The sequence below is a fragment of the Grus americana genome, chromosome 1 (assembly GCF_028858705.1).
Source record: "Grus americana isolate bGruAme1 chromosome 1, bGruAme1.mat, whole genome shotgun sequence".
NCBI classification, from domain to species: domain Eukaryota; kingdom Metazoa; phylum Chordata; class Aves; order Gruiformes; family Gruidae; genus Grus; species Grus americana.
The window spans coordinates 30,620,601-30,692,076 of NC_072852.1; the positions used below are offsets into that span (position 1 = coordinate 30,620,601).

A 71,476-nucleotide genomic window follows, 5' to 3' on the forward strand; every position below is an offset into this window, starting at 1 on the left:
GCATATCCTTGTCCTTTGACTAGAGGAATATAAAGGGCACTGGGAAATGACCAGGGATCAGCTCCTAAGTTTACTGGTTAAGTGTCCAGTAAAATTTAGAAAACAATATGAAGGGTTGTATTCTGTTCTCCTTGCTTACAAAAATGGAGTTGAATCAATGCTTTCCTGGGAAGGAATGGCAAAACTGAACCTCAAACACATATATTGTAATAAGAAGATGTTTCCTTTATTATAGGACCTTCCCTTCTCCCTAGCTCATACATATTTTACTTCACTTACTTACATTACCCTTTCCACCTCAGAATTTCCGAAGGTGACCTGCATGCTGTGAGCATGAAATGGTAACAACTCTAAATGGTCACAATCAACATCCATTTTGTATTAGCCAAATGACTACAGCCTACACAGGACAGTGAGGAATATCCCTCATTTTATATTATACACAATTAAGCCCTTCTCAAATTTTCTAGAGTGAAAACACACACAACATTGCTTATTAATAGACAGCAATCTCTTTTGGCTGTACCCCCTCTGTTCAAATCTAGTCTTTCCACAGACACTAAAAGCATGATGCCCAGTTCGCTTCTGTTACTCTCATTTCATTTCAGTGCAACTCCAGTAGTTCAGGCTATAAAAGTGGAATTATGCTGGGTATTCCTGGTGTAAAGTGAATACAGCCCATTATTCAGACATGGAGCTGTTGGAGTGAGTCCAGAGGAGGGCCATGAAGCTGATCAGAGGGCTGGAGCACCTCTCCTATGAGGACAGGCTGAGAGAGTTGGGGTTGTTCAGCCTGGAGAAGAGAAGGCTCCGGGGAGACCTTATTGCGGCCTTCCAGTACCTGAAGGGGCCTACAGGAAAGCTGGTGAGGGACTGTTTATCAGGGAGTGTAGTGACAGGACAAGGGGTAATGGGTTTAAGCTGAAGGAGGGTCGATTTAGATGAGATGTTAGAAAGAAATTCTTTACTGTGAGAGTGGTGAGGCACTGGAACAGGTTGCCCAGAGAAGCTGTGGATGCCCCCTCCCTGGAAGTGTTCAAGGCCAGGCTGGATGAGGCTTTGGGCAACGTGGTCTAGTGGAGGGTGTCCCTGCCCATGGCAGGGGGTTGGAACTAGACAATCTTTGAGGTCCCTTCCACACAAACCATTCTATGATTCTATGATTCTATTTTACGTTTGATAAGATACAGCAGGTCATTCCAGTTGCTTTGTGTCACTGTGATGGCACACATCATTAAGGAACCCTACTTAACTGATAGTTGATGTCTGGTTTGTCTTCCCAAAGTGGGAGTTTCCATGGATGTATCATCTTTCATCCAGGCATATCCTCGGGAACTCAACAGGCGTCTCCATGGCTGCTCTGCGCAAACTGTACTTGATGGACGTATTTGAGGAAGAATAACTTTGGCCTGGACAGTTACCATCTAATTGCCACTGAAGTCACAGAATACATCAAAAAGGAAGCAGCTCTGGTATTAAAGGACAGCTTTTCCTTACGACATTTGTTAGGAAGCAGAAAGTGTTACCAAAAATGGAATTTCCATTAAACTGTTCCATTTGCATCCAGACTGAGGTTGCTCAGGATGCTGGATATGCATGACATTTGCAGACCCTTCAAACTGCCAGTTTAGAAATAGTTGGCATGGAGAAACAATAAAAATATAAAACTGAATCAGCTATTTTCATTTGTTTGTTGTTTAAAATTCCAAAGGCATTTCTAGGCTTACAGTGATTGACCTGCTTAGTTATTTCTACATAAAAAAGGCATAGATGGAAAAACACTGTAAAGCAATAACCTGCAGCTAAGTTGTCCTCAAAGTACTCATTTTCTCTCTTTTGTAACAGTTCACATACTGTGACTGACTCAATGTCCTATTCTAATATAAATACGCTTTATCATTCATAGCCAATAAAGAATAATGCAGTTTTGGATAAAAATCCCATAATAACAAAATAGCAATTTTTTTAAAGTAGATTTGAAAAAGTAGAATCAGTCCCAGCCTGCCTTAATTTTTATTTTTTTTTAGATTTGAGGAACAGTACTTCATATAATTTCCAGTGCTTTCAATATACAAACTCATTCACATTCATACATAAAGCTGGATATTCCAAATCTTTAAAAATCTTTATGAAATAATTTCTGGCAAAATATCAACAAAACGAAAGCCTGAAACTACAATCCCAAGTGAGATTTTAGGATGCTAAAATATTCTCCACAGCACTGAACATTTTAATACATTTTTAACAGTCTCTGGATTTCAAAACAGCAGAAAAAGGGCAAAGGTTCAAACTTCAGATCTGAAGAACGTTTTTATTTATATGATCAAAATATTTTTTATTATTAAAACTTTCCCAAAAATCACATCAAAAGTGACTTGGAGGTCTTCCAGGACTTGAAGCCTTTGCAAAATATTTTTAATAGATGAGCGGGTGCACTGAGAAAGTACTGCAAAGTTTGTTTTAAGTCTGTTCACATGATGAAACCTCCTGCTTATCCTAGTTTTCTTCTGAAGAGTGAATGATGCTGATATCCCAGATGAGGGCTGACGGTGCATAAAACAATTTGGACTGCACTGCAGTTGCTCTGTTCCTCTGTTTCACATGCCTGTCCCAGTAATAGTCATATTCTTCATTTCATCTTTTTTGCTGGACCCATTTTCTTTCTCCTTTTCACTCTAACACAGTTCTTTTTTCATAGCCCTCATGCCACAGGGCATCTTAAGAAACCATAAATGTTGGCTGAGGACAGTAATCCAGAATACTATTCATACCTTCCCTTAGCAGCTCTGAGGCCGGAGGTGTATGAGGTAAGCCTAGAAACTTTATTCCCTGCTGCTGCTGCAGGTACCAGGGCAGCCGTGACGCTGGGCAGACCACTCACCCCACCGCCCGTCCCCAAGGCAGCAGGGCTGTCCCTGCTGCTACCTGTGTAGTCACCCACGGAACAAGGAGCAGGGCGGACAAATCCAAATTAAGCTCTTTGGCTTCATGGGGTCTGAAGCCCACACACGACCAAGTGCTGTCTCCACAGGACTACATATAATCTGCATAAAGGAACATTCTCTGTCCTTTTTGTTGAAGCCGGATGCTACATACCAAGAGTGAATATTTCATGACTCAAATACAAATTCAAAATGCAAGACTGAGAAGAACATAGAAAACAAGCAACCTAGAGTATTGCTAACAGGATATAGAAGATCCAGCTCTAAGTCCATGCTCCTAATCAAGGCTTTTTATGTCCACTGCCTCAACTGACATTTTCCTGTGCCGTTTAGTGAATACAGCATTTCAGGCAGAACAAACATTCCCCATGAGCCATGGGGAGAACAGATCCAGCTTCAGTCACTGGGCAAGTTTCCCAGATCCTCCACGGATATATCTGCACGTAGTTCTAGACACAACTGGGTGAAAATTTCTGAAGTCAGTGGCAAAACTCCCATTGCATCCATTAGGGACACACATTACCTGAAGGAAGCAATGAGCTCAGATGAGTACAAGTTTTTACTAACTTGGGTGCAAGGAAGCAAAAAAAAAAGTAGTTCTCACCACCATGTAAATCTACAGAAGGCTTGATGCAATCTTGCACTCAGTATTTAAGCAGCTGGTATCAGTAGCCATGTCTGTTCCAGCTTTGCATGATGGTTGGTGGCTGTGGTCTTACATGTGATAGCAATCTATACAAAAAAAGTTTCAATGTATTGTTGGTATTGGTTGAGAATTGATAGAATAAGCCAGAAAATGCAATGGCTTACCTGTAAATAGGTTAAAATCATCCTCACTGTCTGCAGGTACAGGTGTTTCTCTTCATTTACATGGTGAGATTAAGACCAGGAGGGCTATTAAATTGAAAAAATAAAAATTTAAAAAAAAAAAAAATTGGCTTCATGGTGGCAATAAAACTGATAGGAATTGGAAGAGGAGCTATTTTCAGTGCAAGAGCGGGTGAAACTATTTCTTGTAATCATTAATTTAGGAAGCCTGATAAGAGATTTACAGGATTCTGAACCTTGAAATATAAGAAAATTGTCCCTATAACATGTTCAGTCTCCAGTTTCCCATCATGTATTAAATTCAGTGTCAGCCATAACAGTTAACACTGTGAATTTGTCTCATGCTTACCAAGCAATCTTTCAGACTAGTGTAAAATTGCCCTGATTGGATAGAAGAATTTTTTAATAAAAATGAAATGTGATCACTTTTCCTAAAAATGTACATGTTAAGATTAAATATTACATCTGTACTAACCTACACTTCTGGATTTTTTTTTAATCTGTTTTTGCAACTGTATCTGTAAGATCAAAGTAATTTTGGAGGAGCAATAACTTTTTTTTTTAATTATATTATTATATGCATTTAGATGTGTGTGAATTTAATATAGTTTGCATGTGTGCATTTGGGTATGCCCATGCGCCTGCAAATGTCTGTGTGTAATATAAAAAAGCCTACAGCAAAAGAATATTCAGGATGCAATTTCAGGTATTCAGAAATTAGAAGATGCTAGAATGAAAGCTGCCAGTGCACCATCATTGGCTCCCTTATGCAGAAATAAGAGTTCCAGAGATAGTTTTTCAATTTTAAAATGTTATTTCTGCAGCTCCCAAAGCATCAAAATGCTCTACACATACACATATCTAGTAATTCCACTCACGCATATGTCAACTCTTAATTGTCAGCCTCTCAGAAAACACGCACACACAAATGATACAATTATACCATTATTATTATTATTGACCTATTTCATATTTTTATCTTCCATTCCACATTCATACTCTTATTTAAATAGGTGTTACCATCTTCTGTTTCAAACATGGATAGCCATTTAGAATATAGGAATTAGGAGAGTACAATTATTCCTCCAACAAGTTGCCTTTTCACTTTTCTACCTATCCTTTGATCCTCTCCCCAGCTGACAGCTCAGAGATGAAACTCCTCTCTTGCCATAGTGGTATATATTACAAACCCCACAGGTCTGAAGCAGCCAGCCTGGGTGATTGGCTTTACAGCACTCTGATATATGAAGTGCTCTGTCCTCCAGGCATCTTGCTTACCTTGATCTCTTTCTCCTTCTTACACCAAGGGAATTGCAACAGCATCCAGTTATTGCTAATACACAGGTGTGTTGTATATCCTCCTGACTTGAATATCATTTGTTGGGTTTATTACGGTACCTAAGACCAACTGAATTTGAATTTGCTTTGTTCTAGACACAGTACAAACACAAGCTAACAAATAGCTCCTACTGCAAAGAGCTTACACTAAAAATAGACACAGGAAAAGGGAAGGTGTGTACCACCTGGGAGCCAATTGCTTGAGCAACTACTTTGCATTGGGAGCTACCTAATTACATCAGACAAGTAAGAATGGATAAACACCAATTTCTTCAGATCGCTGTTGCTGTGATTCTCTCTCTTCAGAGAAGCAGCTCCAATGTTACAGTGCTGTGTGCTAGAGGAATCCCTAAGAAGACTTTCCAACAAACCATCTAGTACCATGATGCACTCAGTGATGAGACTGTGATCCACAGTCTCCTGAGAATCTTCCATTCTGGCAAACCAGCTCTGGGCCACCAGGGCTACTGGGCAGTGGCGTTGCCCCTCAACAGTGGATCAAACTAAAGACCATTTCACTGAAAATCTGTCTTGTGATACATGCAGGAATTAATAATTTCAACAAATGTGAACAAATAAGATCATAGGATAACTCAGACTGGAAGAGGCTTCAGGAGGTCTATAGTCCAACCTTCTGCTCAAAGCAGGGTCACCTGTGAGCTCAGACCAGGTTGCTCAAGGATTTATCCAGTCGGTTCTTGACAAGCTCCAAGGCTGAGATAGCACAACGTTTCTAAGCAGCCCGTTCCAGTGCCCAACTGTTCTCATGGGTAAAAATGTACCTTATATCCAGTCAGAACCTCTCTTGTTTTAGTTATGTTCCTTGCCTCTCGTCCTCCTGCCATGCACTGCTTTGAAGAGTCTGGCTCCATCTTTTTGATACCTTCCTTCCCCACAGGTACTGGCAGGCTGCTGTTAGGTGCCCCCAAAGCCATGTTTCCTCCATGCTGAAGGAGCTCCCTTCCCTCAGCGTGTCTTCACAGGGCAGGTGCTCCAGCCACTGAGTCTCCTGGTGACCTTCTGCTGAACTCACGCTACTTCATCAGGGTCCTTGTACTGGGGGGCCCAACACTGGATGCGGTATCTAGATGTGGTCTAACAAGTGCTGAGTAAGCCTACATTAGACTTTACAGACAAGTTATATAAGAAAGGTTGCGAATATTTTCACATATGCTCACTGATTTACAAAAGAAACTGCAAGCTGCATAGGTATAATGCCATTACTTCGAACTGAGTTTGCCCTGAACCCTGAGATTATAATCACATTGTGGCAATTAGTATCATAGACTCTGAAGCGTGTCTCTTCTGCAGCCTGATTTGTAAAGCTGTGTGAACCCTAACTTAAAACTAACTAGTTTGGATCCTCAGAGAAATGTAGCTGTTAGAGTACAACATTCAGCACAGGCTTGCCCCTGTGCTACTTACTGTCTTATAATCTGAGATGCTGCTGAAAGAGTATCCCAGTCAGCTGAGTCAAGACAATTTAGTGTTGATATATTCCATTTCCGTGATGAGAACATTTACAAATGAAGCAGTACTTTACTAGGACCATTAAAAGGCAAATAAAGTTGAAGAGAAGTACTGTAACTTCTGCATTTTAATAATATTGTCCTAGCTGGAAGTCTGTGCAGAGAGAAGAAATGGTTTGGATTGCTAATGTGATTCTGTGTAATAGAAGCCTCTAAAATAACCTTTATGTAAGCGATACTACGTTTTTGAGGGTGAAGAATAACATTGCAAAATGAGAGACCTAAAATTAGGTGTAACATTTAATGAATAATGGATTTCTGGAAATTATTAGAGAGTATCTGTGGAATGCAGAGCTTCTACTCCTTATATTTAGGCAGGACAAAAAAAAAGCAGCTGTCTTCAGTTCTTCAAACAACGTAACTTTTCAAATGAGACTCCACAAATCAAATAAAAAGGGAATAATCACCTCCTTTATTAGCATTTCCACCACAATATTATTTGCTGTGGTTATCAGTGGTCCATAAAAAACACGCAGGAAAAAGAACTTTTCATTAATAGGAGAAAAGTAATGTAGTTATGGCTATATCTGTCTAAGTATTGCTAGCTAACTTGAGATTTTCTGTCACTCATCGCTATAGCACTGCATCTCAGTTCTGATCTAGACTTCCCATTGTAAAGTATATGTAGCCAGCATACTTGTTTGGTTAGATTTCAGCTGAGGAGCAACCAAATATCCATCTCAAAAAACTCCAGAAAAAGTATATCAACTTAAGTAGCCACCCAAGTACATGAATGGTTAATTCATAGAAGAGTATTTTACACTAGTTTCAGAATAACCACTGTATGCTCCATTATTGCTTGGCAATCAGGCTGGAGATAAGTGTAACCAGGTTTCCTGGCATAATCACTTTATTCAGGGAAAGGACAGATGATGAAAAGGGCTCTTAAACAGAATTGAACAAGCCCTCTTCTGGTTACTACTACCAGTGTTGGAGTTCATGGCCATTCTCTAGAAAGGTGCTAATATGTTTTCTGTTTTGTTTTCCATTTGGTTGTGAATTTCTTTACCAAAATTTTCCTGATAGTACCCAGCCACATTAACTACAGCTTATTTTCATAATCCACTAAGCATCATAAAGGCAACAAAATGGCCTTCATATAGAAAAACCTGGTTTTATATTATATATATGTATATATATCAAAAGAAAACCTGCTATTTCTAGCATTTGTAATGTATATTTTTAATTATGTAGCCTAATTATTATTAGGAACTTCACAGATCTCTCTCTGCTGCACAGTATGAGCATGTGCTTTATGGGATGAAGGACACAACTTGCTGGTGGCTGTGTCCTGTACATGCATCTCTAATGGCAGAGGTACAGCAGAGGTAAAATGACCCGTTGGAATCGCAGGTCACACAGAGCACTCCCATTCCATTGTACTGAGTACAGGGATGCAGAGGCAAGCTTGTCATTAGACTATTTTCAGGTGCCATTCATCCTATCAACAGCAATGCTGAAGGTAAATTTTAACTGAATGTGATACATGTATAGAAGACTGTGAGAGCAGGAAGAGAAATGCTTTGATGTTCTGGAAATGACAAATGTATCAGATGCTGTAATTTAGGGAAAAGGTCTAATTACTATATACTAGCCAAGATATTTACCTAAGATTGATCCAAATCCAGTCCCTGACTGGACAAAGTAGGAGAAGAGAAGCAGCAGAAAGAAGATTGATACTGCCACCACTAAGTCCAAGAACCCAGCCCATAATAGTGTTCAAATAAAAATACCCGTCCAGACAGCAGGGCTGGCACTCTCTGCCTACAAAGTTACTGGGGATGAAGCTGGCCTAGTTCTGCACAGCCTCCCTGTGACATCACCGCATAGCCACAGTCAGAAATCGCTGTCAGACTCTGGGAGGAAAGGAGAGAAGTAGATAAGAAGGGGAACAGTGCAGAGACAGGTCTTTCTGAAGGTGGCAGGGGAAACTTTGCCAATCATACTTGGGAATGCAAGATCTCATTGGCAGAAAGAGCAAGTATCACAGCTATTGTGCAGATCCGTGCGGTACCCATGCAACATGTAGGCTGCTCAGAGATCAGACAGATAGGCCAAGGAAAGAAATGAGATGGCAAGATCGTATTCCCTGGCAAAGACATGAAGGAGTAGAGCTGGTGTGACCCTCATTGACAGGACCAGAAGAGCTGCAACTCATTAACTGAAGGCTCATCCCAGTCCTCTGAAGAGTTCAGCCTTTTAACTCTACTACAAGCCACTTTTATTATAGATGCCAAGAAGAAATCAAGGAATTCAACAGCAAGACTGAGGTCTGTCTATGCATAAATGAAGAAAGATTTCTGTGTGATGAGCAGAACTCAAGATTCATAATGATAGCACTGGGTGGAAGCACATTAGAGCTGTGTTCAGGTCCGATAATTTTCCAGGACACAAGATGTAAACTGGTTATAATTTATGAGATTTGATGTTTGCAATATAGGGTCTGATAAAATGGATCAGAAAGTGAACCCAGCATGCTCAGAATGACATTAACAAGAACATGATTTATTGTATCCTGTTCAGTAAATGAGGGGCAAGCTCACTAAACGACAGCGTCTTTAAAGCAGGTACCTCACCATCTCTTTTTTTTTTTTCCTTCAAAATAGTATGTTGATGACTTCATTCTGTGGGATGTGTGAATTGCTAGTGAGATAACAGCCATGAATTTCAGTGAAAAGAGTAGGTCCTCATTATCCTTAAAAACTGTGTCTGTGATAGTTGCTTTCATCTGAAAACATGAATCATATGTCGAGTATGGCTTGGGAGTAGCTTTGAAGGAAGAAGGGTGGAATAAAGTCAGCAGCGGTTGTCTGTTGGTGCTGTATTAGAAGCAGGTGATTTTGCAAATCCTTGTTCCTTCTGTGATGTTAGCATCCGGAGCATGTGCTTTGTCTCTGCTGTTCCAGCCACAGATTATGCCAAGAACAACAGAAAATTGTGTTATTTTCAAATATGTTGTTAAATAATTGATCGTTTTGCTGCCACCATGAGGACACCTTTAGAAACAATGCTTACATGGCAGCGACTCTTGGGCTGGGGGAGATCTATGAAGCATGTTAATTAAAATTACTAATTTAAAAAATATATTTTGGCAGTTGAAGATAAATAAATGCATGAGAGATTTGTTTCCTGAGTTCCTATGGTCTGAAATTACAGATGACAGTCCTTCTGTAGAGGGGGAGAGAATTCATTTAGATTAAATTATCCTTTCATTTCCTTTTCTAAAACATCAGAAAACCTCCCTAACTGACATTTTTGCCTTTGTGTCAGGGATAGCATTAAGAATAATTTTCTATGATTGTCTCTTCGACAGGCAGAGAACTCATTTTAATCGATACATCGTAAGCTGTTATTACAGCTATTTTCTATCTTAATTCAGCCTGCCCTTCATAATTATGTGGGTTTTTTCCTGTTTTTTAAAAGCTCTGGATGGTGGCAGATTTCCACCACCTAGTGGAAAAAGTCTGTATTGTGTCCTGAAAAGCGCTGCTCAGCTTTCTCTCTAATGCCTGTTTTAAACCTTCCCATTGCAAGCTCCCTTTTACCAGCACTTATTACCAAAGTCGTTTTCTTTTTTTCCATGCACTGGTGAACGTGCCCAGGTGTATACAGCTCTCCTTGAAGGTGTCAGACATTACATATTCCACAAACCATACGTCTCAATATATAGGAATTGCATGTCTGTGATTTCAATTCAGCAATTTGTAATGCAAAAGGGAAACTGGAAAGCTTAAAAAATGGAGCCACATCTGCCAATGAATGTCACTGCTTCCCTGCAGCCCATCTGCTTCACGGGGAGCCCTGATCCCCACTCAGGTGCATACTCCAGTGCAAACTACACCAAAACCCACCACGCTCATTCAGGCAATTGTCTGTGTCAGGACACTCTGCGCTTTGGGTGCCGAGACTGAAATGCCAAATCAAGTCAGGGGAAAACTTCCACAAAGGAGAAGGTTAAAGAAAGGCAAATGGAAATGGTACCATTATCACCTCTTCCTATAGCTGCCAGGGAAGTCTCTACCCCTTGTACACCTATGGAGCATCCTCTCCCTTCCCACCTGTTCCAAAGTCAGCAAGATGCCTCCTTAGGCCTCAGAAGAGAAGAAACTACTTTTCAGATCCAGCTTTGAACATGAATTGCCAGAGGTAAGAGCAACAGGGTTAAGGATGTCTCATCCTTTCACATTGTCCAGGTAGAATAATGACTCTGAGAAAAGTCCTATGCCTGTTGAACGCCATAGGATTTTTCCTATTGTTTTCCCTGGAAAAAAAGATGTCATTATCTGGTTCTTATCTAGATGACTCACAGTATTTAGCTTATCCCCATAATGCCTCTTTGAACCAGGAAAATGCTGCTACCACCACTTCACACCTGGAGATGTACAGCTCAGAGAGATTAAGGTGTAGATTTACAAAAGGCTGTCATCATGAAGTTAGTCACCTTCAGGAGTTACAGGATTTATAACATCTTTAGAAGTTATTGGGATTTGAGTGCCACAGAGATCCTGAGAGATCCTCCTCCTATTTGGTTATATTCCTAATCATTCAGATCCAGTTCCAGGATACAGCTTTTTTTCCATCACCTTATTTCCAGCTAACTGCTGCTTCATTCTTCTGTGCTCAAAATTGAGATCTTCAAAACTCCAGCTAATTTGCCATGTAATGCTGGAAGCATGTGAACACATCTTTGCAGCAGAAAATTTCCCTGAGCATCTAAATACCCTTTCCTGGCAATGCTGATCAGTTAGCATCTAGTTCACAGCTAAGGTCTGCCAGGATTCAGAAATGAGCTGTTTGCACGTCTCTCTCTCTCCTACGGTGCCCAATCTGCTCTGTTTTTTAGAGCACATCTGATGAATCATGGTCTACACAGGACAAAAAAGGCAATGGTAGTGTTACTGTCCCCTCTCTTGCTTTGTCCAGTAGCTCAATGAGAGGCTGTGCAGCTATCATGTGGCGTGCTTAAGGAGATTTCAGCTATTGCTTCCTATTTCCCAGCTGAGGGCTATAGCTCTCAAATTACAGGGCATTTAAGTGTAGCTCCCAGTGACATTTGTTAAAGTTGTACCATTTACATAGCAAAAATACCTTTGAGAAAGGAAAGGTTTCAAGTAAACATACCAGGAGTTAGGACTTTCATATGAAGTTCATGTTTTTGCAGGAGGAACAAGAAAACACAGTGCATGAGTAGCTGGCAAGAAATTAACAGCATTTGTGAAGTACAGTCTGTGGTATTCATAAAAGAATCCCCCAAAGAGGCAAATTAATTAGAAATTAGAAACCCTATTGCTTTTTTAGATACCTAACAAAGAACTAGAACTAAGCTATACAACTCAAATTGTTGGAAACTACCATAAAGACTTTTTACTTGTCAAGGATACTTGGAGCTGGCAAGGAGAACCTGGATGGGAAGTTTTCCAAATAGTTTATTGCATGCCAAGTAATGGTATTAGTGCTTGTAATTCCTAAGTAAAGGATAGGAGACTATATCAACTGTTTGGGAAGGGTCTGTTTCCCTTCCAATTAGCCTGTGTAATACTTCTGTGGTTGCAACAATGTGGAGCCTGTGGTCCTTTAAATGGAAACAAGACTCTGCCCTAAGAATTATGATGGTATCTGTTACAAGTAAGATGCTTCACTTTCTGCCAAGATGGATAGCTAAATTGACTATAAATACCAGTCAAAATTCCTTATATACCAGAATGACAACTTTAAGGAGACAAGCAAGAGTTTGTCTTGAAATGTCTTAAACTGCAACAGGTTACAACCACTCAGAACAGAAAAATCAGTCAGATGCAGCTATCCTGCGAAGACCAAGCCCAGACCAGATGTGCCCCAGAAGGAAATCTGAATACAGAGGAGACTGTGATCTCTCGGTGATGAGAGGTCTGACCCATTTTGAGTAGACCCAGCTCACTCCAGAGAATTTAACTGCTCCTACCATAAGCAGAAAGAGGCAGTTTGCTGGATAGTTTCGGATGGCAGGTATTGCATAATAACATCACATTGGGACAGTTAGTGTAACTACTTCAGTAGGACTATAGAAATTCAAACTACAAATCCCAGATTCTTACAGAAAAGGAAATACTGGTCTATAAAGTATAATGGAGGACATTTATTGAAAGAAATGGCTTCGTCTTTACTAGCCCTGCAGAGTATTGGGAAGGGTTCTTTAAGTGGCGTAAGAAATTCTCCATCTCAAAATAAGTGGATAGATCACTGATATCAAATTGCCGCTTGCATTATAATAATTTTCAAGAGGGCCTACATCTCCCCCAAATCAATGCATATGCCTAACCCTTGTCAAAGTAATGACTTAAATGCGTACCTCCAAGTCAATGATTGTCTAATAGGCTTAGCAGTACGTTCTCCATCAGGATGTGAATGACCATTCTAGTCACTGGCAAAATGTCATGTTATCACAGATCTGAAGGTAGAAAAAATAATGCTGAACAGACTAGTGAGATCGAAGTTACCTACCTCTCAGAAAACAGTACCCCATCTCCGAGGCCTGGCAAGCGCCATGTGCTGAGCACAGGGCTGCCTGGCTGGTGCCTCACTGGCCCCCAGGCAGGGCTGCATTTCACATGTCTGCAGGGGCCACCAGAACGCACACAATGGGTTCCACTGGCCCAAAAATGCCCATTCCCCACCTCCAAGACGGGCTGAGGTTCCTCCTGTCACAGTTCCTACCCCAGCTCTGCCCTGTACATGAGCAAAGCAGATATTTGAGACGTCCACATTTTCTGGGCTTGGCTTGTCAGACACCACCACCTCATCCATCTTCATCCTCTGCAGGTCTTGCCTGCTCCTTCCTTCATTCCTTCCTTGCTTCATTCCTCCCTTCCTCCCTTCCTTCCCAGGGTGGATGAGGGATGCAGACTTCACCTTGGTGGTTAGTCCTCCTTCCCTGTTCTCCTAACAGGCTGTTGTGTTTACAGCGAAGGGGCATGCTGAAACACTTGGGGACTGTTCAAAAGACACTTAGGTTGTTTAATTCCTTTTTAGACCTGATGTGATCATGAGCCCCTGGGCATACCGTTGTAGTACATGACAGAGTAGCTTCACGGACCTGGGATAATGGAGTCAGCAGTGACTGGATTGCAAATACTAAAAGGAAAACTTACACTAGTACATTAATATTTCCATCTTGTTAAGTTTATGTTTTTGATTAACTGCACTTGTGCCAAACCTCCTTGCTCCTTCTCCATATGTAAGCCTGACAAGTACGTGACTTGACAATTTCTATCAAAATAGTAATCGGCATCTAAAAACTTATTAAAAAGGCATTACTGCGGCCATTGTCAGGGGAAAGAAAAAAAGACAACCATTGAAGAAAATCCAGCTTTTCTGACGGCAACCTGAACAGCAGTGCCCTTTTGGCTTAAGCACACCGAGGCGTCTCACGTATCTTTGCCCCAACATTTCTGCGGTACCACCTGCGCCTGTGGGCTCAGCCCTGCAGCCCGCCGTGCCCCCTCTCCCCCCCCCCGCCAGGCCCGCCAGCCCGGCGAGCGCCTCAAGCCTAAAATCGGATTATTCTGCTCCAAAAGCACCCGTTCCCCGCGCTCCCCTCCCCAGTCTTTCGAGTCGCACACACTTTGCCGAGATGGTGCCCAGGACTCCCTGGGCAGCAACTGCGCTGCCAGGCATACCCCCCCCCCCCCCAAGGGACTTGCCCCAGCGCCCCTTCCCCTCCTTGTGCCCCTCAGGCCTGCGGCCCGGCCTCCCGCCTGCCCCCGCTCCCCCTAGGCCCGGCTGCGGGCGGCGCCGACGGCCGCCAGGGGTCTCCCTCGGCCGCCGCAGAGCCGTTGGGCGCCCTCGCCCTGAGGGGCCGGACGGGGGCGGGAGCCGGGGCCGCCCCGGCCGGGGAGGCTGCGGCCGCGAAACGTTACACCCTAAACGAGGGCGCTGCCGAGCTCCCAGCGCGCAGCCTCTGTGAATGGAGGTACAGTTTTTAGTAACAGCCACGGTCTGGTTTTCTTCGGCTTGTTTTTCTCAGGCCTGTTTTTCTCTGCCAGCAGGCTTCTCGTTACTACAGATGGCCACAAAGTTTTAATAAATGGAAGATCTTTCTAGTATTAAGGACAAAAAATAACTACCACTCTGGGGGCCTGCTCAGGCACTGCAAACATAGAACAGGGAAGGTGACATGTTTTCACCAGGCTTGCCAGGAAATGCCTGAACTGAGCAGTGGTCGTGGCTTCCTTCTGCCCAGGTGCCTTAAAGCACCTGCTGGGGTTGGAGATCATGTCTTGGGGAAGATACAAAAAAGTGAAGAGCGTTAAGGAACAGCTTTCAAACTCCAGGGGCTGATTCCTCTTTCTTCAGTTTAGCTCAATGCCTTGTTATGGCCACCATTCCTCGAGGAGGAGGCCTAAATGAGTCAGTGGATATTTATTTATAGGTGCTGAATCAGTTCACTAGGTTTCATTCACTCCCCGTGCGCTTCAGCGAGCTGACTCACTTGCTGTCAATAGCTAGGGATCCTCCTGCTGCGGATTTTTGGATGAAGCTGAATGTAGTTCAAAACAGCCCCAAAATGCTAGGACCTCAGGGAGCTCCCTTTTAAAGTCATTTGGTTCTAACCGTGTAAAGCAAAAAGTGCAACCCAAGAGCTGCTTCGGATCAAAGCAGCAGCTCAGGCAAACCAATCTGAACAAAATCTTACAGGTGAGCATCTACAAGAAGATTTTTTAAGGGAACTTTCCTTCCGCCCCATGATAGGTTGGTTGACATTGTTGGTTTTTTTTAAAAAAAAAACACTACACCTAAAATTCTATTAAAAATAATATCATTAAGCTCTGTGATTGTTATTATTGGTTTACAGGTAGCAAACTCTTCGTTATCTAGTTATTTAAGCTTGCTCCAGGGTGCAAAGTCAGTCAGTGATGATGCACAAGAAGAACTGGAATCCACATCACACCTTCTGTTGAAAAATCAATAAAAATATTGTTGTTATCACCTACGTATCTACCCATATGACTCTGAGTACTGAGGAGAGGCCTTCTGAAGAAAACGCTTCAGTGTTCCTTTCAGAAAAAAACTAAAGCATTATTGGAAGTTAATGAATTAGCCGTGAGCCTTTGCTGAGGAGCAAAGGGTGTCTGTGAGTTTCAAAATTTTGTGTCACCTTGTAGACAAGCACTGTTTTCCAAAGTTAGTTACGTGGTGAAGAAGATATTAAGATTAAATGAGCAGTGCAGAACTTGAAAAGCAAACCCATAATTATTAATAGATTTTTAAATTGGCAGGCAATCGATTTTTAAATTGTCCTTTCACCCTTGTGTGTAATGCAGTTTGCCTCACAGTGATAAATTAGCAGCAGCACTCTGCTGTGACTGTTTCCACTGGAAGGTTCTCATTACCATTCAGGGGTTTTGCTGGCTCATCAGTGAATCGTGGACAGCATTTTGATTGCTGAAGTGTGGCCCAGAAACCAGAGAAAGGATAAGAAACAGAGTCTATAAAAAACTTTTCTTGAATTCTAAGATTGACCGGGTTCTCGAATAGGACTAACCTCTTTGGCCACAGTATTTCTTATGCGTCCCAGAGGAAGTGACAGTACATTCATCCCCTCTGTCCCTCTCTTTAAATCTCAGTATTCTTGTTAATCTGTCAGAAAAAATAAGGGCAGTAACATGTGATGGACCAAATGTGCTTTTTTTCTCAATTGAAGAGAACAGTTTCCTTAATCCCAGTAGCACTGGGCTGCGACCTAATGATTTGATCCAACTTCTGTTATTCGCCAACATCTTCTGAGATAAATTACACTATCAACCTGTAAGAAGATCGAATTAAGCATCTTTTCGGACAGATTATTTTCTTACTAGTCAAAACATAAATCCGATTTTTAATTGCTATTTGGCATTTGTTTTATCTAGGTGTTGCTTAATCAGAGTTCTAATTAGAACTGGTTGCAACTTCGTCAAAATAAACACTTTCAAAACACTAAAGCTTTCGTGGAGCATAATGCTTTGCTGCCATTTCCAATGGGATAAGTTCTGAATCCCAGAACAGAAACTCCAGTCAGGGTGAAATGAATAAGAAAACTTGGAATTTTGCATCTGAAAATGCATATTTGCGGGCAATTTTATGTATAATTTGACAAGATTATGCTTTGGTAGAATGAAAATAGTTACTGAATCTTCAAAGACTTCAAAGCCCCATGAAACGGGATTTTACTCTTCTGATAATTCTAGTTCTCACAGTATTCCTTCTGCTTTGTTCAACATTTTTCCACTCTGCTCATTTTGCAAATACCTTGACATTGCATTTAGGGTTCCTGAACAGTTTGGATTGTGTGCAATACACAGCACATCACCTTTGAGAGCGTGTGGTCTAACAAAACTTGTGACAATCCTTTTGATACTCCTGGAATTTTCTCTTTTTCCAGATTCAGAGTATGCACATCGTTGTTTTTTACCCGTGTTCAGCTTTGTATTGTTAGCAGTGAATGAAGCATGTCAACTGAACTTATACTAGAGTTTAAGAATAAATGTTGTATTAAAATTCCAAGTATCTCAGGGTGAAAAAGCTTTCTTGAGAGTAAAATTGCCTTGCAGAGTTAGCATAATATAAAATAACTGAAAAATTGGAAGGTAACAAACTATTTTACATATTCACAAGCAATAGGTCAGATAATAATGGGTTTAAATTTCAGCAGGGAAAAATCTGGTTAGACTTCAGGAAAAAAAATAATTAACGATGTATTTAGTTAGGCACTAGAAAAGGAGACCTGTGGAAGCTTCATCATTTAAATGTTTTACAAAATGAATGGACAAGCATCTGTCAGGAATGCTTTGAGTAAATCCGCTGCTGCTGTCAGGCAAAGGGATGGATTTGATTGCCTCTTAAAATCCCCCTTTACTGTCTGTTCATCATTTTCCACTGAAGATGTCCACTCTCTGGGCTTACCTCACCTCTGACAGGTTCCTAGACAGGTCTCTATAGAGAACGTTTTGTCCCCAGTTCTTACATGCTGCTTGTAGGTACTGAGCTCTGCTTCCTTCCAGAGGAGCACAAGACCAAGTACCATCTGATGTTCTCATGTTGGCATGACCCCAAGGAAGGCAAGCTAATGCCTGCGCTAGCTGACGCTTTACTATTCATTACTGTAATAGTTTCTCCACATGTAGATCCACATAAACAGATACGGTCTGATGGTTTTGGGTTAACAAGAACATGGACTGTTGTGGATATCTGGAACAAAGGAGTTAATGTCTGAGCAAGCTAACCAGGGGAAGAAAGCAATTTGTCTACTGATATTACCTGACCACCTAACGATTCAGCCAACATTTCAAGGAGTGGCACCACAATGCCTTTAATGGGAGTGAAAGTAATTTCTTGGTCAAATCTTCCAGGTGTTTCTCCTTGCTTACCACCATCTTTCTATTATTGTCCAGATTTATTCAGCAGAAAATTTCCTGAAGCCAAGCTGTCATTTCAGTAGTGATAGTAGTTGCAGCTGTTGAGAGAGGTGAGTGTCAGTGGTATGTTGTTAAATCTATCTGAACCCTTTGTATGTCATTTTTATTTACAGTGGACTTAGAAAATACTGAAAAGCAAATTACTTTGGATTACCTCCAGAGCCTGCAAATAAGAGAAAAGCTATGACTGCTGTAAGATGAAGCTGTTACTGTCAGATCACCTTCGTGTACGGATAGTTCTTTGTTGTAATACCAGATATTGCAAAGGCTCCCGAGATGTGCGGCCATCCAAGAACAAAGATCTTACCAATGTCTACAGGAGATACTGTAACATCCATATACAGCACAGTGGTTATGCCACATGCAGTTGGAGCTTGGAGTTTACTAGTCACCTAGCTGTTTGTTCAAGGTGGGGATTATGGAGGTTTGGAATGAGCTGAAGTCCAATTCAGGGTCAAGTCTGTAGAAAATTTTAAGAGTCAAGTATTGGTTTGTTTGGGACTATTTCACTGTCAGTAGATTAGACAGATATGTTCCCCTGAAGGAGCCACCACTTGCTTCTGTTTGTACCCCAGAAAGCGTTGGTGGAGTGATTATGGCACTCTGCTGTCAAGGCAGCCCTCTCTGGCCTCACAGGGAAGCAGTCCTACTGTAAATGGATATTGGTAACTTGAGCTGAGAAGCCATAAGCGGCCGTGTCTCCCTTGGACGCAAGTGGCTCCAATGACAGATGTGTTTCAGCGATGCTAACAGGATGGGCCTAAAGAGTTCCTTGGACCTTTGCACTTTTTCAGTCGCTGATCTTAATCAGTGATCATTGCAAGCGAAAAAGTGATTAACTATGAAAAGGATGATTCGGGGCCTCAGTCCTGTGTGATAATGAGCATACCTGCACATTGTTATGCCCCAGCTGGTCCTGAGTCTGTGGCAGTTGAGAGCACTCAACGACTTGCAGGATCAAACCCTGGAGTGAAAAAAAAAACCCTCACACTTCTAATCAATAATAGAGACAGAAAAAGTGTCTTTATTATGAGTAGTGATTGAATAACTAGATTAAGAGTAATTGAGGACAAGATCAGAGAGATGAGGAAGCTGTCTGCAGTACAGACTTTATTTGCAGTCTCCTGCCAGGAAATATTGACTATTGGTGTCAGTTTCTAGTGGACCACAGACTGCTCTGATAGTTGCAGTTACAATGAGGGATGTGACAAATCCACGTGTTTGAGATACGCAGAGTGCCAAATACTAGAGTTGTTTCTCCCTGGCTAACAAGTACGGATGTGTGTCAGTGCGAGACAGGAGCCTGAAAGCAGTTACGGTAGCTACAAGATGAGTGGGAGAGATGAGAACTTAATACTGTCATTAAAAAGCAGCTGACAGCTTGGAGAAGAACAGAGAAATAACACTGCAAGTGTCATGTTTTTAGTCTTATGATACTTTTTCTTTTATCGTTTAACAGCATTTACAGAAAGATACTTGGTTTGGGCTTTGAGGGTTTCTTTCCTTACAACTTATTCTACACTTACTTTTACTATTCTCTATTAGCTATATTAAAGTAATCTTTGTAACAACTACTTGTGATGTCCAGAGCAGATAATTATGACTCCAGCTGGGAATTAACAGCAGAAATAATAAACTCTTAAGACCAAACCTCACAGTTTTCATGTGAATACTTGACAGTAATACATCAGGAAAAGAAAAATCAAGAAATAGAAAGAAGGTGATGTAAAACATAGGCGTAAAGCAAAGCACTCCAAAGAGCAGGAATAAAATTGGTGGGCAAATCCAGGTAGAGTGATACCAAGAAAGATTCCTGGACCTAGTTCTTCACTCTGTCATTACAGAAAGGACTATCATTCATTCTGGAAAGCAGACTGCAATGCAAGTTGTTGACTTTGAGATTTTTTTTGTAAAATTGTCCAGAAGAGATAAGAAGGAATTGGATGAGAAAGAGAACTTGACGTAAAGAGAAGATGTTGGACTTACTCCATAGCGTCAGCTGCCATTGCTCAATTTATTTATTGATAATGGAGGTGGCGTCTTAATGTATGTACTAGTAGAAGGTTCTGAATACTAAAATTACAAAGCTACCCGCCAGTCCCTTACATGATCACACTTTTGGGTGTTGATCTCCACAACTATGTAAACTCAGAGTGAGAAAGCGTCAGCTCCTGCTTTTACCTGCTGAGGTACTGCTCCATTTTAAAAACATAAAGGTTTAGACCAGATTTCACCTGGCCCTTCTCCGATAGTGGCCAACAGCAACTGTAGGGAAGAGTATAAGAACATGTAGTATTTTCCCCACACCTCTATAAAAACACTTGACCTTCACCCAGAAACTGCCAGCAAATACTGAGTACAGTGTACTAGCATTGCTGTGAGCTGGGTATTACCAGACTCTGTCCTCTGAACCCATTTCGCATATAAGACAAGATGACACCCACTTTCAGTGAATACAAATTTGGGCTGAATATGCATGTTATGAAAGGGTTTGTTTTTATTCAAGTTTGTTTTTTCACAAAAGGAGTAGTAAGTCAAGCTATTTAGATGCACGGAAAGGAAAATCACCAAATTCTGTAGCAGAATTGGATGTATTTATAAGTTATGGAACCTGAAGTTATCCTTAAATACAAATAATATAGAAGCAAACACAGAACTTGTTCCAAAGAAACAGGAGAATGACTAAGTGAACAAGGTCATGCTGGAATCATGTGAATAGAAATCACTATTTTCTGTGATCATTCACTTACATTTAAATTAAAACTAAGCCCTTAGCCCTGCAATTTGCAGTGCACAGAGAATCTGGAACTCTTGCTCAAAATTGTTGACAATCCATTATTTATTGTAAATCATATGGTCTTAGTTTTCAAAATCTATATTCACATAAAACAGGATAAAATATTATTTTCTAATATTTTTCATTCAGCTGTCTTTTTCAGTGCCCCTGTGACCATATCAGAATGTTTAAGTAGCCTGTGTGCCATATGTTAAAATATCTGAGTACATGAATACGCTGAATTTCATTCCAAAGGTCTATTCTCCAGGGACTTCCAGCTCATCATGGGTAAAGCGGTAATCATGAAGATCAGGAGACTGTGTGAAGAGGTATCTCCCCTTTTCCTTAATTCCTGATTGATTTAGATGCTTTAATATCATATTGTTCATTTTCTTAAGCTCTTCTATGTTCTTCTTTTCAGCTATCAGTCTGCTTGATATTTGGTCCATCTTGTTTCTAGTTTGAACTTGAAAAGGAAAATGTACCACATTAAATTGACAACATTTAGGTCAAGAGCATCACTACCCTCTCTTGCATTCCCGTGGGAGTTTGTAGGGAATTATGATGAGTAAAAATATTAAACAGGAAAACAACTGCAGAACCTAATGATAAGAAGTGATGCGTCTGCTGGAGTTACCTGCTCACTACGTTCTTTAATTGCTTATTTTCTGTTTTATTCGGTTTAGTGCAGTATAATAAAATCAGATACAGCTCAGAAAAATTTTGCAGTCTTCAGGAGCGTATCCATTCCATTAGTGTCCACAGGAAAATGTCTTATTTACAGGCTCCAAGATGCTATTTCTGGGCAGTATGCGCCTGTATTTTTCTAAAAGTACAATTACTAAAACACTCAGGAGACTACAGCCACATCACTGGATTTCCTAAAGCACATACATTAAAGGAAAATTCTTGCAAATATTGGCATTTGGATGCTGGTTTCCTCTGGAACACCAATATACAGTATCCGTCATGTATACTTTGGGAGCTATTTTTATTTTGGCCTTCTGACATTAAAAAAATTTACCCGTGGGTTTTGAAGCTTAAGTCTAATAGTGCCAATGCTAAATGAATCTATGTCTATGGATTGCAAACAAAATCTGAGATTATGTAATGTAATCTGAAACACTGCTGGAAATCAGTTTCAAAAACCCACAGGCCTCCACCAACCTGAGCCCAGGCAAACTCCTTTAATCCCATTTTCACTAGTACTTTACCATTTTTCCACTAGAAGGGCACATTACTTGTTTTTCTATACCAGGGCTCTACTTTTAGCAGCTCCTTGTTAAATGAATCTGGAATTCGAGTATGAGATATTTTAATTATGCCACTTAAAATTTCCTTTGTGCTCTTTACTTGTCTAGTATTCTGTTCTTTGAGCGCATGTAAGCAAATTCACTCAAGGGTTAAGATTCCTGTTCAAAAGGGAAAATGAGGATTTGCTATGCTCCAGCGAATTCCCTACTATAGGATAAAAGAAATCTTGATTTCATATGGATTCCAATTCATTCAAAATGGACTTGTAAGTTAAAATAAAGCACCTTGTGTTCTGTTCAATACCACTAGCCCAGAAAACCCCAAGATGGCAAGAACTCCGTAAACCAAGGTCACCTGTAGCCATATGTTTAGCTCAGCCAGCCCGACCAGTCCAGCCAAAGCAGAACAGTAATTACGTCTGCAGACTCAATGCTATGTGCCAATTTTGATATATCTTATCTAATTTTTTGTTTCTTTTATTTGAGATTTGCTTAGTTCCAAACCAATTTCCAGTCAGTACTTAGCTGGCAACTTTCAGGTCTTTCTTCAGGTAGCCTGACTTAAGTGTTGGCTTGGGTGTTATTCCAGTTTCAGTGGAATGGCACCAATACTGAGTTTTATCTGGAAAGGAATGGAAGGCACATTGTCAAAGTATCTCACTGCCATACAGTCATCTTTAAAATTTGATTTCATTTCCAGTCAGCATTTTAGCAACAGAGTGTAACCCTGCTGAGCTAAATTCTTCACAGCTGTTGAAGCTCAGGAAACCTTTGCAGGAAGAACAAAATTGTGCCTTTTAGCTCAGAGAGTAGAGGGCTGTGCTTTTGCACCCAGGACCAAGACCCACTGCCCGTAACCAGCCAAAGCCTTTGACCATGCAAATAGAGCAGTAGCATGGTATAAGGCAGCATGACACATTTCAGCAAAGTTCTTCCAACTGGCCCTACATTTTTAAGAACCACTCTTTGGTTTACTTACTTATTAAGAATATTACGAATGAAACAAGTGCCAAACTGATGATCAAAGTAAGAATAAAGGTGACGAAGAACAAACACTGGTTTCTTATGTTGCTTCCTGACGTGTTTTCTCCAGTACCACCAGTGTTCTCTTCCTCATCTGTTATGAGATGACAAATCATTTGGTGATACAGTTTGTTAAAGTTGGTTAGGATAAACATGACAAAATGCTTCTGGCTTCATGAAATGATGCAGAGATTTTATTTCCTGTGCTATTGCATGAGAAGGGAAGAAACCAACTTTATGAGGTCAGTTTGAATTTGGAAGTATAAATACTAATAATACACCTGCTAGAGCTGTTGGAATTTATTAAACAAAAATGTTTTTGTTGTTGAAATACACTGTTTTGTTGAAGTTGACCTGTATTACAGTTCAGAGTTTTACAGCTCAGTTTTACATGTACAAAGGTTGCAATGAGGTTTTCATCAGAAGGCTTTCTAAGAGCCTGAACGGACTCAACCTTTTCAAAAGAGAAGAGAGAAAAGTTCATGTTGAAAACCTAGGTACAGATTCATCCCCCACAGTCATTCTCTAGATTTGCTTCTTCTTCTGTTTGACAATAGAAGTACCCCTAGGATTATTAATTTCCCAAATTAAGTACCTCGGTTAAGCTCCTGATGTTGTATAGAATGAATGTAGGTCTTGACTTTTTATCTTAAAACAAATGTTTTCAATATTATTCTTCTTCTTTAAGTTTTGCTGGTTTCATTCCAATATAAAATGAGGTACACATCCTCCCAAACTGTCGAAAATGGAATAGACTCTTACATGGGCTACATATGTTGTCCTTCAGGCACATGATGAATGAGGGGAAAAAAGGGTGAGTAGTTGCTATGCTGCCCTCAGATCAGCACGGCAGGCCAGTTTATTGCTCTTTAAAGAATGTGTTGCATATAGGGAAAGTCAGTAGTTTCTCTCATAGAAACAGTTGCAATCAAATGAGGGGTGGCAATAAGCCCTAAAGGTAACAGATAAAGTCAAGTGGAGATCATGAGGAAATTCATGTGAATATAAAAAAAAAATCATACTTGAGCCAGATTTGTTTAATACCAAGTTTATGTACTACTTTAAGTACTTACTAGGGTTTGGTTTTATTGTATGTTTTGGGGGAACAGGGAGTTAATGTAATTTCATTTTGGTGTCTGTTTCATACATACTAAAATTACATGCAAATTACTGTAATTTCTCCTCCTGTAATTGCTGTCTTGCCATTCTGAAAGGGAGAGTAGCATGTGCATCTGTGAAAAATATATTTCCAGATCGTGTTCTTGTTTTAGCTGGTAGAAATCTCTGAGGTCTTTGCAACTGAGCCTGTAGTGATAAAGCTGAAGGAAGGCTGCATATGCCATTACAGCACTTTAATAATGAACCAACCTGGGGCTGAGCAATTCACTGAGCTAGCAGGAGATCTCTGGGAATATCTCTGCTTTTCTTTATTGCATTTAACACCCTCCTGCTTGCGGGTAAGCTGAAACCTTTTCATATTTGGGTTTGGGGGTTTTATTTTTATTCCCTTAGCATTCCTAACAAATGCATCACATACTAAGTGCCTGCACCAATATTGCTTTCTAAGCAGAATAATAAGGATGGGGAGGGCCTGCTACTGCTGTCTCTCAAGCATACTAAGCTGTCAATAGAGGTCTCAAAAGTGGTCTGTGCTTGCTCTGCCTAATGAATGCCTCTTCTTACTATTTCAGCTGGCTGAATGTGCCAGACTGCAGTGTTGTGAGGAATCACTGAACACACATTCTGGCCAAACTGCAAACAGTGGGACCATTTTATCATCTAAACATAAAGAAATTGCTGCATGGCTGCTACCAAAGCAATCAAAAGGTATATATATTTTAAATAGCTTTTAACATGATTGCTGGTGTGTTTTATTATGCTACTGAACAAAAGGATTGCTGTGTACTGCAACACTCTTGAAACATTGTTTTTAAACCAAGTTGGGCATCTGCTATACTACTCATAGATCATTCACAAGATTTTAGAATTCATCAGAAATTGAAAAATACTCCACAGATCTCACTGATTTTCTGGCAAGAGAATCAGAATATTATGCTGCTGAATAAGGCAACTGAGGACTGTGAAAAATTCATTTTATGTAGTTAACTGATAGGATAAGATATCTAGAGAATCTCAAAGTTAAAATAATAATAATAATAATAATAATAATAATAATAATAATAATAATAATAAGTGTGTTAAGAGTAATCCTAGAAGGAGCCAAGTCACTTTACAAATTGATGCATAAAATACATATTAGGCTACCTTTATTTACTGCTGAAACGTAGGGAGGAGCACACATGTGATTATTCCACAGAACCATATAGGATCCCACAGAACCCTATATATTTAACTGGTAAGTAAACAATACTGTCCAATAAAAATTACAAAAGAAAGCAAGACAGTCACACCACAGAGTTTCTTTGACATTAAAACCAATCTATCCCATTGTCTCATTTTGTACTTGCAGAAGTGACAATATCAAGACAATCGACATCATAGGAAAATTAAGTAGCTTATGTCTAACATCTCTGTGTTAAATATAGAAACCATCGCCACTCTAGTTAGTTGCATTAGGAAAAGTTAGAGGACTCAGAAACAGGAGTAATAGAAAGGCATTTAAGTTCTATAACTAGAAACATGATTAAGTTATGGCCATTTGAAACTCGTTTAAACATAGTTGTTGTTCTATAGCTGTTCTTCAGTCAAATTTGCCATTATAGTAGGGGAAATAAAAGCAGATTCAAATATTGTTATGTGGAAAGCTGCTGAAGAGCTCCAGGTTTTAAGATGTTTTCAGGTCACAAAGAACTCAAATATATTGTAGCTATCACTGGGTGAAAATATTATTGTTGCCATGAGAAATCAAAGATAAAAGCCAAGTAAAACCAGCAGAAGTGTGAGAGCCCGTATCTGAAACTACAAGTAAAGAGAGTCTGCAAATTAAAATGCTTAAAAGTCTCATGGAATATTTCAGATAACTGGTTTGAGTCCTGGATGTGTCTTAAAAGACTGAACAGAAATTCTCTGGTGTTTCTGTTGCCAGCTGTGAATTTTAGTGCTTGTGAAGAGTTACGATGCTATTTATGTCACAGGTGTATACTGAGCATTACAGAGACATTATCCTGCAGGGTTCACCTCCTGGATCCCAATGGAAATGGAAGATAAGTTCAGGCTTGACAGTGAATCCCTAGCCAAACACAAGGATTTTCAAGAAGCTAATAACTGAAATACTCAGCAGAGGCAGCTAAACCATTAATCTGATTTGTCTAAGTTATGTAATTTTCAATCTTTTTCATATATTTTTCAGTACATATCTTGACATATACATGCTGGCTTATTGGGCTGTTGACATCAGTGATACACAGTGTGGTCAGCCTTTTCAAATGTCATACATAACTCTTTTTTGATGGCCCATGATTTGCATAGAAAACCACTGAGCATCACCTGTCGTACATACCTAGCACATCTTGGGATCCCTCTGGACAAACGTTTAGTTTGTTTAGGTTGTTTAAGGAATCAACTACATAAAGTTTTCCTTCTTCATGAGTATCGGGCAGGTTAATTTCCAAGGCTGGCCTCTCCATTGTATCTAAAAGAAATAATTAAAAAGGTAAAATAAAACATGGATATGGGAAATAACTGGTAGCAGTTGGTGCCCTGTTCTAAGGAAATGCTGAGCAGCCTTAATGGCCCTTAAAATAAAGGGATTTGAAGGACCAGCACACTTACTAGATCTTGAAGGCAAGGGTAACTCAGTACATAGCACTTGTTTATTCTTGGAGATCTTTGCTGAATATAAGATTTCATTTCTACATTGTGTTTGCGCACATGTGTATGCTTATACCTACATATACATATGTGTGCGTGTGGAGAAAGAGAGAGAGAAAAGTCTACTTAACTGGCTCTACATTGATTTGAACATTAGTTATTTAGTTGTATAACGCTTTCGGTTTGGTGTGTACCAGGCAAGATGTAGGGTGACATCCTGACCACAGTGAAAGCCAAACCTTCAATAACACTGCTAGGAACGATGTCACCCAGGTCCTCTGCTTTCAGCATCAAATAATTCAGACATAAGACAGAGAAAGCAGGTATGGATGTAGAAGATGAGCAGCAAGAATATGGGTCTGCTTATATACCTTAGAATATCACTGTGAAGTTATTATTTGTGAAAAATGGAACAAAAAGTAGTCTTCTAATGTGGTTCTACTCCAGATAGATGCTAGTTTTGGACAAATTAAAGCCTGATGGCAAAGCTTTTTCTTCAGAGTAATACTCCTTGCTTTTAAAAAAGCACTGGATGAGCCCAGTCAGCAAAAACAGCTTCTCTGCAGAGTCTGGGTGTATGAACTCATTGAATGACTGTTTATATAAATACAATTATGAAGGCAGATTATATATAGAAAAGAAGCAATACCTAAGCAGGCTCCTCTATGAATTACACATTATTCCTTAACAGTCTTTTGGGTTTTTTTATGCTACCCTGACTCCAAAAATGTCTTCTAGAAACAAACTACAGTTCTGGCCATAAGGAGATGCAGATGCTCTAACTAGGCATCTTAGACTACACTGGTCACTGAGAACTCCTTCTGTAATTATTGAAGGATAAAACGTACCTCCAGGTAATATTCCTCTTATTCTAAGATTTGGCTTTTTGACCTTAATTGCAGCCTAAATGTACCTTTCCTTTGCTAGTGAATGTAAGAGGGGAGTTAACAGAGATTAGTTTAGACTTGGAATTGACTACATCTTACCCATTTAGTATTTTATCAGAGCTTTCAAGTTCAATTTTACCTGCCAAATATAATTCAGCACTTTATGTCAATGGAGGGTGTTAAGCACTTAAGGGTGACTTCGGAATCCTAGATGGGTTGACCTGCCCTCTCAATGTGCCTCTGAGCCCTCTCTCCCTCTCCAAGCAATAGAGAATGCAGTGTGACCAGATTCCTAACAGCACTTAAATTAAAAACCTAAAGTTTGAGGAATACAGCCCTGAGTGTTTACAGAAAAGATTCACTCCTTCCCTCATCAAAACAATTGCAGAAGATTGTCATAATTCCCACAAACTTGAGCACACAGCCAAGTAAACATTCACTCAGCCTCAGTAAGTCGGAAGACTAAGTGCTTAAATCACTCCTGACAATGGGGCTCATTGTCCTGATAGTGGAGATTGAGGGGCCTACATGTGTACTTTTATATTTCTGTTTAATAGAGTGTAAGAAAAGATTGCAGCTGATTTTTTTCTCTGTTCAGAATTGTTGCTGCAAAATACAAAGATAAGGTAGAAAAACTGGCTTACCTAGCCTAGGATTTGTAGGTGTGCAGCAGTAATTTCAGGACAGATGGTTGTGTCCGCTGCCCTTGCCCTAGACTGTCATGTGGTGCCAGGCAGCGTGGTCTGCGAGCCACGTCCCCACCAGCGCTGGCTCTGCTATCTCCCCACAAACACATCTGTGGCCAGCTGCACTCATTACGGAGCCCTGCTTTTCAACAGCGACGTGCTAAAAGTTACCACCTCGTGCACAGAGGCTTTTGGTTATTTTTAGCTTCCGAAGAGCAGTTGTTTCTCATGGGTATTTTGAGTAGTACCTCCCTGCAACTTCAGGGAAGACTCTTCTTAACTTGAGCTGTAATAAATGTGAGTACCTTTGATTCATTAATATTATGAATTATATGTTTCTGTATTCATTATTAATTATTTAAACCCAATTTCCTCACTGTGTATGTAACCGCAGTGAAGATAACCATTATTAATTCAACGAAGTCTATATTGCATTTGTGTGCTATCCGTTGACATGCCAAACAAAGGAGAGAGGATACAGACATCAGTGTCACTGGCCAAAAGTATTGATTATTTTCCCAACAAACTAATCTAAACATTGGGGCTTTTGGACTCGCTCTATCTTGGTACTTTAACCTTGCTTAAAGAGTATTTTCCCCATGCGATTTTTACATTTCTGCTTAAGCTGCTGTGGTAAAATTAGAACTTAGAATGAGAACACACTGAAAATCGTTCACAGAAAAAAGGAAATCAAGTCTAAAAGGAATTAAACCCCAGGAGAACGAAATGTTACTTACAACATAACTGCATTCAGGTAATGTGCCAGTATGGAAGAAATCAGCCAGTGAAAATCACCTGAAGAAAATTCGTTCTTCTGTTCCTCTCTCTACTTTTAGACCCCTAGGAGCCTGTCAAGTCCTGCAGGACCCATGAAGGCAGCTATGAAACAGACTGTCCCTTTCAATCTATATTTAGAGTTCATCTTGGCTAAGTATACTGACTTCACAATATTGATCTGTTTAAAAAGAAATCAGTGTATACACAGCTCTTTTTTATTATTTTGGAATCATTATGATACTATTCCATCATGGAGACTGAGGTTTGTTACTGATGATCAGTATTTCACTAACCTTTTGGTTTATGATGCGTTTTAAAAACTCCTTTGCTATGCAGAAGAGTTTTATCTACAACACTGTAGCTATGAGTAACCAGTTTGCTATGCAGAAGAGTCATATCTACAGTATTGCAGTCATGGGTACTTTAAAGGCATAGACTAGAAAAAACAGGGTATTCTCCTCCTTCTCACACACACCTTACAAATTCAAGTGGCACAGTATTATGGGATGGACTAATTTGTACGGCATCCTTAGTTGTTTAAAAAATAAATTCTGACAACCTGTTTGTGAGTACTGGCAATTGCTCCTTCGCAGACAGTTCTTTTGATCACTTTTTTCTTGCTGATGTTACAGAACACAATGTTAGAGCACACTGGAACGACAAGCAGCTGACGCTTACATAAAGGGAGCGCAGCTCAAAACAACAAATCCTTTCTGAAGCCATTCTATACATCTAAAATTTTGAACCCCTTTAAACTGACAACAAATACATTTTTCTTTCAGGTAACAACAGAAAAGTTACATCTTCTGACTGGTCGTTCCAACCCCAAGCTAACAAGCTCTGCTGCTGTCCAGTCTGAGTAGGCGGGCAGATGCAGACGTAACAAGCTTGCTCCTTTTCCGCAGGGGTCCCCTAGGAGTCCTCCCTCCAAACGAGGATGTGCAAGCCAGAAAAAAAAAATCTCACCTCCATCCCCGATAGATTCCTGACATCATCCTAATTGTAAGACAAGGAGCCAGGCCCCTCCGGCTGAGCTTGAAAAGGTCTGCAAACTCACCGGATCTCTGCAGGGCAGCAAACAGCCCATCTTCTCTTAAACACCCCAAGAAGTTGTCCTGGTTGTTGGGGCTGGCAACTGCAGTGGAATGGGGGAAAGGGCAACCACGTGCTCGGCCCCCTGCCAGGAGATGCTGTAGAAAGCAATTTTTCAGGAGAGGAAGCTTTCAGAAGCCCTACTTTACATAGCAAAGCATGCCAAAGGTGACCACCCAGCAGCCACAGGAGACCAGCAGGCTTGTGGGAACAGTCTAGCTCAAAGGGGGACAGTCTTGGGCTGGGCAAACACAGGTAGACGGCTTCATCTAGCTCAAGGATCAGAAGTTTCTTCTCCACGTGTGACACACACTGACAACACATGTCAATAATATCATCAATTTCAGTTGAAGGCCTTGTTATGGTGTAAGTAATCAGATTCTTAAGCCAATTCCTTACATAATGCATTATTTGAGGAAAAAAGTTAGAAGGTACAATTACTTAGCATGTATGGATTTGCTGGAATAGGCTCTGCTCTAATCTGAAACTTAAAAAAAAACCAACCCAAAAACATCCCACAAAAACAAGCAAACAAACCCCCAAATACACCCTTCCCCCCAACCTTTCCCTTATCAGAGCAAGCAGCCATTTCCAGGGGGTGGGGTGGGGTTTTTTGGGTGTAAGTTTTACTTCCTCTGCTTGTAACATGACCTACAATTTTAAGAATGTTTATTCTAACAAGCACATTTATTTATAGATCTTCTAGTTCAGAAGCTCCAGTTATGGAGGCTTTAATGTCTTTACTACACAGCCTCCCCCCCACCCCTAAGACAGACAGCTCTCCCTTACTGGTGCATTTCAGTCCTTTAGAGCCAGGAGCTGAGGGCAGAGGAGGAGTTTTCACTGTGGCAAACACAGGGCAGCTGGGCCAGCTCCTCCAAGGGACAGGACTAGGTGTTTTGCAGCACCAGAAATAGTGAACATTTGACCATTACAAAACCGATGACAAATCAACAGTAGGCTGTTATGCAGACCATACATAAATAAAATATACTTTCCAAACATGGCAAGGCAGAGTTTCATGTCGCATCTACTAAAGCACTGAGACTAACACAACTCCATGTGTGAATGGGCAAACAGACAACCCCATCTGTTTCCCCCTTTAGGTTTTGCTAGCGTTCCAGCTTTTTATTCATGTAGTAATCACTTTTACACAGAAAGCAAGCAGTGAGAAACAACTTTATTCCAAAAATTAAACATCCAATTTCAGAACATGAGAATATTGTTTTTATTTTGCATTGAGGCAAGTATTTGTCATTTCACTACTTCACTGTAAGTGAAGGTTAATGAACTTTATAGATCCATTCAGGATAAAGTCATACTCTGCAGAAATTTCTTTGTCCACCTGCCACTGAAGAGTTTAAAAATGTTACTAAAATAACTTCAACATGAACAAGATCATGTTTTTTGTATTGGCACATTCTTACCAAAACACAGTCAGTGAATTCATTTAATTTCCCTTTATATAAAGTAAGGAATCCAATCTGCCACACAGCCTTTGGCTACAGTTATCCACCTCATTGAACAGTTTAGTTACAATATATTCACCTTTGGAACAAGTTGCAGCTAACATAAGTGTTACAACATATCCCTGCACCCAGTCTTACATCAATCTATGTACAGTGTATATGCAACTAAGCAACAACATGCATTGTATTTACAAATTTTATACAACATCCCTGTGCACAAGTGCAAACTGTGATTACAGAAATTAAAAAAATTCATTTACAGGTTACAAATCTATTTTAATTATGAAATACTTAAAATTGAACCCCATGGAAAAGAAGATCTAGAAAAATTCCCCCACGTCTGCTCTTTTATCACGACATTTACTTCTAGCCTTTGTCCGAGCCTTGAATGCTGCAGAGTTGCACAAGTGCTACAAAATAAAAAGAGAAATTAATCACAGATGTTCAAAAAGCTCACATCCTTTAGAGATTTTTTTTTATGTTAAGAAACAGTTGAAAATATCTATTAATCTTTGAAGCAAATTGGTAGGCTTTCTGAAATTTATGGTGTACTATCTTAGCACTAAAGGCCGATTCATTTTAATATACATACATTTAAAGGAAACTTGGACTGTATAAGAAAGGGCTGAGCTCGGAGCAATTCTGGAAGCTGAGTCAGTCTTGAACATTACACAGACACAAAGTAGCTTAAGTTTGCCCCCAGAATTAAACTTAGTAGCACCCATTCCACAAATTGCACTTGTCCCACGTAGGAACATTCACAGCCAACAGAACTAAGTTATCCTCCTAAGCATGTCCGTTTCACGCTGGAGAGTTTGAGATACTGTCTTTATACAGACCCAGTTTCTATAGGTTCCTGTATGTTCCTACCCAGAAAAGCTTGAGTTTCACACATATGGGGCATGAATCTGGCACCAATCAGCAACCAAGTCAACCTTCAGACCCCCTTAGGACAAAAGCAGTAGCAGACACGTGCCGAGTGGAAAATCTAAAATATGAGCTCAAAGACGCATACAAGCAAGGTTTGGTTTCATCCAGGACAATACGGGGCACTGCTAGAACTGAAGTGACAAGTTTCAAGATGACAGCTTCTGAAGTGCATGTTTGGAGTACCATTTAATCCAGGAGAAATATTATTAGTGTATGAAGTGAAGAAAATATATTAAGGTGCAATAACCTACCCTTTCAAAACGGGATATCTTCATTGTTTTAAGAGTTGCAGCATCTAGCATTACTGGTGGACCAAGCTCAAACACATTCCGAAGAAAGTCATTTGACTAAACAAGAAACACATCAAATGTTCAGTTTCTCCTCTATCAAGTCTCCAAAAATGACTACTGTTAAATATCAAGTATTCCAGTAAGAAATAGCAGCAATTTGACACAAATCTTAGTATCTTTTGTAATTAAGCCAGGGAACATTTCTTCCTTCAATCAGAATAACAACTAAAACTGCCCTCTTGAGAAGACAGACACAGCTACCCCTCCCCATTGATTTTTTTGTCCCAGCAAATTAGACACTGTTCTGTTACATCCTCTACACAAGATTAGGCAGCTGGACACAGATCCATATGGTTTCACAACACACCAATTTTAAAATATCTGGCTGCAAAAGCAGTATTTGAACAATTTGAAAAAGCTGCTACATGCCTGGGCTCCCTCAGTCACATGGGAATGCAACTGATACCGGATTGAAGATATTAACCCCATGAGTATCATAGCAATTCGGGAGCAAATACTCCTAAGCCAGAGTTCTTGCTTCTGCCACATATCTGAACAGATGACTAGTGAACAAGCAGTTCCTAGAACAGAGATAAGGGGCTTATCCCTTCCCTTCTGGAACGCTGTCATCATTGGGCTGCAAGTTGTGTTCGTTATTTTTGACTAAAACTTTGCATTCCTTTTTACAGGCTGGAACAGGAAGAGTGGAGGCATGCGGCTTTGCAGGAGCCGGTGACTACACCACTCTGCTGAAAGAGGGCATAAGGATTCAGGGAAAACCCTGAAGCTAAGAAGATACTCAGCTTGAATCTCTTCTCGGAGAAGCCTTCTCATAGCTAACCCAACGCACCCAGGCTACAACTCAGAAACAGCTCACCCACATAGTTCTAGCTCACTGTAGTTCATTTTCTAAGTGCTGTCTTTTAACACTTCTAATGCAAAGCCCATCATTTCACCAAGTTCTACTTGTGATCTTGTAATTCAGACTGAGTTACTACACAGAAGCCAGACAGGGAACAGTCTGAGCATGTTATCAAACAGCAGCTCACCTGCAAATGATATTGCATCCCCGACCCCAGAACCTCCTTGAAGGTATCGTAAGTTTGTTTTTTAACCCAGCAGTCAATGTACATGCGCTCAGGTCCAAACTTAACCATCTCTGTAGGAAAGTCACGCTCCTATGAAACAACATATATAATTTTAATTTAAACAGTCTTTTTATTAGGAATTGTATGTATCTCAATTAACTTTATTTTCATTAACAAACTTGGCACACCAAAAACCTTCCAAATAATATGCAAATACTACAGATTGTATTTGTTCATGAGCTGACGCACATCTAAAGTCAAATCTCATGTAACACTTGAAGCTGACATTCTTCAAGTCAGAAAGTATTTTTGAAAAGAACACTTAACTTTCATCTTTAGAATTACTTTAAGAATTGGACTTATCTCCAGAAAAACAGTTCTGAGTGCAGGGGTCACCTTTCAGTCTGTTTGTAAGCCTCATTTAGTCCCCACCTTTCAAGTGCAGTGAGCTACATTTCTGACAATGGAATGTAATGAGTGGTAGTGACTCAGATTCTTCTACAGGCAGAATCTCAAAGGTGACTTCACTTCAAAGCCTTCTCCTTACCTTCTGAGATGTTTAATTGTTCTGAATGTCAACTAATACTTAGTTGGTCTTACCCATACAGCAATGTAAAAGAGTAATTATCTGACAAGTAAAAAATCTAGTTTGAGAGGTGTAACGTAACAAATCTCTCTTTCCTCTACTCCGCTCTTGTGAGACCCCACCTGAGTACTGCCTCCAGCTCTGGGGGCCCCAGTACAAGAAAGACATGGAGCTGTTGGAGCGAGTCCAGAGGAGGGCCACAAAGCTGATCAGAGGGATGGAGCACCTCTCCTATGAGGACAGGCTGAGAGAGTTGAGGTTGTTCAGCCTGGAGAAGAGAAGGCTCTGGGAAGATCTAATTGCGGCCTTCCAGTACCTGAAGGGGCCTACAGGAAAGATGGTGAGGGACTGTTTACAAGGGCATGTAGTGATAGGACAAGGGGTAATGGTTTTAAATGGAAAGAGGGTCAATTTAGATTAGATGTTAGAAAGAAATTCTTCACTGTGAGGGTGATGAGGCACTGGAACAGGTTGCCCAGAGAGGTTGTGGATGCCCCCTCCCTGGAAGTGCTCAAGGCCAGGCTGGATGAGGCTTTGGGCAACCTGGTCTAGTGGAGGGTGTCCCTGCCCATGGCAGGGGGTTGGAACTAGATGATCTTTGAGGTCCCTTCCAACCCAAACCATTCTATGATTCTATGAAATAATCCATTAAAGTGATAGAAGTTTGACATTTGTCTTAAAAGCTTTACTCAGAAGTTATGTTACTAATCAAGTATTTTTAGAGTCCTGCTTTGTGTATTGTTCTCTTAGTCTGGGTATGGAAAACCAGAAGATTATGGCACAACAATTAGGACAACAACTGCCCCACACCCAATTACTTCTTTGGCTGCTGACAGAGGTGCCATTTGGAAACATATCTTACTAGTAAGGTGCTTTTTGTTATGCACAGCAGTTCAAGAGATTTTACAATAAACCTTGTCACAGAATTCAGGACACTAATTTGGATAACCTACGAAGTTTTGTATGAAAAAAATTTGCTCATGGCATAAAATAGAAAGGATTTAGCATTTACAGTGCAATGTTTAGCCTTCTTTAAAGAAAAAAAAGAAAAAACAAAACAAAATTCTTCAATATGGAAATCAAGTTTTGAGTAAAATAAGCGAAGTTTGACTTTCTTTGGTCTACATTCCTAAAAAAGCAGTTATATTTTGTGTAAGTGATCAGAATTTGAAATCTCATTTAAAATACTTTTTTTCCTGTTGCTTTCACTGAAACAGTATCTATTTAATAAAAAAACCATTTTCATTGAAGTATACACTACACAATTACAATCCAGACATTCGAAGTAAGACAAAAAAAATCACCTCAACAGCTCGTAGGACATCTCTGAAGACAGATCGCTGCTTTCTTTTATCTACCTTGGCTCGGTGCTTGTTTCCATCTGTAGCCAGAGCTCTTAGTTTCTCTGTTAGGAGTTCCATATCTTCATAAAAGAAATCCTAGTCCAAATTAAAAAAAAAAAAAAAAATTTCTGGCCTTAATATCTTTCCCTGCAAATAGAAAAACGGATCTCCAAATTACGGCATGTAGAGCTCTACAACCTGTTACCTTGTTATTTAAAGAGACAGAGATGGCACTAACTTCCTGTGGTTCCATTTGCAGCATTTAAACCAGTAAGAATAAAGCCACAGCATCCAGTTTACCAGTTAGGACACTATCAAACTCTATTCTGGTAATCAGAGCCACATGAAACAGTACAGCTCTTTCAGTGCACGTATATCCGTGCCAATCTGTTCTGCTCCATAATCCCAAGGGACTGCCTGCCTAATTGATCTGCTAAACCTGGCTGCTGCTCCTGTCGACAAGCTGAGGGCACTTTCAGGTTGTCAGCACAGAATCCATGCTTCTGGAGATCAATCGCAAGGCACCATTAGACTCACAGGAAGGAATATTTAGATGTAAGTCTTATATGAGGTAGAAAATTAGAAAACAGTTGGTTTAAAGAAAATGCTTAACAGAAGGTCCACTCTAAGTAAACTTTAACGTGTAATTATTTAATAGGAAGTATCTTCTCCCTACCATGTGCTGATTCAGTGCTAGTTTACCTGGATTAGTAAACCACTTATGTAAAAACAAGTATCTTATCTGAACATTTCGTCATGTCACCTGACTAGACTGAGTTTACTGCATGCTTTTTGAAAGAAACTGGTCATAGGCAAAACACAGTAAGCATTTTAACCTGCACTGATTGCTAAGGATCCAAAGAGAATCACTTGTAATGATTAAAGGAGTGTCTGCCCAATGGAACAAAAAACTTTTTAGTGAATATAGTCTCGTTTGTTAATGAATTTTAAGATTTTAGTTACTTATGGTCAGTTTCATTAAATAAAGGATCAAGTTCCGGTCTCATTTTCTTTTCTTTTCTTTCAAAGTTGGCTTCCATAGCCAAGAGACTGAACTCCCTACTGTTTGCAATTATACAGAAGTCTCAGGAAATTGTTTCAGATTATGCACTGTTAGTGTGTCATGTATCCTGACTCAACTGGCGTTATCTTTTCACTTTGGACTTTCCTTCAATGCTGTCAAGAAAACAGTTCAGAAATTAGTTATGGCATACTGAAGAATGTAAAGGCACGTTTAGCTGTGCATGAGGTAATACCGAGAAGCTTGCACCTCATCCAACTCAAAAGCAAACCCCAAGAAATCTCACCAAATGTAGCAATACTGGTATCTGTGCAAATTTTTTACAAATCCTGTCAAAATCTCCCCCCTTAAATTGACTGACTAGTCCCCAACTGACTAAAATAGTCATAAATGCCATGAAACTGTCATGCAATACTAGTTATTCTTCTCAAGGTACCTAAATAAGGATATTGAAAAAACAATACTGAAAGTCAACATGGTTTCTACTGAAGGATAGATTTTCAGCTGTGAGAGCAGAATTGTGCAGGTTGGGAATCACTGGAATTTGTCTTCAGAAAACTAAGTATCTAATGAGTGTTTCCACTACAGTAAACAAACCCATTTTATCCTAGAATCTCTCTAGGAATTTTTTTTAATTTGTTTGGTTCTTTTATTAAAGCTGATGTTGGATTTAGAATCTAAAGCTTGCACACTACATTTCTAGTTGCTCTTAAGTACTGTTTGATGTGTTTTGCCATACTGGTTCTGTTTTGCAATACGGAAATTAGTGTTAAAATAAGAGCTAAATTGCTGTGAATCATTGCTATACCCAATTAGACTGGGACAAACTCACTACAAAGAACACAACCCAGTGAATTATATGCCACTTGGTGAGATCCAGGGTGCAATACAACACAGGTTAAATAATTTGTTATCATCCCAATGCAAGAAAATTTAGCTGCTGACATCTACTTACAGCATCTGTTTCACGGGCCAGTTCAAACAGAAGGGCTAGTGTTTCTCCGGCAGCTATTCTCATGTTGAGATCATCACAAGACAGAAGACTTGGAAGTTTATGCAAGTGCCTAAGGAGTAAGTCACATGTCATTAAGATGTAATTTTTGTTGACACTGCTTCATGGCATATAAAAACAGTCATTACAAATTTTGTTTTCCAAGAAAGATGCTCACATTTCAATTTTCTTCTTCACTTCATTCATTGGACAAATGGTCAACAACAGTGTCCATGCTAAGAGAGCACTGATGTGAAGCACAGTATTATGGGTACTTGATACACCATTAGTGTCTCTATCCCGCTGATAGGCCTTTGTGAAGATGTTTTCCAGGCATTCCATAGTACAATACAGTTCCTGAACAGGGGAAAAAAGATCATGAAAGTGGCTTAAGATTCACACATTTTCATATTGTCAATTTATTAAAAGAAAAAAAAAAATTATCCTCACCGTAATGTCATCAGTGACAATGAAACAGCAAATCCCTAAGCAGGTTGCACACTAAACACAAAAGGAAAAAGTGTCAGTATTTGACATTAATGTTACTGTTGACCAAACTTTCAAACTTTGACCTTTGAAATTTAACATCTGGAGTAATGGAAACTTGAAATTAAGGCCTTAGCAGAGTAGAAGTCTTCAACACTGTTTAATTCAGCTAGTTTGTAACAGTTAGCTCTCAGTTCCTGTCTACTCTCAGGATGATTTTACAACAAACTACTCACAAGCCTTCACTTTTCATGCTGTATTGTTTAATATAGCTTACAAAGCCATTCCAAAAAGCTACACGTAGCACTCCTTTCACCCAGTTATTCTAAATCCCATCAGGATTCACCAGCAGAAATTATGCTGATAAGACAGCAATGGACATATGATACTTATTCACAGCTGTGGGAAATATTTTCCCCTCTCTGCCCACTATTACAATTAAATGGCATGTAAACACCGGACTCCAAAAGTCTTTCTTAGACCTTTCCAACTTTTCCCATGAGGTCGTACACATCCCTTCCCTATCCCCTATTCTACTCCACCTCCTCTTACAAAGAGTAAGAAAACAATGTTTGAAAGTGATGTTTGCACTAACCACACAGGGCTCAAAACTACACTTTGGCCAAAAGGCCGAGAAGTGAGAAGTTGGAGAGTATTAGTTAAAACTCTGAAGCTTAAAAAAGAAATCTTGACAAGAACTTTAGACTGTCTTCAGTCAACATTTCAAGTATAATGCTGATGTATAGATGAAGTGACTGGATGAAAAAATTAAAATACTTTTGATGGTACAAATGTATCAAGTATGTAGTTCTAGATCTATATGTAATTTTATCATATATATTTACATAAGTAACATTCCCCTGTTGTTAAATTAAAATTAATACAGGAAGGATACATCAATATGTCAGTGGGAAAACTGGTTTTTAGTACAGGACTTCAACGTCAGCCCTCAGAACTGCAGTAAGGAAACTGCAACATAATGAGTTAAGACACTTGACAAAGTACTAGATGTAACAGCTCTGTAAAGAAGTTCCTGGGTTGAAGAAGAGAATGACATTCGACCTTCAAGTGGAACTTTTAAGCCAGTGAAAACTGCTATGCATCATTCAGAGTATACGTCAACATTCTGAGTTTACACTGCTGCAGTAACCTTTAGTTTTGCATTACACAATAGCGAGTTGGTCAAAAACTGCCCTCTGACCCTGCCTGGCAAATAAACATTTTATACTTACAGCCTGTCTGGCCTGGATACTGGCTGTTCCATCACAGACAATCTTCTTCAGAACTGGACCAAGGGTCTTAAAAATCTCTTCACTTTCAATTCCTGACCCCATCTGCACACACAGAAGACATGCCAGTCCGGCAGCTGCACACTGTTCGTCGCTCTTACCTACAGATTAACGTACTATGATGAGTAATCACCTTGTGCATTGCTTCTTTCCTTTAAAGATAATAGTCTGAAAACTTGCAAGTGGAAATTCAGAAACTAATAGACAAGATAATTTCAGTTAATTTTCTAGGTCAGTTAAAATATGACATCTAAATTCAAAAAAGGAATGTTGTTAACATAACTAAATTATTAAGCACTCTATGAAGTACTAGAGAAGCCTCGCAGTCTAAATTCCTTTTAAGCACTAAGCTATTTCTCATAGCAAGCATGTTAATTACCTTTCTTTATGCAGCGTTCAATGCTATCAGTTAGTGTCATTCTCCTTTCCATGATAAATTCATATAGTATTTTAGAAGAAAAAGCACTTTTCAGACTGTCAAGAGCTGCTTGTCTTGTCTTCGCACTGTTAGAAGAAAGAAGGAAGAGCTCTTGAAATCAGCACACACCAATTAAAGCTCAGCCTTTCTTTTCATGTTAGTTTATATTTGTCTGTGCCCAATAGAAGAGTAACCCACAGAAGTACCATGAAGTATGAAATGCTACGAATTGCCTCCTTTCTCAAGGACTTGGAAACATGGGTTGGAGATAGGGTTCACAATAGTACACCAGGCTAGAAATAAAGTCACTCTGCCTCAAGCTACTAGGAAAGGAAAGTCTGATTCTCACTTATCCAAAAACTTGGTGGAGGGAGAAAGGTCTTTTCAGATCCAGAAGAAAAGCAAGTCCTCCCTAGCATGAAATAACTGTAATTTCAGTAAGCATATTAAAAAGTTTAATGCTCATTTCCCTTTGTATATCAGAGGAAGCCAGTAAACTATACATGAATGCATTTCTTCAAAGCATACTATACCTCTTGTCCAATGTAAGATCAATAAATCCCTTCAATTTGTATTCTAAGTCTTCTTGAGTGGCTTCTTCATCAACTTCAGGCCCTAATCCAGAGGAAATAATTTAGTCCTACTGATATACATTTTATTAGCAGACACAGTAGTATCCAACACTTAACATTTTTAATGCTAATAAGAAAGTAGTTTAACATAAACAATAGCTACAGAATTGTTCAGTATTACAGCAACAAAACGGTGTGAAGCTTACTACATCAAACTGTACCTTAAAATACTTCTAGAAAAAAGTTGATCTATTGATATACTGTGCTTTTTCTATATCTGCTTCTTATATCTGCCAAGAATGAAAGAGAGAGCTAATCAGGTCTTACGTAAATTTGCTACAACTGATGTCCATCAGCTAACCCTATCAGCAACACGTTTTCATCCAGTCCACACATCTACCCCTGGAGTACAGCAGGGTACTCATTGTTGATGCAGTGAGTACTGTCTAAGCAGCCTGTCCTATCTGGCATCACTTCAGATGCCTCTGCAACAGTAGTTCAGTTAAGAGTAGCAGATATTCATAGGGAAGGCTCCCTGCCTTACCCCCCTGTAGCAGGCTTTCGGGTCCCCTCCTCCCAACAAAAGGACATTAGAGCAGCCCAGGTTGTAGAGATGGTAGAGGAGACAAAGCACAAATCTAGTTCAAAACAGGCAAATGTGACTCTTTCATTCTCAAACTCTTCTACAGTTCTTACGACCTCAACTATGCGTTACGAAAATCAATGTCTTATAATGCACCTTAAAATTCTTGTTGTCCCCAAAGGTTAGCATTGTATAATTCTAATAGAAAAAAGCCTAATAGTTTCAAGAGAAGCTCATGAAACCTGGAGTATATTCTTACCAAACAAAATAACCACTAGATTAACAATCATACAGTGTTTAACAGAATGTCATTATTTTGCTACTGCTACTTACAGTCTAGTCTAGTACTTAAACTCTTAATTCAACTCAGGTTTTATGTTTTTAAAAAGATGTATAGATATAAATGAAAGAACATACCATCCTCAGTGAAGCTAGCAGGATCACTGAAGCCACTGCAGTGGCTCATAGTTTCAATTGAAGCATCTTCATCACTAAAAGGCTGCACATTTCTGGGCTGACCACCTTAAGGAAAGATGAATACAATAGTTTGGTCACTTTTCATATGGAAAAGGAAGATCTGAACACCAAAAGTAGAATTTAACCCTCCCAACAGATTCACTCTCCCTGACTCAGACACAGAAAGCACATTTCTTTCCTCTGCTAGGTCATTTACTCCCACCTGTTCTGAAGACTTTTTTGGCTCTGTTCTCAAAGATCATTTGTGAATGGTAGAGAAGAGTCCATCTAGTTTTCAAAGTACTGGTAGAATTCCTAATTCTAGCTTTAGGATTTTTCTACATAACTCCAGCTTTAGGATCTTTCTACAATCTACTTCAAGTTAATGCAATTTCCTGTAACTGTGCTTTAACAATAGCTCTGTATTAATTTAACTATTAGGACGAGCTACCTTTAAAAAATTGCCATAGAATCTTTATTTTTAGATTTTGAGATTTCAAGCCAGGATAAGCTATACATTTAGACAAACATACATTACCCAGTTCAATGCAGGATTTACAGGATTAGGTGTAGTATGTGCAGCATCAGCAACGTCCAACCCTATTTTAATACTAAATTACAAATACAAGCCAAAATATTCAATGCTTCAACAGAGGAAAAAAGTATTCCCCTCTCAGGATCAAGAAGGTCTCAATTCAGTAACTTCAGCCTTTTTGAAGAAAGCAGTATTATTTTTACCAGTGTTCATCTCTACAACTTTTCAAACCTGTAACTTATTGTTACAGCATTAAGAGTTAGAGGAGTTTGACCTGATAATACTGTAATTTCTATTGCTGTCCTATTCTAGCCCTTACTTTGTGTCTAGTAAAGTTGATTAACAAAATAGTTTCACTGTTATTTCTCCAACAGCTTCCAAATGTCACTGACAGAACGCAGAATTCTGCTCTTGCATCTATTTTTTTGTGGTACAACTGATTCTAAACTATTTAAGAAGGCAGTGCACAGTGCTCATCAGCTTCAGGCAGGCTTCCTGACTACCAAGACCCCCCAAAAGCAGTTTTATCTTGGCAGAATCAACCACTGTCCAAATGCTTTCCAAAAAAGTTAAATTCACACTTCAGAAGTTTTGCAGCTCTTAGCTGTAAATCATCTACTTGTATCATGGACCATAACCCTTGATGTTTCCTATAGTTACAAAGGACAAACATTAGCCAATGCACAGACCAAGAAACTTGGAAGCTCAGAGATCTGGCACAGCCACGTTCTTGCTTCTAGTGATGTCAAGCAGAGAAGTTCAGTGGGAGAAGTAGCAAGAATGACTGCCAGCCCTTCACAAACTGAAATAAAAGCAGCTGCAGAAAGACCCAGTGAATTGCTCAGTTCCTAAGCATTTGATACTACAGAGACAGACTGCTCACGGCTATGGTAGCCTGAATCAAAGTTTCTCCCCACCCCACAAAACCTCCATTCTGTCCAGGAATCAGCACCTCGGCCACACACATTCTGGATCTGAATGAAGATTGTTTGTTTTAAAACATCCTCTTTTAGGCTGAGGGTTTTTTTTTAAAATACTGCAGCCTTTCAGAGCACAATGCGCTGACACACGGCCACACCGCCCACCAGAGACACGGGAGTGACAACAGCAGCCGTCCCCCTCCCCCGCCCCGGAAGGGCCCACGCTGGCGGCGGTGCAGCAGCGTGGACACCGGAGGCTGCGCGTGCCGGGGACGCGCCGCCGCGCCCCGCGGGCCCGGCCTCCCCCCGCCGCAGCCCGGCTCCCCGTGCTGCCCTAGGGCCAGCCGGGCGGCACGCGCGGCCGCGGCGGGCAGGAGGCCCCCGGTGGGGCAGGCGCCTGTCGAGGCCGGCCGCTGCCCTCAGGGCGCCGCTCGCCGCCGGCGGCGCCAGGCACGGCCACCGCCCGCCGCCTCCCCGGGGCCGCCCGCGCCGCCGGGCGCATGCGCGCAAACGGCGTGAGGTGGCGGTTTCGGGGCCGGCTCCTGTCAGCCCAGCGGCGGCGCCGCCCGGCCCGTGCCCGGCTCCAGCTCCGTCCCGTCCAGCGGGGAGCTCCGCGGCCGCGTCTGCCCATCCTGCCGCTTTCCCACTAGTCCCGCAGGGAGCCGGGGCGCAGCTGGTCAGGGTGGCCCGGCCGGCCGCGGCCTCTCCCGCCGGCGAAGGCCGCCGCCCCTCGGGAAACGGGTGAACTCCGCGCCCCGCGAGGCCGCCCCGCTCCGAGCCCCCTTCCGCCGGCCCAGCCGCACTCACCGGCTCCGCGCTGGTGGTTGCTCCCCCGCTTCTTAGGCTTGGGCATGGTCGCAGCGGCGCTCGGCTCGGCTCCCGCGGCCCCTCTCCGGGTCTCGGTCTCTCTGCTCCCCCCCGCCCGGGAATCAGCGACAATCAGCCGATAGAAGAGCAGGATCGCTTTTTACTCCAACGCCTCTGCGAGGCCGACTTCCCGGGCCGGGGCAGCGGAGGTGATTGGCGAAAGCAGGCGAAGGACGAACCGGCGGCGAAGGCAGAAATCCCCGTGGAGGCCCGTGAGCGGAGTCGATGCATCTTTCTCCTCTCAGACACCTGGGGCTAAAGGCGCGGAGCGGGCGCCGGCGCCGCTTTTATAGTCCGCCGGGCTGCGGGGGCGGGGCCTAGCGATGAGCCGTTGCCGCGACCAATGGCCGGGCGTTGCGACAGCGAGCGGGTGACTCAGACGCGTGAGCCCGTGACGCGACCGCGCAGCTACCCTGCGGTGGGGCCGGGACGTCATCGGCGCTTCGCGCGCCACGCCGCGGTGCACGCTGGGAGCGGCGGGCTTGGCCGCCAACCCACGGGCGCGGTGGAGGAGCAGGGGCGGGGGGGGGAGGCGGGCGCCGGCGGCCCGGTCTGACCCGCCTCGCTGGCGCTGGGCCGCCGCCTTCGGCTGCCGGCGGAGGCTGGCAGCGGCCGCTGGGGCCCGCACCGTGCGCGATTCCGCTCCTGGCGCGCCGGGGGGCGAGCGAAAGGCAGAGAGCTGGTCGCGTCCCCGCCCTGGCTCTCCTCACCGGCGGGGCCTCCTCAGGGCGCCTAAAAATACCGCGCTGCCGCCGGGCCGGGCGAGGCGGGGAGATGGCGGAGCGCCCGGCCTCTGCGGAGGTGCGCCCCGCAGCGCAGCGCCCGCCGCGGCTCCCGGGGGTGGAAGCGGGTCTGGCCGCGCCGCGCAGGGGGCATCTGAGGGCGGGGAGAAACCCCGGGCAGCCCGTGCGGGCCGGAGACGGGAGCAGCGCGGCTGTGCCCGTGAAGATTTCTACGTGCTGGTCTTTTAAATCGGGCCGCGTGCCGTGTTCGTCGCTGGCAGTGGAAAATGTTACCGCGGTTTTGTCATATGAAGTATTGTCGGTGTACAGGGACGTCTTCGGCACTGGTTGCAGTGTGTGGCTCAAGGGAAATGCCAGAAGAGTTTGGCTGCCTGTCATTTAAAAATGAGTAGATACAGGATAGACAGATTACTTCTTCAAAAAAGATTTTCTTCCACACACAAAAATGTTTTTTGTTGTTACGTTGTTGTCAATTATGTGTTCCAACTTAGGGACTTCTGCTTTATATGCTTTTATTCTTTATCCAAAATACTTTTTTTCTGTTTTCTGCTGAACTTGAAATAAAGAGAAATAGGATAGTATTCCTGTTCACCAAAAAAAGATTTTATTTATCCACCAAAAAAGAATATTTCTGAAGTGTGAATGTTTGTGGAATCTCACTGATGGGCCCTAACAGTACTGCAGTATTTGAGGGAGGGAGGAAGGACAATTTTGCGGAACATGCTGAAAAGTTACGTAAGGCACAATAGCGATTACACTATTTCAGTTCCTGTGCATACAAAATATATTTACACTGACTTCCAGAAAGGTAAACTTTCATAACAATTTTACATAAAGGCTACATGAAAAACAAGAAGAAAAGGGGGTTGTGACCCGTTTGTGCATGCTGAATGTTAGTAGTGTCCAGTTCTAGAAAATGGTAGCTGTCAGTTGTGATACCTGTGGGCGCTGGAGAGCCCGATGTTTTGCATTGCTGTGCAGCCTGAGCTTCCTGGTGAAAAAGTCCCTTGTCAGGCACGGGAGAGTCACATTTCTGAAAAGGTCTAGCCAGTTCTTTTAGCATCCTATTAAGAGGGGAAAAAAAAAGACACAAGAGTGTCTCAGAGGCACTAGTTTTTCTCCTTCAGGATGTGTTAGAGCGAAGGACAGCCTTCCAGGTAAGTGGGCAGAGGAGTTGCAATTAAATATGGAAGGCGTAACTGTGCCCTTGGGTACACCAGACTCATTAGAACGAGGGAGCAACGCTGGATAAGCTACAACACCTAATAGCAGCCAAGCAAACTTGTACGGTGGGAGTATTTGAGATGCAAGATGCCAATACCACTGTAGTGAGGTCAGCCGTGTCCTAACAATTTCCTGTGTGCTGGCCCTTTTAATATATAAATTAATCTTGGAGGCGCAGGCTGACTGGCCTAGACTTAAGTGAAATAGTCGCTGTAATGCTGATAGCCCCGTCTCACAGCAATGCTGTCTGAGGCTGCTGGCGAGGATTAGGTTTAATGCTGAACTCCTTGCAGGTGTGACAGAGAGTTGGAACAATGTGCAGAACTGTGGTAGTCCAGGTGTCCTGTAGCAAGCAGGCATGACAGCAGTATTACCTCATGGTGGAATTGGAAGAATGAAGAGAAGTGTCATAGCCCTTGTATGTTTGAAAATTAATAGATGGAGGTAACATCCTGGTGAGGGAGAGGAGAGAATGTTGCAGCTGAGGTGGGAAAAGCAACTGCTAAGGTATACAGAGGTGTTACCAGACTCTGGCAACCAAAATAATTACAAAAGGTGACAAAAACAAAGAACCTGTGGCTACTTTGAATATGTGACCACTTTGAATTTTACCTGGGCTTCTGCAATGCACCGTGTCCAGGTTACAGACATTCCTTGGTTATCTGACCAAGAGGTCAGTGAGATCTCACAAGAAGGGTTGCGTATCACTGCTTAGTTTTGCTGTCTGTCTGTGACAGAACAGACTTTGTCTCGATTGCTGACTTTTTGCCCGCTATCCTGATTTATCCTATTGGCAGGAACACATGGCGCCAGTAGGCTGGCTCAAGACTACTTTCTAACAGAAATCTTTGGCTGAAAGGAGAGCCATGTGGTGTCAGAAATCTGTGTATCTATTGTCTGGCTTGTGCTGGAGCTACTGATATAATGGGTGTCACAGTCCCACTGGCACCGATGATATCAGTGGTAGGTGAGAGGTGGCATCCTTCGGAGAAACGCATTTTACCAAGCGGCAAGGTAAGCTGGGAGTGGAGAGTGACAAGAAGGTGGCATGGCAGTGGCTTCACTACCAAGCCGGAGCAGCCCCACAGCACCCAAACAGGAAGAGCGAAGCAGGTCTGGTGGTGGTTATGAGTTTCAGCTAAGAGTACAGAGTGACAATCCAAGTGGCCATAGTGACAAGGAGGTCTGAGGTCAGTGTGTTGGGTTTGCGTGGCAAGGTTTGGTAGCCGGGGGGCTACAGGGGTGGCTTCTGTGAGAAGCTGCTAGAAGCTCCCCCTGTGTCTGATAGAGCCAATGCCAGCCGGCTCCAAGACGGACCCGCCGCTGGCCAAGGCCAAGCCAATCAGCACCTCTGTGATAACATGTTTAAGAAGAAGAAAAACACTTGAAGAGAGAGCTTTTGCAGCCGGAGAGAGGAGTGAGAAGATGTAAGAAACTCTGCAGACACCAAGGTCGGTGCAGAAGGAGAGGCAGGAGGTGCTCCAGGCGCCGGAGCAGAGATCCCCCTGCAGCCTGTGGAGAAGACCATGGTGAAGCAGGCTGTCCCGCTGCAGCCCATGGAGGAAGGATGAGGGGGTGTAGAGATTCCACCTGCAGCCCATGGAGGACCCCACGCCGGAGCAGGTGGAGGCACCTGAAGGAGGCTGCGGCCCGTGGGAAGCCCACGCTGGAGCAAGTTCCTGGCCGAACCGGTGGACCCGTGAAGAGGGGAGCCCACACCAGGGCAGGTTTGCTGGCAGGACTTGTGACCCCGTGGGGGACCCACGCTGGAGCAGTTTGCTCCTGAAGGTCTGCACCCCGTGAGAGGGACTCCATGCTGGAGCAGGGGAACAATGAGAGGAGTCCTCCCCCTGAGGATGAAGAAGCGGCAGAAACACCGTGAGATGAACTGACCGTAACCCCCACTCCCCGTCCCCCTGTGCCGCTGAGGGGGGGGAAGGTTGAAGCCGGGAGTGAAGTTGAGCCCGGGAAGATGGGAGGGGTGGGGGGAGGTGTTTTAAGAGTTGATTTTATTTTCTCATTCCTCTACTCTGTTTTGCCTAGTAATAAATCAGATGAATTCCCTCTCTAAGTTTGGTCTGTTTTGCTCGTGACAACAGTTAGTGAGTGATCTCTCCCTGTCCTTATCTTGACCTACAAGCATTTCGTTATGCCTTTTCTCCCCTGTTTGGTGAATGAGGGGAGTGAGAGAGCGGCTCTGGTGGGCACCTGGCCCCCAGCCAGGCTCAACCCACCACAGTCAGGCTGGAAAGTCAAGCCAGCAAGTCATGGTCAGAATTTGGTCCCATGACAATAACCAGGGCCAGGCAGCCACCCGTGCGGTCATCGTCAGACAAGCCTGCAGTGGTGGGGAGGATCCGAAATCAGGCCAGGTGGGTCAGGGTCTGGACCAGCACGTACGTGCACACAGGCGTACCTGTAGTGTAGCTCAGGCAAGGGCCAAGGGAGCGTACTTCAGTGTAAGCGTGGCTCCTGAGTGAAAGTAAGCAGCTCCTCGCTTCTTACAGCTCTTTCTCACAGAGCAGTCTGATCCAAGGCCATTCGGCTGGACCACGGCAGAGCTGCCTTCCAGCACAGGCAGCTTAATGCTGAGAAAGGCCCCAAGAAAAGGTCTAATGAAGAACTTCAGCCCAGCTGAAGGACATACGCATGTGACTGAGTCAGTATATGTGGCTTAGTAAGTATTTATATGCCAGAGATAATTTTAAAGACATATAAACCATCATCATATTATGAACGATTGGAGGCATGGCCAGACGTACTCTGTTTACACCATTAAATGCTGTAAAGAAGTCAGAAATGAGTGAATCACGTGGATCCTTGATTCATATGGGTATGTTTTCCTCCTCTTTTGACATGATGCTTCTGCTATCTTTGCAGACAAAATCGTTTGGATTTTCTTTTTTTCTTTCTGCCGTTCCTTAGAATACAACTCTCTTCAGACGCAGAAGAGAATCCCAGGCTTGTGCTGGTTGCCTTGTATTGCACAGTCAACTTTCTCACAATCATAAAAGATGTCAGAACCAAGAAAAGAGTTCAAAGCTGGAAGATGGGCCACGCTAAGGCAGTCCTTGGATGAATACTACAAAATGCCTGTGTTTCTGGTGACCTACCAGGACTGACAGACCTTCAGAGTGTGAACCTGTTAGTGCCACGGTCCTCGGTCTGGAACACTTAATGCTCCAAATGCTGTCAGCATCGATGTATAGCCTCACTGCCCAAAATAAATCTGCTCATAACAAATTGCGGCCCTCCTCCATTCTGTCTGCAGTTGCTATGGTGGTATGCTTGGTTGGGACATATTCAACTTTGTAGGCAAAGGCAACTCATTTGTTTCCTTCACATAGGTGGGGCACCTGGTCTTGTATCTGAGGAGAAGGACTTGGAAGGGAAAGCTCATGTCAGGTCTTCACTGGGAAAGTGCTCAGATGGACACATGTACTTCCAGGCATACATGCAAGATGTATCTGATCAGTTCTTACAGAGTGATTAATGACATTTCTGACATAGCGATTGCAAGTGACGTGAATTTTTCATGGACAACAGTAAGATATAAATGCCAAATAAAAATATAGAGAGGGAAAGCCAAGAACTGCAGCTTTTTTCCCTTTGAATGCTGGAACACACATTGGAGGGCTAAACAGTTCCCGCTATAATATTTCAGGGGTATTACATTGCAGCAAAAGTTGTACAGCATCCAGGTTGGAGGTACTTTCAGTTTTCTTACATCATTTACTTCCCATCTTCTTGTTTATATTTTGGAAGCCTGACCAGTTGTGGTCCAAGTACATCCAAGAATGCCAAGTCCAGAATAAAATTAAATGTGATGGCAGGCTCGCTATTGGAGTCACTGTTATTAGAGTCTGAGGGAGTTTTGGCCTTAGCTGAAGGAGTAACTTCAGACATCGAGGGAGGCTCCTGATGTCTACAGTGGGCTGAAGTCCAGAGCTGTAAGGTGATGTAAAAGCAGCCCGTACTCTTTTCCCTAATTTCAGCAGCCCTGTGTGTATGGATGTGCAGAGGACATTTTGAAGGGAAAAGAAAGCAATCAGGAAAGAAGTTCAATTATTTAAGGTGAGCGGATGGATTTAGCAAGCCTGCCTGCTGAGATGGAGGCATGACCATGCAAATCAGCTAAGCAGTTAATGGCCACAGATACCATCGCCTCTCAGCCCTGGTGGTGTTTATATTATATATACAGCGCTAGAGGCATGTATTGCACTTGGCACGTAAAGAGAAAGGTGGCTCGTGCTCTTTCAAATTTACAATCCTCTTTAAATTAACAATTTCTGCAGCACAATATATGTGGTCTTTATCAAACGCTGTATATTTTATGCAGCTGAGATATCCTCAGTCGCACACTACCGTGACTTCACACAGCAGGGGGGTTCAGCTGCATTTCTACTCCAGATATTTTGGCTGATTTTATCCGTATTATGCTGATACTTACCTCTTTTTCTTGAGGCAGATCCTTCACTCCATATTTATGACTTCTTCATGCCAAACTTTCTTGGACCTCAGTACGAGTTTTTCCTGGTAAATCATGAAGAAGCAATGCATACTTAAGCTCTCTGGTACATATGCCATTATTAATTTCATGTCTAAATTTGGCCGCCTGAACTTCGACTGTCACTGTCAATAGCAACTGACCACAAACATTACCCCTAACAATAACAGCATTACAGAGCAACCGTGCCCCCACGGAAAAAGAAAGGCTCTTTGTCAAACGTAGAGCGCTTGCAAACATTTTGCAATAGCTAATAAGATTTTGCTAGAATAAGGGTGAATAAATTTTTTAACAAAAAAATGTATGGGACTCTAGATTTTTCTCTAGGTTATTGTTTCTTGTGGGCCTTCAGTGAACAAACAACTTTGAGTAATGAATGTTGGTGCTGTTGTAAAAGCAAGTATGCCATGCCTCTTAAGGCCTTGCATGTTGTCAGTTTGTGTCTTGCTTCACTTGGTTCTCTGCCTGTTTTGCAAAATTTCGGGTTTCATAATATCAACCACTAAGTCGATGCTAAGTATTACTGAGGAAAATCAGTGATTTTCTGCTATTCTGAAACAATGTATTATTTTTAATGGCTTTGGTTTTTTAGATCCAGGTTCAAGTTTAAGCCTAAAATTCCTAATGACTTCCGTCCCCCCAAATTGATTTCAAAAATATCAGGCTTGGATAGAATTAGAGGACTGTGACACAGCCTTTCCCCTAGCATGTGATATGATAATCAGGAGTACACATCTTGTTCCCCTTAGCAAACATGTTTCTATTGCATTATAACACTGTTGACCCGACTGGTTAGCCAATATTCAGTGTTGTTTGTAGAGGCATCAGTTATTTCTCTGTTTCTGCCCCATTATTTTTGGGCCATGTGTATAGAGGCTCATTTCACTGAAAATTAGGAAGGATTAAATAGCAGGAGACAATAATCCAAATCTCATTTCTGTCAATGCTTTAGCCAAAACCCCTCCATGCTCACATTCCCGTGTCCTTTTCTAGCTGTTTGCCAGGCGCTTGCCTATGCTCTGCCACCTCATTTGGCAATATACAGCTGCAATCGATAGTCTGTGTTTGTGTTTGCTGGGACACTTCAAACTGCGTGTCCCAAGCACTTCAGGCTTGCACGTGGGGCTGGCCCATGGGCAATGATTTTCCATTGCTGGAACAGTCATGAAGTGGAAGAACAATCACTTGGCCTAACCTGTCATCAGGACCTACTGCACACGCCACATGTGCCAGTGACAACTGGAAGCGCGTTCACAGCAATCCTGTTCCTTCTGAATAGCACCTTGCTATGCGTTTGCCCATCACTTAGGAGAGTGGTCCTCTCTCACCTTGGGCAGCACAAGCATTTTGCTCAGTTTGCTGGGATAGACAACACAAGGGTAGCTCAGACCCCCAGCACTACAGCCGTTCTCGGTTGTTTTCCTCTTGAGCAATTCTGCTCCCAGGAAATAGATTTTGCTGTCTTTGCCCTTGATGCAGATGAACAATGATAAGGCAGCAGCACCTTCCATTAATTCTTTACCAAAACACACATCATTTTGAAAGACATCCCTTTTGATGCAGATATAGTCCCGTTTGTATTCAGTAACAAAAAAATCCAAGTAAAACAGCATAGCACAAAGGATCAGAAGGGACCTTTTAGTATCTGCCAGTCCAAATGTTTGCTCTTCCAGGTATGTTCATCCCATAACCTCTTAAATGAACTCATTCAGCTGCAATTTAATTCTAGCGAACTTTCTTATTCCCTCACCTACATATGGAAGACTGTTTCCAAAGATCAACCTTCTGTTTATCAGAACAATTTATTCATGCTCAGCATTTACCAGTTTGTCCTGCCGATAAACCTGACCTTCACCTCCTCTGTGGTGTTTACACTTCTGGGAGCAACTGGTTCCTTTCTCAGCCTTTGTTTTTGAGGGCACCGTGCAAATTCCCTAGGGCAGTATTCTTCCTATGTAGCTTAGAGTATTTAAATAAAACATCTAATTTAGGAGCCAAGTCAGAACTTAGGCAGGCTGAATGACTGGAGATGCCATTCTCTTTCCACTGACTGCAGGAGTCCCTGGTGACTGCGCTTCTAATTTATGTGTCTTTGTGAAGTACCTGCAGTTGGGCAGCATGAGTCTAGGCTTTAATGCTGGTGGGTTTTACCTCCTGATCAGTCTTGAAGTCTTTCTCTGCACTGGTTCCCATGGGAATTTATCTTTCTTGAACATAGATGACCAGTATTCCAGATGAAGTCTCGTCACTGTCTTTAGCTACTAGCTTTCCTGTTTCTCTGTCAATTGGAAATACCCCGTCTGAAATAGTTTGCCATAATGTTTACTTTAAACAGGCCTGAATTCTGTACTGTATTTGCTTCCTTCCCATGATTTAGGGTTCATTAACTCCCTAGTTTAGACCTGCAATTCATGTTAGTCCTGAAGCCCATGATCTTTCACCATGGGTTATTAAATTTTACTTTATTTCTGTCAGCCTAGACCTTGTGGTCAGTTCTTCCTAGGCAATATTTAAAACCTCCTTCATAAAGACATCGCCTCCCACTTTACATGTCAATTTTAAAATTCATTAACAGCCCCTTGTTTCTGGTGTCCTGGTCATTAGTAACAGCATTAGGCTGCTTGCTCCCAAGATCGGAAGTCCGCATTTTGTGTTGAATAGTCACCCACTTGAGGCTTATGCATTTGCCAGGGTGCCCAGATAACGAATGTTGAAAGGTGTCATTTCCCAATCATAAATTTGTTCTTGAAATGGAGGGAAATATAACAATAAAGCTGTTATCAGCTATCACGTAATTGCAGCCCTATTTCCATTCCGTCAGTGGAAACTGCTGCTTATTTGAAAGATGATTATTTGATTGCTGCTTGATTGCTGCGTATTTGAAAGGTGATTTCTCACTGCAAGTCGCAGTGGAGCTGCTGGGAACTGCTAAAGCCGATGCTCCACGGTCTGAATGATATGCAAGACTTCATACTTCTCTTTACACTGAAAATCGGAAATACAAAGAGTGGTTCATTTTTGGAGGGGAAAGATTGTTTCAGCTGCCGGCTTACAGAGAACTGGTTGAGCAAGAGGAGTGACAAGAAGTCATTTCCAAAGAAGGGAGAGTTGGTCTTTTTCTGTGGTATCAAGAGAGCCGATAGCTACATGGCTTTTATTCTACCTCAGTCAAAGCAAGGAAATACCAGGCTGTACACCTTGTGGTACCTCAGGGCCAAAGTCCTGGCACATCCCAGATACTTCTGCATTCCTGCCTTCCTCTTCCTCGCAGGATGACTCTGTGCTCCCTTCCTGTCACTCTCTATTCACCATCTCCAAGTCCTCCCTCACTCCAGGGCTCTTGCGTCACCTGTATCTGGGTAAACTTTTCGTCACTCGAGGGGTTCAGTGCCCCTCATTTCCTTTTCCCTCACCATGGCCATGGCCACCATGGTTCCCCTCTCTCTCATCCTTCTCCCCTTCTCTTTCACCAACTTAATCAAACACTTTGGACTAACACTGAGAAGAGCTGACATCTTTGTGATGCTGGAAGATTTTATCAACATATTTTCTGAGAGGTGGACAGTTCCGCCTGTTGTTGGAAGTGCTGGACATGCTAACTAGAGGGTCTGACCAGCGCTCTCTGGTTGATTGTCCTTAATATCAGGCAGTTTCTGCCTGAGGATGTCTGTAACATTCCTCTAATATTGTGTAAATAGTTGAGTGTGATGTTGTAAAGTTACCCTATTACAGGCAAACATAAACAAGCAGACATGGATAGGTGAGCCCTGGCTCCAGCTCCCAAAGGTGAGGACTCACTCCTGGATGCAAAACTGCTTTAACATTTCAGGCACTGATGAATAAAATTTAAAAAATCAAATTGCTAGTACTAAGTACTCACCATTTGCTCAATAAGCAACTGTACAGAGGTGCTTTTTCACTGAGGGAAAAAACCATACGTGTCTGGCAGGAATCGGAGAGCCCTTCCTGGCAGAATAAGAATGTTCTCGGATGAAAATAGAGAAAAGAGGGTATGAACGGAGCAGAAATAGGATGCAACCCATACAGAAAACTCCTGTGCAATCTATGGAGTGCAGGGGGTGTACAGGACAGTAATGTTTAGATTTTCCAGTTGCTGTCGATGCTGGCCAAAAATACTGACTCATTCAAATATGCTTAAGAGCTGCACTTTGAAAATAAGAATCCGGACAGACAGGTACTGGCATGGAAATGTACACAACAGTTTGTTTAAACAGTGTCTTTCATAACTAAGCTACTCAGTGACACGTGACAAGCCACAATACTTTTGCCACGTCAGTAGCCTACGCTGCCTGTCCCATCTCTGTCACCTTTGGCTGGGTCTGCCTGTGCTCAGCAGCCGCATGGCACTGACCTGCTCAGCTGCCACACAGCTCTCATCTGCTCTCCAGTGTGTTTCAGCCCCGAGGATGCAGCAGTACAGGCTCTTAGTCTTAGTGGGCACCTGCTCTCCCCATCCTTTCAAGGTTTCCCTATGGCATGCAAGCAATTTTTGCAGGTTGTTTGAGAAATGCAGAATTTTATCGTGAGAACTGTTGTGTAAATACCCATCCCCAAAAGAAACTATTGGACAATACACGTATGCATGCCATCAGAAATATATAATCGCATTTGGGAGAGGTCTGTGGGTAAAAATATGCTGTCTTCCTGATATTTGAGTATTCCCAGCAAAGGACCTTAAGATAGAAAGAGGAAGAAGAAACTATTAAAAAAAAAAAAAAAGTAGAGAGGGAAATACGTGGCCCTGCATCACTTTCACACTGAGTGGATGTGTAAGACTCCACATGGGAGATCTCTCGCCTGCAGCAGCTCACTTTCTCATATAAGAGAGAAAAACACTGAAAATACTGCCTACCAGACCCTCGTCATGCACCGAGGAACATGCACGTGGCATCTTTCAAACAGGCAGTGTGTCTGCAGACTCGGGGATTCCCCTACGGCCTCCACGCCATCACCTCTGACGGCTGTTCCTGCAGGTACCAGCGCAGGAGGGATTGTCCCCGCATCCCTGAAGGGCTTCAACATGCCCAGTAAATGCACATCTAATGGGAGCTGTTATGAATATTTCAGCAGAGATGCAGTGGAAATATCCACGGTACCTCATGAGCTGGTTCGTTGGAGGCGATAATCACAACGTGTAGCACAGGCAGCATTCCTCTGCCTTGAGGTCAGCATCCCAAACCAGTCAAACTGATGCCAGCACCTGGCCACACCTTCCAGTAACATCATTAAAAGTCAAATCCTCATCTCCGAGAAGTCGGCACCAAAGCCCTGTTCAGTCCTTTACTGCCTTTTTGGCAGCCCCAGCCATCAGGCACCTCCATGGGGATGGGGACGGGCCAAGGCCAGGTTGAGACAGCCCACGTGTGGGTGGGGGTCAGGATCCGTCCCGGTGAGGGGTCCCCTGACATTGGCAGCTCTGCTCCTCTGGTCTCCCTGTTATTTCTAGCACAGAGTCAATGGGCTCAGGACAGAAAACAGTATGAGCAAAGCAATAATGGAAAAGATAAGATATTGTAAGATATAATACAATGCAGTATTGTATCGTATAAGATATGACTGCTGTGGTTATGAGAGGTCTAGGTTGGTCAAGCAACAAGGAAAGGGCAAGATCATTCTTTTGGGTTGTTTTCCATTTGTGTGGGTTTTGGTGGGGTTTTTTATGAGTGGTTTTTGGGGTTTTTTTTAGATTCCACTACTAAATATAGAGAAAGCTCCCTTTTGTCTGGTGACATTGGCAAGAGCTAATCGCTATTCCAGCCTGCATAATACATCTGCATCTAAATTCAGGCGCTTCAGAGGGCATCTGATTTTTAAAGGAGGCTCACAGTAAAGCTCTCTGCTGCAACTTGAAAAGGCAGCCAGCACCCAGCCTGCAGCATGGAGAGAGATGGAGCTCACAAGGCTTCAAGTGCCCTTTCCTCCTCCTGCAGTGTGAAACCTACAGAGCAAAAAAAAAACCCAAAACATAGCAGGCCTCCGTTGGATGCTGCTGCCCAGGACCTCCATGCTTCTGTGTGATACCACATGGCTGCGTGCCCTTTTTACCAGCATTAAGAAAATATCCTTGGAAGGCAGTTAAGACACCGTTTCCCTCTTCCTGCCTCACAGAATTTGTCTATTCATAATTGTACCTAGGATTATTAGAATCTCTTAGAATCTCTGCGGTCTATTTATATGTTATATAAATAGGGCTGGAGGAATGAGACATATCCTATAGATTAACAATATACCACTAGTGCTGCGTGTACCATCTCTTCCATTTTTTATTTGAAAACATCTCAGGAGCAGTAGAATAACAAGCTGAAAATGTAAATCTGGCTGCCTTTCGATGCAGTTGAGTAGCTAGAAATAAGGAAGAGAGGCACATTTACATATTAGACTATTATAGACTCAGGTAGGATGAATACTCACTGTAGCTTGTAATAACATTTCTGACACAGGTAGTAATAGGACATAATTACATTTGAGGTGTTTAAGAGAAGGCGCTTCTCATACAGACTAACCACAGGAACAATTAGAGGTGCAAAAGTCCATTCTGTGCTCTCAGACACAGAATATATTGAACTATGAACAAACCCAGAGGTTGCGATCTTTTGTTCTGCAAATTAACTAACCTCATAATTACAGGTTTTTGTGTAGCTAAAGCAGGCTTCTTTTGATCTGCACTTCTTTTAGAACAAGTTGCTTTACATCAAAATAATCCCTGACCTGATTTGCACAGGGGACATCTCCGAGCAGTATGAGTGAGATTTTCTTGCAGTAGAGCTCATTATACCTTGTGGGTTGTGGATCTTTAGTTTTCAGAAAGCAAAATTGCTTGGAAGTATCTACCATGATTGAAATGGCTTGTAGCTACAAACTCCATGTATTCCTTGTGGCAGTATTGGCCTTTCTAACTCAAGAAAGCCCCATAAAACCTCATAACATCATTTGTTTCCAGTAGTCATGACTAATTTGTCACTGCTGAAAGGAGTGCGATGCCGGACAGATTTACTTCCATAAACATGATTTACATTGTTATCTCATTAAAACAAGCAATTTGCCAAAGCTTTATGTATTACAGTCTTTTCTGTGAGGGTACATTGATGATGAAAACAGATGTTTCTCCAGGACAGGAGTTCCAGTTCATTCCCAAAGGCAACAAGACAACTTACGTCCCCAAATTCAGCAAGAAACATGACGAGGGGCTGTGTCTTTTCTGACCACTCAAATTCCCTTTCAGGAGAGCACATAACCGGCAACCTTTGCCTCCTAACCTTTCCTGGGGACACGTGCCCGGGGTTGCCCCAGCTGTGCTGAAAGCTGTGGATATATCGGAGCATCTGAGCCAGCCGGAGTGCCCCGGTGCTGGAGCTGGCGCTGCCATCGCTGCCCTGCAGGCAGCACGGCCCAACAGCACTGGGGCTTCGTCTTGGCCCTCAGCTTCTCTGCTCCTTTGGCTCACAAACGCAAGCCGTACCCCCAGCGGGGACGCTCATTTTCCCAATGTGCTCTTTATTCTGGGCAATAAATAAATAAAATAAATAATATTCCAGGAGCAAAAGCTTGTGACTGATGGCACTTAATGACAGTTTTGCATTTATCATGCATGACAAATCCTGGCTGTAACACAAGCGCCCGTGTCAATAAGTTTAGCAGCTGTATTGCCCTGAAGACTGGTCTGTATTTAGAAGGGTAAATAAGATTCTTTTTTTTCCTTAACGCTTGCTGACAAAGCTCATAACAGGTCCAATAATGCTTGTGTCCTGTGGGAAATATGTATGTTAATTTGCCTGTGTAAATACTCATTCCTCTTAAGGAAACAGTCTGCCTGGCTCTACGTGTTCCTTCACATGTTTTATAAAAACAGTTAAATAAATAGCTTACTCCCAGTGCCTCTTCTCACCGAATCAGTGACACAAGTCAAGATCCAGCAGCCTCAAAACATAGTTCTGATCTTTATGAATTCTCTGCAGAATCTCCCCAGTCCTCATCGGCTCCAGAGTCAAATGCTTTTTGTTGCATGCTATGAAGATGAAATGATTTAAGGCTACTTTAAACTCCTTTGGTCATGGTAGCCTGGGACAGTCATGCCTTTCCACGGTTTTGTTTACTGACATCTCTATCCCTGGTCTTTGCAAGCGAGGCATTGGAAAAATAACCTTCAAATCCTGGGAAAAGAGCACGTGGTTCCTTCCACGTTTCACAGCTTCTTAAACATCTCTCAGTGTCTACAGCTGTGAAGACTGCTGCTTTTAAATCAATTTTCTTCTTTTTTTTTAAAGCAATTTTTAAACGGCGACTGATACCATATCACTGATTGCCGCTCAGCATGAAATGTAATTTATGAATGGAGGGCACGAAAGTTGTTTCCATTGCTGCCATCTTCTGGTGCAGTTAATGAACTCCACGTAACTCCATAACAAAGGCACATTAACAGTGAAGAGAAATTAAACAAACTAAAATAGCATATAAATCTTCCTGAAGGCAGCTGTTAGATGCCAGAAGAGCATCTCGAAAGGTAATACACACCAGAAGGACCATTGCCAGCTGAAAATTGCAATGCTCCCTGGAACTGCCTTACCCATTGTTGTAGTACTGATGTAACAGCCATGATGATATTAGAAAACATAAGGAAAAAAAAATGTATTTCTCTGTGTTTTGGAAGGCGTTTAATATAGCAGCTCTGCAATCAATTTTATGGCTTTGCTGAAGTCATTTCCCCGCTGTTTGCATGGCTTTTTCAGAGTGGGGAAAAAAGAGAAAAAGAACATTTTGGTTTTTAAGCAGGTAAATGTGAAACAATAGAAATTACCCAGGGAAGTTCAAGGAGAGGTGCAGGGTTAAAAATTACCTTCATTTACTTTTTGGAACTGACAACATCCCTATAGTTACTGGTGTTCGGTAACTGTGGTAAATGAAAGAAAATGAATAAATTTCCTAGAGTTCAGTAAAGACGAAATAAAAAATGCAGTAACCTGAGCAAAAATAAATAAATATCTTTAGAAGCTATTTTTGCTGCATACCATAACATATTTCAGAGCAAAAATTAGACTTTGTTCTGCTCTGCACAGAGAGTAAGTCCATGAGGTGCACAGCTGAATCCAGTGAGAGTCCATCATGCCAATACAAAATATGTTGAATTTCTGCCCTCATTTTGTGAAGAAAAGCACAGTATTCTGTCTGTACTCCATTAATTCGTGCTGAATTTCAGATTCTTTGGAGTTTTTTTCGCGTTGGCTTGCTCGCGAGCTCAAATTAATTTTTAATGATTTAAGAATCCAAAAAGCAGTTAATATTTCCTGAAATCACCCCTATATACTTCAACTGCAAGCTTCACTAATCCTCAGAAATTCATCCTGCCGCTGTTTTGGGGGCTGATGGAGGACTCGTTAGCTTTTTGATCTCTTCCACAATCGTTACCCCATTCATCAGCCAGCCAGCTGGCTCCATCGGCTCCCTTTGGAGTCCCTTTCCCTGACTAAGCAGTGCTGCCATAAAACTGCATTGTATCCGCGCGCTCTGCCCTTCCTCCACAGATGTTACTGTTTCAATGGGCATACAGAGTCCCTCAGCAAAGCTAAAATACCGCTCTGCCAAGTTCCTCTTGGCCAAGATACTTCCTGATGCTGAGGTTTGGGTTTTTTTTTTTTAGAGCTTGTGCCAACTATGTACCTTTCCCACCCCAAGGACAGAATGTCTTTGGTTTACCCTGGCTGGCAGCCTGCCCGTATGGCATCCAGGTTTCTGGAGTTCAGCATGGTTTCCATATGATCAGATTAAATTATTTGGGGATAATAAATGATTTGGCAGTGCACAGCACTCTCTGGAGCGTAGTCATTTACGCTCGACAAATATTTTGCATACAAAAATGAATGCAATACCCAGAAATGTAAAACTTAACCTTAGGCAGAGCTATTTTTCTTGCATGGTGGAGTAAAGTAATAGTCTTGAATAAAATGTTCTGTATGAACCTCTACCCCATGCAATGAACTAAATAATTTTTACCTGTCATTCTCTATTTTTTTAATCCCACTCTCAATTACTTGTGTGAAATACAACTGGCTCTCATGCAATTGCTCAAGAATAACCGTGATCAGAATTTGGACTTACTTTGTATATGATATCACTGCTGTTCAGAATAAGCTAACCAAAGATGCTTTCCTAGTTCACGTGTCACATTAAGAAGGTGTGTAAAAGAAAAAGAGACATTAGAGACAAGCATGGCCTAATGAGGAATTCACAGGGAACGGCAGGATGAGCAGGGACTGCATGGTGACAGCTGTGGTGGCAGGCAGGTGTCTGCTATGATTCAAGGCTGCTTACAGCAACGAACATCAGACTTATTGCTTTCTTGTAGAATGGCTGAGAATGAAGGTGCGCAGAAGACAATATAAAATATTTATGGTTTATTTGTCTTTTCATAACCTGTGGGAAAACTGCCTTTATCTTTGGCAGAACCAGATGCCTGGGAGCATTTACAGGCGGATCGCAGCCTGAGTGAAACATTTCAGTGAGCTGTGTGTGTGCATGTGGAGCAGGAGGAGCGCTGGAGGCACACATATTCGGGTGTAGTGGCTCTGCAGCTGGGGCTCAGAGCGCTTTCCAGAATGCTTCCACTGCACTTATGCTCTTCAGCAGTTTTACCACTGACCCCAGGAGGGAAACAGGAGATCGAGAAGCTCGGTGAACAACAGGCTTACCTTTCCTTGAAGGTATCTCTTACCAAAGGGGCAGATGTTGATTTGCTGTTGACTCCATCACGCCTGTCCTTCACCTAAACCAGGGACCTGGCTTGCCGTGTTTTTCAGCCCAGCAGCTTTCCCAGGTACGCAGCTACATCACGTGCACAAGTTATTTCCAAGTAGTTGTTCTGTGGACAGAACCTGGGTCATTTCACACGTCCCCCCACATCCTTCCACACACAACTATCCTGGTCACCTCCTCCTCGTCGCTGCACCCACTCTCATGTAACACTGGCCAGATCTCCTCCATCTCCCTGACTCTGTCCCCCGGTTCCTTCAGCTGTACATCATGCTTTCACTAATTCCTCACTGCGATGCTTCATCTTCCTCTCATGCCTCTATATTTTTGGCAGCTCAAGAGGCAACATATGCTCCGTTGGGTTCAGAGCTACGTGTGTGCTGCCCGGTTGCCAGCGTGCACATGCTGTTCACGCAGCAGAGCGATGCCTTTTGCAGCGGAGGAGGGCTGAGCCACCCTTTCCTCTCCTCCTTCAGGGCACCCCTTCAGTACTCTCTGCTCTATCTGTTCACTGGCATTTTATGATCTTCGTAGGAGTTAAATGACTTTGAGACTTCTACTTCTCTGGCAGATTTGGTAAAAATAGCCTGACAGCTTCAGGAATCTTTGTGGGGTGGGGAGGCAGACAGGGGGACAGGCAGCCGCTGTGGTTGCACAGCTCCAATTCCTTAGAAAAGCAGGCTAAAAATGAATTGCATTGGAAAATGGATCCTAAGAAGCTGGACTCGGCACTGTCACTTTTTGTCTGTCTACCAGTCTTCTTCTCGTCTCTCATCCTGAATTTAGATTGCAAGGTCTGTGGCGAGAGAAATGCATTTTTGGTCTCTGCATGCTCCATTACAGTAATAAGAAAGTAATAATAGATAGAAATACGCAGGATGTGACTAGATTCATTCTCCACAGCAATCACTTCTCACAAAATTGTTTTAAAAGCCCCAGCACACGGAGCCAGTGAACTCAAACTTCACTGTGATTGAAGGTGCTGCAAGCCACCCCTTGACCTCTTCCCCAGCTGCTCTTCCCCCCCCCCCCAATACATTTTTTTGCCGCTGTGACCTTCTGGCACTCAGTCTGCCAGGTCTCCATCCCAAATCTGTTGTCATGGAGATTTAGGCCAGCGCTCCCGGGAGAGAGCGTGCCTCTTTCAGCCATCCAAGTGACAAGTCCTGAGCAAAACTGCACCCCCAAGGAGCGCGGTCCCCGGCAAGGTCTGCCCACGACACGGCTCCTCAAGCCTGCCGGCGCCGCCAGGGTATCACGTGGTGAATGTAATGCAGGGAAACAAGCTCTGAATTCTTCAAAATACCAGGTTTTGTCCAGATTTCCCTTCAAATCTGCAAACTAATTATAGGAGGTCACCCACTGGCAGGCCTCACTGCCACGACGTTAGGAGTTATGATGAAATAATAAAGTGAGAGAGGTTGTGTTCATCACGTGCAAATAACATCTCTGGGGTGGTCTGAAGCAAGATGGAGAGATTGAAACCTTGCCTTGATATTCAGTGCCAAGGGCAGGGGGTGAAAGACATTGTAAAATAATGAATCAGCTTAATATAGTTAATTTTTCTTCCTTGTTAGTTTGAACAGTAGGATAAGTGATTGATATTCATGCATGTCATGAGGGGAGCAGAAAGATGGCAGTCAGCTCGCACTGGAAGAAAAGGTAATAGTAAAGATCTAACCAAGATGAAGAAATGAAAAACACTGAAAACAGATAGGAGTAAGCCTATTCTCAGTGGTTTGAAATATGACAATATTTATCACTGTCCTGCAGGATATACATCAAATTTGCCTGCCTCAGGTGGCTAGTCAAATGGAAATTAAAATTTCTCTTGTCTTTTTCAAAAGAAGTAGGCAAGAACTATGATGCCAGATCACCATTTCCACTCATATCTTCCTGTGTTTAAGGTCTTGCCTGCTCCTTGCACATTAAACCACTCCTCAAATCCACACAACTGTTGTTTGGCTCTGTCCGTAATCCAGCCCCCAGGCAATGGAGAATATCGCTGAGGTATAGTGCCTGCTAAAACAGAAGCGAACTGGAGCTGGGGAGTTTCCCAGAAGCTCTGTTTCTGATTTTACACATTTTGGGTGCCTGCTGTTACCCTTAGTCTGAACCCAATAAATGAGATGTTTGGCAGGGGACAGAAATAGCTAACACACAAGAAAGGGGCCGAGGGCTCGGCTGTCTAACTGCATGGCATTAGTCAGTGTTGGCCCTTGTAGAGTTATCCCTCAAAACAGAGAGACTTTGAACGCCAGAGCTGCCCCGGGGTTCGCTGGAACCCCCTGAGGAAAGTCCCATCTCCTACACATGTCCCCAGCAGGGTGGTGATGCTCTGCCCTGAGCTACCTCGTAGTGCTGGAAAATGCAAAATCTTATCTGGTTGTTAATGACAGAGGGTGGGGAGAGCTGTCTTGCTCTTTGCCAACTGCGGGCAAGAGAGGCTTCTCAAGAAACTTCCCAGGCGTGCCTAACTTTCCCAAGACAGGCTGCACGCAGGCAGGCTGCCTGCCCCAGCGGGCAGGGTGGCGTGCGGCAGAGGGATGTGAAGGTGAGGGCTGCGAAAGCAAAGGGTAGCATGCTTGAAAATGGGACCGGTTGCTCTGGGTTGGGCCTGGCAGCAATGTTTGCTTTTGCTTTCTGCACCCAGCTGCGAGGCCAGCTGGTGCCTGCTGGGTGCAGGCAGAAGGAGGAGGGTTCTGGAGGGGCCCCTTGGGGTTATCGACTGAGAGGAAGACTCCGCGTTTCTGTCACTTTGCAAATCCAGTGATCCAACAGACCGTGCCCTCGGGGAGAGGAAGAGATGTTGTGCGGTGTAGGTTTGTATCCGGCTGGTGTGGGACCCCAGCAGCCCACGGTGCTGCCCAGAGGCACCAGTGTGGTGCAGCCACCCTGCTACCCGCTGTCCTCCTACGCCTGTCTGTCAGTCTCCACTCCCAGCACACGGCCAGCCCTGCGGCATCCAGCAGCTTTCAGCCAGCGCTGTTTGGGCAGGTGGGCTGTTGGGGCGCTTTATTTCTAGGGCTGCAGCTTGACCTGCGCCTTCCCGCTTCCCTGAGTGGCTGTGGTGCCCTCCTGGCCTGGTAGCACAAGCTAACCTCATCATGGGTTGCTCTACCTCACGCTGATTTTGCTTTCCCCTCTCTGCAGATATAAATGTGTTGATACCGAAGGCTGCGCCGACATTTGTGGCCTTATTGCTATGCCGGCGTTCTTTGTGTATTGCTTGCAATGTTCCTGAGCGAGTCACTGTCACCGGGTGCATGGAGCCAGGGCTGGGGTGGGTGCTTGGCTCTCACCTCCTCGCCTCTCATCTGAGGCAGTGGCAGCTCTCTCTTTTGCTGCGTGACAAATGGCTGCTGGGATAAAGCCGTCTCCTGCCAGGGGCTACACGCAAGCACCAGAGAGAACGAGAGCAAGAAAATGCTGAGGTTTCTCACAGAAATTAGTAATTAAATGTACAGTCTTTAAGGCATGGCTCCTGCCTGTATGCATGCGCTGAGCTCTGTCGGCCTTTGGAGAAGGCAGATCACAGCCGCTGACACCAAACACTCTTCCTGGCTGCCTTAAACTCTGTAAAGCTGCTCAGCCTGAGGGCTGCTTTGCATTCGAAGGTGTGGAGAGAAGCAGCCGGGTCTGTTACAGGAGGAGAGTTGTAGCAGTAGGACCCCTACCCGAAATGCAACACCCAAGGAAAACCTGAGCACCGGTGGGGTGTCCCTGGGCACCAATGACGGATGCAGGGATGAGCGTGCAGTGCTGGAGGAAGGAAGGAAAGGCCACCGCCAGAGGAGCAGGGTCGTTGTGAGAGAAAGCCATGGAAGCTGTTGGTATGTATATAAGTTAAAAATGGGTTCGAAACTGTAAGCAAAGCAAATCCCAGGAAAAGGGCTGTTATTAATACAGAAACTGAAAATGGCTCTTGACTCCATCAATTACAACCTCGATGATGCCCAAATGTGTGCCTAAATGGTTTACAGTGTTAGCTGAGGGAAAAGCTGCCATGTGATACCTGAAAACCCTGCTCAAGCGTCAATATCAGTGCCATTTGAGTGGTGGATATTCTTTTATTCCATCCCACCCCATCCCATTTCACCCCGTTCCTCCTTTTTTTGTAGCAGTTCATCTTTGATTTAATCTCATGCATGAACTAAGTCACAGCAGATCACCGCACATCGTGTGCTTACGTGAGAAGCGGGCACTTGGATGTGCTTACGTGAGAAGCGGGCACTTGGATGCTCAGGCATGTACAGCTTCCTGGTTTAAATTCTAAGTCATGAGACAAAGAGTCACTGAAACTTGTGTCTTAAGGAGAACAAAATAACAATCCTATCTCCAAATCCTTTCTGATATTCTAACAATGCAGCAGATTTAAAGCACCACTGTCAACTACTATTAAACGACTGTTGTTTCAGCAAATGAACATCCTAAAACCATTCCCTTAAGGTGCTAGTCCAGAAGCAACTAGAGCCAGCTGCTTGTCTGTGGCATTTATTGCTATCCTGTTTAGCCTTAGGGTAAGTCATTCCAGCCAAGACTGATTAAAGCAAACGCCGAGCAGGACCAGGAGCTCTGGTAGTTCTGTGTAGGTGGGGCTGGTGGGCGGCAGGGTGGGAGCAAGCGAGGACGTAACAACCACTGGCTGATCTCGGTAGTGACTGTGAGGTCCCCACCAAGCAGGCAGTGGCACAACGCAGATAACCAGTGGGACTGGATTGGGAAAGAGTGGTTAAGACCAAAGACGTACGTGAAGTTACAGTCTTGCGCAATTGCTGAATCAGTGGCTCCGAGAAGATGAGTTTGTTTTTACACACTGCTTGGGCAAAGACTACCCGATGAGTACACGCCGTTTGCCGACTCAGCTACGAAGTAGAGTTAAAGGCATAAAAGCGTATGACCAGATGATCAGCAGGGTGCGCTGACAAAGCTCCTCGGCAGAGAAGTGCCCTAACCGAGGATCTGCTTCTGAGCGTCTCTGCCTGGCTTGTTTTGGAAGAGGTGTGATCTCTCTGATCCTGGTCTCCCCTTCACCATGGCACTCTGACCCTGTATATGTGCCGCCTTCTGCAGCTTCCAGCCCCGCGGCACTGGTGTCCTTTGCCTTGGCCCCTTCCAGGAAGCCTGTTCTTCCCCCTGTGCTGGGAGGCCGCTCTGATGTCATCTTTCTGAGTTAAAGTGGCCACGCTCTCAGGCCAATAAGACTGTCAGACATGTTCTTCATCATCTTCTCCGGAATTTGAGTTGTTCAGGTTCTCCTGAACTTGCTCTTTTGTAGATGTCTGAACCATGTGAGTCTTTCTTTAAAGTCACCCTTTTCTAATGATTTCAAACATTCCTCTTGCTTCTGTACAAGTGGCATGAAAACCTTCTTCCCTTTTCCTTGCTTGTTCATTATTTTTTCTGTTGCTTCCAGCCACTAACTAGCGAGTGAGAACACTTCAATCTCGGCAGCTTTTCTAATCCAACTTTTTCTCTTCACCTTTGTAGGTCACACTCTCTCTGCAAGGACATAAGTTTCTTTCTCTTTCTTTCCCACCTGCCTCCATGTTGCTTTTGGAGACAGCTTGACTGAAAGGTTTCATGTAAAAGAAATTGCCTTGTGTTGGACTGAGAATGCACTTGGGCTTCGATAATGCAGCAGACCAACAGGGTGCAGTACCACACTGCACGCTGCGCCTTGCAGGCACAGCACACACCTTGTCTGTATGGGCAAAAAGTAATTTTCCAGTTCCAAAACATGAGATTCGGTTGGTTCTCCCCAGCTTAACATCTATTTCTCAAGCAGACGTTAGGATTCTTACCTAAATGAATTTGGATTGCGCATAAATAAGAGAGGGCAGATGGAAAAAATGGCCTTTTTTTTTTTTGTAAAGCCACTTAAAACAAACAGTTTTTACCTGTTCAGTCGAAACCCTCACAGTAACAATTACCCACAGCATGTTTTCATGGCTATGGAGCCTCAACAAATAGCTGTGAGTCGTCAGATGAGACGTACGCATGCTGACTGCAAAGGGGATTTAAAGCGATCTCTTATAAATAGTTAATATAGCGTAAATGGGAGTATAAAGAAAAAGAATTGCTAAGCAGGAGAAATAGAATGGTGTCTTACTTATGCATGGCACTTGCAGTCAGCCTGAATGCTTTTCCTCTAACACAGTACACTAATTTCACTCATGGTTTGCCATTTCAATCTTCCAGCTAGGCTAATACGGCTGCCTGAAAATTAGCAGAGCTGCAAGCCCATGGTTGTAGTTTGCATTACAGGGTGCTGTGGAGCAGGGTCTTTGGCTGCTGTCAAATGGCACGGGTTCCCTGAAAAGCAAAGAAAACCTGTCCTGTAAACCAAGGCACTGCTCTCTGTTTATGGTCACGCTATAACCTGCTTGGCATGGCCGAATTCTTTAGCTTTCAGTCTGAAGGTATTGCAGTTTCCCTTGACAGCAAACAGCCCAGCGAGCCTGCATACAAGTTATCTAGAATCAAATTCCCATGAAATTTTTTTTTTTTAATTCATCTTCCAAACTCTGAAGGCTAAAACTGCCTATAAATCCCCTGCAGGAATATGCAGAAATACCAGGAACTTGGGGTTTGTATTTTTAAGAGGAACACTCATTAATTGTGAGGCAGGCAGAGTGCCCTGCGGCAGCGAGGGCAGCAAGGCTTGCACACACTGCTGCCCCCCGGACCAGAGCTCCCGGCTGCTGCAGCCCTTGCGGGTGCTGGTCCCTGAAGGCAGCACGGTGCTGTCTCACACCTGGGGGTGATGTGCCTGAGGGTTTCCCCTGGCTGTGGAAACTCTGGTAAACTACCGCTTTTTGCCAGGCAGATGTGATGTACGAGGAGCTGTAGGTGACTACGTACCTGGAGCTTCTCTCACAGCTGTGAGATGGTGCAATGCTACAAAGGTTTCTACGTTTGGAGGAGATCTTCCTCCGCTGATTTGCCAGCAGCTAGTGCATCTGGGTTGTGCACAGATGCTGAAGTTCAACCCTCCCCGTGAACAGCCCATTTCTGTCTCTGCTCATACCTGCAGAGGGACGTGGGGAGTCAGCGGTGGGGTGCAGCCATGCAGGTACCACCATAGTCAGACCAAGCTGCAGGAACCAAGTCTCAAGCAAACAGAATTTGGTCCTAAATCTGTGGCTTTAGGGCTGGTTTTGACAGAAGCTGAAATGCATCTCCTTTCTGTGAAGTGAGTCCTAGGTAAATGGCTGCTCTGAGATGACTAAGCTATTGCTACTGTTAAACAACCAGAAGGAACCCAGCCTTCCTCAGATATTTCCTTCATTTTTAGGTTATGCTAAGAAGATACTGTTAAAAACCTCTTAACCAAGAAGGAGAATGGTGAATCCTGCTAGCACTCTCAGATATTTGCAAATAAGATTATCTCCCTAAAATTGTTCTGTTCGGTTTCCTCCCTGACTTCTGTGTGACAACATTGGTAACAACGAGCAGAAGACAAAGGACAAGGAAGTGAGAGTTCAGTTCTTCAGATATGAGATCATCCCCAAGGAGAAACTGCCTTTATTTTTGTAATCTGGCTTCCTTTTATCCTCTAACTTATCTTCAGCTGCCCATGTGCCCAGTCACTGTCCACTGCCTGAAGCAGAAAGAAGCCGTACAGAAGAGTTACTGTTGTCTCCTCCCGTACCAACTGGGGTCACAGACCTTTCCTACTATTTTTTCCCTGCTGTGCAACATAGACTACAGTCAGCAAAACTTGCCGTGGGACTAAAAGAGGGAAACAAAAGCATTTTAGAAAAAAAATCTGTTAGGTACTTGTGTGTTGGCAGTATGAGGAAGTTAGTTTATCAAATTGATTGTGGCTAGCACAGGGGCAAGGAGCAGCGATGGCGAGAAACACCAGTGAGCATCGGCCAAAGAGATAGCAAAGGGGAGAAGGAGTCGGGAGGCCAAAATCTACAGGAAAAATTATCCATCAGGTGTTCTGATGCCTGAAAAAGCTAAAACAAACAAAAGCCAAGCCTGTTGCTCACCCCTCTCTCCCCCGCTGAGCAAACCCCCAGGATTTGGCAGAGAAACCCGCCTGAAGGTGCGGGCAAGACTACGGTGGTTCTGGGAAGGAGAAGTGCCACAGCGAGCGCTTGTCAGCACTGAGGGCATCTTTGATGCTGAAGAAGTATTTAATTGAGGAAGATTGTCAGAACACAGAAGTAGGATTAAAAGGCTCTGAAAGCCTTTTAAAAGCCTTTGTACCGTTTCTAAAAAGTGTTGTGCTTTTTATTTTCAGACCTGTCAAACCAAGCCTTCAAAAGATGTAGTTTTGTGGAGTAGAAGCGGATCAAAATGCTACTTAAAATCCATTCTGTTTTCTGTTAATTTGTGCTTAATTTCTGTCTTACAAGGTGCATCCAGGTTATGTTTTCATGCTTTTACACCCCAACACTGAGTGTAAAGTTACCCTTACAAAAAAGGGAGGCTGGTGGTGGGGTTTTTTTTAATCACAAATTGCTACAATATTTGGAAACAAGCAGAATTTTATGAAACTTGTGTTAGAGCCATGGAAGTTCATGTTGCCTTGTTCTTTACCGTAATGCTGAAGCATTGGTGTCGAGCTCCCTTTCTGCTGGCAGGGAGAGTGAAGGCCAGCAGCCAGGACCTGGCACCAAGGGTTGCTGTACCCGTGTGAGTGAGGGCTTCCCTTGTCCCCGTGGCTTTGAACCCAGCACACACAGCTTTACCCTTCAGAAAGAGTATCTGTGCCTCGTAGCTTACTCATTTCAAGATGAGACACAGATGCTGGCAAACGTCGGGTTTAAGGCACAGTTACATTTTCTTTGTTACCTGTGTTGCTTTTCAGCACCTAACAACCAGATATCAGCTTTATAAAGCAGGCTACAGCCAAATGTGGGCTCAGAGAGCAGCAAAGGAAACCTGCCCTCGGTGTTCTTTGGGAGTGGGAGCTGTTTCACTCCCTGCACGTACAGGAGGGGAGGAGAAGGGAATGAGGTGGCTTTGGTCCCTCCATCCCCTGCCCTGTAAGTTCCTTGGCTGCATGACGTGACTCTTTCCCCTATGAGCAGGGCTTTGTACCCTCGCCCTACTCTATCCACAGGGTGTCTGGATGCTCCCAGGTCCTTCCCCTGACCAGGCAGCAGCAAGCTGGGCTGCCCCCATCTGTACTGGGGCTCAGTCTAATTGGACAGGGAAGTTTGAGGATCAGAAAAGGCTATATGGGACATAAAGGTGTTAATGAGCTGAGAGAAACAGGTGAACTGACAGATACAGAATCACAGAATCACAGGATCACAGAATCACAGAATAGTAGGGGTTGGAAGGGACCTCCGGAGATCATCTAGTCCAACCCCCCCTGCTAAAGCAGGATCACCCAGAGCAGGTTGCACAGGATTGTGTCCAGGCGGGTTTTGAATATTTCCACAGAAGGAGACTCCACAACCTCTCTGTGCAGCCTGTTCCAGTGCTCTGTACCCTCAGAGTGAAGAAGTTTTTCTTCATGTTCAGATGGAACTTGCTGTGCTCCAGTTTGTGCCCATTGCTCCTTGTCCTGTCACTGGGCACCACTGAAAAGAGCCTGGCCCTGTCCTCTTGACACCCACCCTTTAGATATTTATAATAGATACATATTTATACCTTCCAGCATCTCCAGACAGCAGCAAGTGGGGTCACGCTGTGCTCGCAGAGTGGACTGCGGAGGAAAGCAGCAGAGCGCTTTGCCAGCACCCACGGTTCCTGCCTCGCTGGGTCGGCAGCCACGCTCTTCAGAGGAGGTCGACCCTGCCAGCCCCCCACCAGTGGGACACATGGGACCCCTCGGAGGGGTGTACGCAGGAGAAGACACTGCCATGATGAGACCATCGAGAGTCTGGGAAGATGCCTGTGGCCTTAAAAGGATGGGCTATGCTTCATGTTGTTTGGCTTTCTGTTACCACAGGGAGAAAGGACTCCAGGTTTTGCCGGCGCCCCGGCACACCCAGGGACAGCCCTGACTTGTGCTGTACCCCTCGGAAGCCCTGGCAGGCATTCCCCGCCACTGCGGGGTGCCCTGTGGTGTCCAATTGCTGGTGAAAAACCACTCTGA

General features: G+C 43.0%; 2 protein-coding genes and 1 long non-coding RNA gene across 8 annotated transcripts; 1 reads left to right on the forward strand and 2 right to left on the reverse strand.

Moving 5' to 3' along the window:
• Window positions 1–20,555: 20,555 nt before the first annotated feature.
• LSMEM1 (leucine rich single-pass membrane protein 1) lies at window positions 20,556–30,417 on the reverse strand. 6 transcript variants are annotated; one of them, XM_054817225.1, is made up of 5 exons: window positions 30,206–30,331; window positions 29,200–29,320; window positions 26,579–26,710; window positions 23,075–23,212; window positions 20,556–21,308 (listed from the first exon to the last, which is right to left on the reverse strand). In XM_054817225.1, exons 2-5 carry the CDS (start codon window positions 29,210–29,212, stop codon window positions 21,100–21,102), a joined length of 492 nt encoding a protein of 163 aa, XP_054673200.1. In that variant the 5' UTR covers window positions 29,213–29,320; window positions 30,206–30,331; the 3' UTR covers window positions 20,556–21,099. The 6 variants fall into 6 exon arrangements, with proteins under 6 accessions (XP_054673200.1, XP_054673211.1, XP_054673227.1 ...); XM_054817236.1 differs by having other exon boundaries at window positions 30,297–30,321; XM_054817252.1 differs by lacking the exon at window positions 29,200–29,320 and having other exon boundaries at window positions 30,297–30,417.
• Window positions 28,568–33,822, forward strand: LOC129203172 (uncharacterized). Its single transcript, XR_008575934.1, has 3 exons — window positions 28,568–28,759; window positions 29,299–30,697; window positions 33,710–33,822. It is a non-coding gene; the product is annotated as an uncharacterized LOC129203172 (long non-coding RNA).
• IFRD1 (interferon related developmental regulator 1) lies at window positions 31,492–44,433 on the reverse strand. The gene is made up of 12 exons (XM_054817155.1): window positions 44,116–44,433; window positions 41,815–41,919; window positions 40,776–40,857; window positions 40,204–40,328; window positions 39,768–39,925; window positions 38,500–38,550; window positions 38,228–38,406; window positions 38,014–38,122; window positions 35,999–36,133; window positions 34,070–34,198; window positions 32,982–33,077; window positions 31,492–32,210 (listed from the first exon to the last, which is right to left on the reverse strand). The coding sequence occupies exons 1-12, from the start codon at window positions 44,159–44,161 to the stop codon at window positions 32,121–32,123; spliced, it is 1,305 nt and encodes a 434-aa protein (XP_054673130.1). The 5' UTR covers window positions 44,162–44,433; the 3' UTR covers window positions 31,492–32,120.
• Between the last annotated feature and the right edge of the window lie 27,043 nt (window positions 44,434–71,476).

Excerpts from the sequence above, each read along its gene's own strand:
- IFRD1 (XM_054817155.1), bottom strand. The coding sequence starts at position 44,161 with ATGCCCAAGCCTAAGAAGCGGGGGAGCAACCACCAGCGCGGAGCCG. Across the intron at positions 33,078-34,069 it reads GGATGCAATATCATTTGCAG|TCAAATGACTTTCTTCGGAA; the intron begins GTGAGCTGCTGT and ends TTTCTTGTTTAG. Across the intron at positions 32,211-32,981 it reads AGATATCCCGTTTTGAAAGG|CACTTGTGCAACTCTGCAGC; the intron begins GTAGGTTATTGC and ends TTTATTTTGTAG.
- LSMEM1 (XM_054817225.1), bottom strand. Across the intron at positions 23,213-26,578 it reads GGGATCCCAAGATGTGCTAG|ATGAGGAAGAGAACACTGGT; the intron begins GTATGTACGACA and ends ATCTCATAACAG. Across the intron at positions 21,309-23,074 it reads ATTCGTAATATTCTTAATAA|TTCAAACTAGAAACAAGATG; the intron begins GTAAGTAAACCA and ends TTCCTTTTCAAG.